General features: G+C 36.1%; 1 protein-coding gene, 1 long non-coding RNA gene and 1 pseudogene across 2 annotated transcripts; all 3 read left to right on the forward strand.

Annotated features, from left to right (window-relative positions):
• The first annotated feature begins 15,065 nt into the window (after window positions 1-15,065).
• LOC128922894 (uncharacterized) lies at window positions 15,066-17,283 on the forward strand. Its single transcript, XM_054235286.1, has 2 exons — window positions 15,066-17,173; window positions 17,250-17,283. Exons 1-2 carry the CDS (start codon window positions 15,066-15,068, stop codon window positions 17,281-17,283), a joined length of 2,142 nt encoding a protein of 713 aa, XP_054091261.1.
• Window positions 17,284-30,597: 13,314 nt separating this feature from the next.
• LOC128922800 (uncharacterized) lies at window positions 30,598-32,779 on the forward strand. Its single transcript, XR_008471986.1, has 2 exons — window positions 30,598-30,697; window positions 32,374-32,779. It is a non-coding gene; the product is annotated as an uncharacterized LOC128922800 (long non-coding RNA).
• A 23,487-nt stretch (window positions 32,780-56,266) lies between these two features.
• On the forward strand, window positions 56,267-58,951 carry LOC105220419 (gustatory and odorant receptor 21a-like; annotated as a pseudogene).
• Window positions 58,952-72,089: the final 13,138 nt, after the last annotated feature.

Here is a 72,089-nt window from a genome sequence, read left to right on the forward strand (position 1 = left end):
AAGCAACAACGCGGCGAGACTAAAACGTTACCAAACATTAATTAGTAGCGAACGAAGAATCAGGTATCTATTTACAATAACAAGAGGGCAAAAACAAATATCAACAATTAGTTGCTTGCAATTAACATAAGATTACCCACATATAGACATATTAGTAATTACATACATATGTATATGACATGTGGCAAGCGGCATGTTGCATGCTGCAAGTACTTTCCAGTTTGAACTAGTTCAACTACAGACATGAAAAGAAAATGAAGAGGATAAGAAAAGTATAAAAAATATATAAGAAATGTTGGAAGACAAGCCTAGCAAGTGCCTGCCGCGAAACCGTTTCATATAAATATATGTTTATATATGAATACATATTTGGTAATGCGAAAAATCAAAAGAAAACTGAGAAGCTGTTTGAAATTTGCAGAAAAGAAAGCATAGCACTGCTACAAATTCCATACATGCAACAGCTAAGTGGAAGCTTTGCTGATGCTGCGATCTGCGATTGAATTGTTTTTGTTTCTAAATTCACTGTTTACATTTGGTATATCGCGCTCACCGAGGAAACTGCACACAAACACAACACCTGCTCCTCACTTTTTTTATGCAACAAAAGCAAACAATGGATTTAAGAAAGTAATTCAGCAACAACAATAAGCTGGCATCTATTGCAGACAAGAAAAGAGAGACAGCAAACGGCGAATGGCAGTCAGCTAATGTGGCAAGTTTTAACAGCTGTCAACATGCCGCAATCAAGACTCAAAACATCACAACAACAATTCAAACTGAATTGGCCAACAGCGGCTTCCTACGAAATTGGAGAATGGATCGAAGAGCTCATACTACGTAGAGTGGCGACTCCTCCGCAGTCACTTGCCACACTTGTTGGCGATTTTAAGAAGACTTAGGAGGAAATTATACCAGCTGCAGCAGAATTACAAATATGTACGAGCATATAGATAAATGATGAAAGAGATGAAGCAGATGCTTATGTAGCCGTATACATATAATGATTCATCTATTGTGGTGGCTCAGTGAACGCGTGAAGTTTATGCTGGTATTGTAGAAATTGATTTCAAAGAAATTGGCGATACTCATAGCTACCCCACGGCATGCTTTCCTCAGTTGTTGCTAAAGTATTTTCTAGCTTTGCCAACGGTAACTTTTGCTTGTGAAATCTTCGTCCACTTTGAACCGAAAGTCAAAGACCGTGCAATACCAAACCGCGACTAGATGCTTTTAATACAAGTAATGAAATATTTCGATATTTACATTATGCTCTATGATTACCCATCAGTACAATAATTAAGAGAACATTTTTCATGAGACTAATTAATGGGAGTCCAGCATAATTTAATATGACTTGTTATTTTTGGCCACTAATATTTGGCCGACATGGGTAATGCTCGAAAATTTTATGAAAAGATGAGGCGATTAACAGAAGGTTTCAAGACCGGAGCATTATCATGTAGGGACCGAGAAGGTAATCTGGTAACGGATGTCCAGAGCACACTGGGATTATGGAGGGAACACTTCTCCGACCTGCTCAATGGCAGTGAAAGTACAACACCAGGAGATGGCGAACCTGATTCCCCAATCGATGACGATGGAATAGATGTTCCATTACCCGACCATGAAGAAATTCGAATAGCAATTACCCGCTTGAAGAACAACAAAGCGGCGGGGGCCGATGGATTACCGGCCGAGCTATTCAAATACGGCGGCGAAGAACTGATAAGGTGCATGCATCAGCTTCTTTGTAGAATATGGTCGGAAGAAAGCATGCCTGACGATTGGAATCTTAGTGTGCTCTGCCCAATCCATAAGAAGGGAGACCCCACAATCTGCGCCAACTACCGTGGTATAAGTCTCCTCAATATCGCATATAAGGTTTTGTCGAGCGTATTGTGTGAAAGACTAAAGCCCACCGTCAACGAACTGATTGGACCTTATCAGTGTGGCTTTAGACCTGGAAAATCTACAATGGACCAGATATTTACCATGCGCCAAATCTTGGAAAAGACCCGAGAGAGAAGAATCGATACCCACCATCTTTTTATCGATTTTAAAGCTGCCTTCGATAGCACGAAAAGGAGCTGCCTTTATGCCGCGATGTCTGAATTTGGTATCCCTGCAAAACTAATACGGCTATGTAAGCTGACGTTGAGCAACACCAAAAGCTCCGTCAGGATCGGGAAGGACCTCTCCGAGCCGTTCGATACCAAACGAGGCTTCAGACAGGGTGACTCACTATCGTGCGACTTCTTCAATCTATTGCTGGAAAAAATAATACGAGCTGCAGAACTAAATAGAGAGGGTACAATCTTCTACAAGAGTGTACAGCTCCTGGCGTATGCCGATGATATTGATATCATCGGAAGCAACAACCGCGCCGTTTGTTCTGCGTTTTCCAGACTAGATAAAGAAGCGAAGCGTATGGGTCTGGTGGTGAATGAGGACAAGACGAAATATCTCCTGTCATCAAACAAACAGTCAGCGCACTCGCGTCTTGGCTCCCACGTCACTGTTGACAGTCATAACTTTGAAGTTGTAGATAATTTCGTTTATCTGGGAACCAGCATTAACAACACCAACAATGTCAGCCTTGAAATCCAACGCAGAATCACTCTTGCCAACAGGTGCTACTTTGGACTGAGTAGGCAATTGAAAAGTAAAGTCCTCTCTCGACGAACCAAAATCAAACTCTATAAGTCGCTCATTATTCCCGTCCTGATGTATGGCGCTGAAGCGTGGACGATGACAACATCCGATGAGACGACTCTTGGGGTTTTCGAGAGAAAGGTTTTGCGCAAGATTTATGGTCCTCTAAACATTGGCAACGGCGAATACCGCAGACGATGGAACGATGAGCTGTACGATTTATACGACGACATTGACATAGTTCAGCGAATAAAAAGACAGCGGCTACGCTGGCTAGGTCATGTTGTACGGATGGAAGAAAACACTCCAGCTCTGAAAGTATTCGATGCAGTACCCGCTGGAGGAAGCCGCGGAAGAGGACGACCTCCACTCCGGTGGAAAGACCAAGTGCAAAGTGACCTGGCTTCACTTGGTGTTTCCAGTTGGCGCCAAAAAGCAAAAAGGAGGAATGAGTGGCGCGCTCTGGTGGATTCGGCTATAATCGCTTAAAGCGGTTCCTACGCCAAATATATATATATATAATATATTTAATGGGAAGTTTTCATATCATGAAGTGAAGGCCATGGACTTAAACTCAGGATTTTCCCATTTCTTAGTATTTTCTTAGTAAATGGAGACAGAGGATTTATCAAATAAAAACAGTTGGATTAGTTGGATTATCAAACTAAAGTCATTTTCGTTATTTGGGTTTTAGGTAAGGTTTCGGGATGAACTCCGCGACGGAGACACATAACAATCAAAGAATCTCTCTTGGTCAATGAAAACATCTGTTCTTTGTGGTGCTAAAACTTCTAGGTATTTACCAAAATACGTTGATATATCGAGCATTGAGCATATCAGCAATCCCGGTTCACGGGAGTAAAAACAATTATTATAAATGTGAGAGACGAAATTTAAAATGGGACAATTATTGCATTAAATTTAAATATTACTGCATTGGTCTCAAAAGAACCAGTCGGAGAGTTGATCTCACTATAGTCTTATTAGCTCACTGCGTGGTAAGTACATACAAGTAAAAACCAACTGTTGCCATAATATATGGCCACTTAGGCGATTATTGCCATTCATACCATCACAAAAAATTAAAAAAAAAAGAAAAGCAAATGTCTGTATGAGTACATACATATATATATGCGCTACTCTCCACTTCCAATTTGAAATCGAAGTGTAGGAAATTAAGTGAAATTAGTAGATAACCAAGAGCGTCAAGCTGTTAGTCGCTAAAAGCTAGCAAATAATCATAAAACGTGTCGACCGTGAAATTTTTAATCATAGCTTGGCGCAAAACACAACTTGCCACAGTAGACATATATATTTATTCACATGCATATATACGAGTAAAGGCTCGTAAGTGGCACAGCATGTAATTACGGCAATAAGCGCTTCAGCGCATATCCTAAGGAAATGATGTTGGGAAATTAAAAGAAAATTTGCGAAAGCGAGATATGCACATCCCGCATGAGAGCACGGTTGGTCTGTGTGTGAATTTTTTTAGAGTCTGAATCCAATTGGTATTAGGAAATAGAAAGATTTGTGAATAAGATTTTTTCAATAATTGGAACAACTCGATATTCAGATGATAGTAAAGTATGTCAATAGATGCATTCTCCCGCGAGCATTTGTAAGGGTTTATGAAACTCTTCATTTATTTTAATTCAAAATTCAAACAGATGTCAACACTTCTTAAAATCTTGTACGGTTTATTTGTAACTTTTTTCATTTTACAATGAACCATTCAAAAATTGTGCAGAAATATTTATTTCGCAGCGAAGAAAAAATAATAAATATTTATGCACCAACTGCACCGGTACTCCGTAAAACATGTTATGGCTGCTTCAGCCCGAACAAAGCGTTCAAGTGCCCGACTAACATGTCGATGGCCAGTCAATGTAGTCTTCAGTTGAAAGATTCCCTCGAACAGCGCAATCGCAAACTCGGTAGCTGGACACAGCGCCTGTCTGCCTGCCTTGTTTGATGGCAATAAAAAGCCGTTAACACTATCAATGCTTTGCTTGCGGCCAACATAACGGTAGAGCTGGAAATAATTGAGACGTCTGCAAGTAACTGGCTTTAAACGCGATGTGCAATAATATATACACTGGTGGTCACATAATTAAGGACACTCCGTTTTCTTTTAAAATATTGGTTTATTTTATAATTTAAAAGCGACATATTTTTTTAAACTTCAGTTACCATATTTATTATCTTCTAAGGTATAGATTTATTGAAAATTTAACGAACAAATTGTTTCCCATCTGAACCAAATAAATTAAACTTGGATTCATCGCTCAACAGTATTTGTTTCCAAAAATCTAAGGGTTTTCCGATATACTCCTTTCCAAATTTAATACGACTCTTTAAGTTTTTGATTGATACGTGCGGTTTTTTTCTTGCGATTCAAGAAGACGACATCTGATGGTTCGTGTTGATACATCGTTGGTCAGTTGATCCTTTATCGTGTCAAGAATTTGCCTAGAAGTTAGAAAAGGATTCGCCTTGCAAACTCTACAAATTACACGATCGTCCTTTGAAGTAGTTTTTCTGGGCCGTTTTTTTTCTTATTTTACTCCCTGTCCTCCGTAATGAATCAAAGCATTGTGAACCATTGATTTTGAGCATAAAAGTTCTTTCGCTACGGCTCTAATGGACATTTTTTCCTTCACGTACTTCATTTTCCTCAATTCTGGAGTACAACTCTTTTTTCGACCCATATCTAACAGTTATTTTATTTGATATTGAATATTTAGTTAATATACAAATGATTTATACAACTTACCGCAAGTTTTTGTGTTACAATAATAAAAAATCCAATAAAAAAATTGGTGTCCTTAATTATGTGACCAAGCACCAGCACACTCAAAATACAATAAATTCATCAAACCGCCGAATTTTAGTCAAAGTGTCTAAATTTGTCACTCACCGTTGCAATTTACAGTGGGTCTCTAGGCGAAAATTTAGTGCTAAAAACATTGAACTGAAACGCGTGTTTTACTCAACTTTATTTTGTCCCTAATTATGTGGCCACCAGTGTATGTATGTATACAAATTTTTATTTATATATGAATGGATGCAAGTATGTAAGTCTATAATTTTATGATAGAAATGAATTGACTTGGATAACTAACTGTTTATTTGTTTTAATGAATGGTTAAAGGGGAATTTTCGTGGGAAAAAATTTTCTACGGAAAATAATCAACTTTATAAATACGAGTTACTACTTTGATTTTTCATTGAAATATTAAAAATACAAACAACATTTTTCTCAATGGCAAGTAGCGCCATATGTTGCCAACCAAAATATGAACCTCACAGAAATTACGCTTAATCTTCTGGTAATATTCTTCGTAACCGCTATCCACGATATCCTGTTTCCTCACATCGCGATGCATGGGTTGCACCAACGGTTATTAGATATACCAAAAGTTGTACGATTATTTATATATGTATGCATGTAGGAATGTGTGCATGCGTGTATAACGGCACATTAGCAGCGCAAATTGCAATGATGTTGATGTTAACGACGTTGATAGCAAACACCATCTGCACAAACAGCGGCAGTATTTGTGGACATACATATGTACCAAATGTATGTGTGTCAGCTAGCTATAATGTTAGCGTCAATCACTGCTCTGCACAGCTGCCATCATTTACCGCAACATTTGTGCTCTGATTGATATTGCAGCAAATTACCGGTGATTAAATTTCTGTTTGTGGGGTAATTATGGTAAATGGTAAAATAGTCTTCAAACTAACTAACTTAAAATTTGTTAAGCCCTAAAGTATAAATGATCACTCAGAATGATATTTCTTTTTTGGTGATTTATGTTCAAAGCTCAATGAGAAAACTCTAGCACTTTGCATTGCGGATTCACGAAGAAAGTAATATCTCTCTATTATTGGCTGTCCCATATAAAATTCAATATCGATTGTGTATATGAAGAAATCAACGCGGTTGTAGCTTTAAGTCAAATATACGCTTTGATGAGCTTAAAAGCTCTTCTCTTTTTCCATGTAACTCTAGGCCCATATTTTCACCATCATTCCTATAGTTTGAAGTCTTTCCATTTCGACAGTCCTGACCTTAAAACAATTTGGAACAATTCATTCCCTAAACGACTTATGTCAATTTTTTCGTGTTTTGGTATGCTAATTTTTTTATCTCCTAAAACATACATCTCAATTGAAAATCAACTCTTTATTAGAAGACTACCGAGGGAAAATTATTCCATAAATTTTATAATTTTTCCTGGAAAGCTTTTAAACTCTTCTAAAACCCGCTTACCAAAAATGAATTGTTCTCCTTAAGACTAAACATTAACTCAAAATATAAGCCTTCAATTCGAAGAATAATTTCCTATTCATATTCATTTAATTGGTCACCTAATAATAAGTGTGAACAAACATATGCACAGAATTACCTCGTGACGGCAAAGTTTGTTCTACCCATTTGCTCTGTATTATCGCTAGCTAACCAGCAGAAGGAAGCTGCTTTCCAATAAAAATAAGCAAATTGAGCGCTTCATCCAACATTCCTTTGTGGCGGCATAGTTTTTCTGAATAAACTTTCGCTGAAGCTCAACTACATTTGCACGCCTCAGCAACCTACTGTGAGCTAAGAGGGTTAAGTGGATAAGCTTACAACGCCAAGCAAAGTAGAGAGGGCAATAAACTATATGTGTACACATACATATATATATACTATCAATGTTGGCAAAGTAATGAGAATAACGAAATGATGCTAAACGGAAGAAAAAAGAATGCAGATTTGAAAATACATACACATACATATATATTTATACATATGTATACTTTAATTGTGGGAGTGTGTTTTCAATGTCAGCACATTAGATCAGCACATACAGTAGCATACATACTCACAATAACAACCTACTAATACGGTCCAAGTATTATCATTAACTTAAGCGCATGTAAGCACGCACACAAAGAGGACAAAAATAAAAAGTAAAAATCTCTTGGTATTTATTGTAGACAAAGACGTCGAAGTAGACCGGTTCACAGAAAAGAAGTGGGCAAAGGAGCATGCGAAAAAGATAAAATCAGAATAAATAAAATAGAAAATAGAAAAAGCGATGCGCTTAACCTAATACGAGCGATACTATGCGTGCCACATGCACCATGTTGCAAGTACAAGTACTACGTAGCATAATAAAAACGTTATTGCAGCACATAGCTGTAAGCCTTCAACAATGCGAAAGAGCGATTAAACGCACAAACGCAGAAATGCTCTGCTTATAAGCTTAAATGAAGGTATATGCAGATACATACATAGGAAGGTATACCCGCTGATACATTTACGAAAACATATTGTTAAGATAACTGGTCTTTGCTAATTCAAGCACAGAAATAGTAGTTCAAAAAAATATGGGAGGGTTTTTTACAACATCTGGTTTTCTAAGCAATCCTACGCTTTCAAAATGTTCAATTAAAAAACTTTGGAAATTTTGTTTTCTCCAATTCAAAAATACACCAAAAGTTACTAATCTGCTACTAGATTCAACAATACAACGCATTTTTAATGAAATTCACGTGTATGTTTTCATTGAATATTTACCGAAGTTATTATAAAAGGTTAATTATCAAGCCGACTACCATAAAACTCGTTCGAAATGAAAGAAAATATAACTGTAGCGAGTTAGTTTATACCCCTTGCAGGGTTTGTATATATAAATTATTTTGGAAATAATTTAATGTGAAATTCTAATTCTAAAAATGTAATATTTGTAAAATTACGAATTACTCCGAATGGTATTAGTTTTATATACATATACTGTATACCATTTGCACTAAAGTTTTTAGTAAATTCCGAAAGATATTCTAATACAATTTCGAAGTGTTCTAAAAGTAACTAGTAAGACATTAGTTCGTATGATATCAATCAATGGAAAAATCAATGGACAAAAATCAGTTTTTACTAAATCACTGCTTTCTTTTTTGTATATAAACATTAGAGCTCTTGGTATTCGACAAACCGAGTTAACCGGATAGGGCCATTATTCGAATAATAATATTCGGTTGGCGTTATCCGGATAGTCGTAAGTTGTCGACAATTCGAATAGTGGAAATTTCTATTTTTATTGAAAAAAGAATTCTCATTTTCACAAATAAAAACAAACAAAAATCAAGGGCTGCTTGAATTTCAAACAATTTTCATTTATTCAAAAACTAAACACAACTGTTCGTTTAATCGTAGTACAATGACTATTCAATAGTCGCAATGTTACGACTATTCGAATAGATTAATAGGTTAATATTTATACGAACGGTTACAAACCGGATATTCGAATAATCGGTTTTAGGTTGATTCGAATAATTTTAAGAGCCCTAGTACACACACATCGCATTAAAAAAGTTTAGTGAAGGAATTCTGCAAGGTGAACATAAAAGTTAGTATGCGCAAGTAGCAACAGCAGATAAGCTGCAACCGCAAAGTGAAGGTTTTATAATGCAATTTCGTTGTCCAACAAACGCCCACACATACGCTCATGAGCACAAAAAAACTGATGCGTAAGCTTATTTTGCGTTGAAAAAGAAGGGAGGGGAGAAACTAAGCCAAAGCTAGAAAATATTACATTGATAGCAGTTAAAGAAAATATTAGAATATATATAAAGTGGATGGATTTGAAGTAGCAATTTATATAATTCAAAAAGTTAAACATGTTATCAGTAAAAAGATGAAGAGAATTACAAAAAATAAAAGTATTATTGTATTTAAAGTTAATTCAATTTGATATACCTGGGATCAGCACTGGAAGAAATAAATGAACTGTCTTCATCGTTCTAAAAAGCTTTGCTTACCTGTAAGTAAATAAAATATATAAATAGTTAAAAACTAAATGTTTAACAAATACTGAATATAATAAGAAGCATAAAAAGCATGGAAAATACACTTTTCAGGAGATAAAAATATCTATGACAAAAATATTTTATAACACGTTTAGTTTAAAGCATATTTTAATAATTGATTTTATAAAATATTTTTGAAGAGCTAAGTTCGGTTGTGACCCAACATTTTATACTCACGCAATTTATTTATTTAATTTTATTAATATAACAAACAATTTGACCCACATATTCGTCATATACATTGTATAAAGTCCATTGGAAACCCTAATATTAGGTTAAAGCACCGAGGTCCTCATGTACGATATATGGGGCTTTGAAAACTTATGCTCCGATTTCAGCAATTTTTAGAAAGGAGCTGCCACACTATAAATGCAGTTTTTATTCAAAGTTCTGTTCCGATATCTTCACTAGTGTTTACTTTACATATTGTAAAGTAAACTATTCAGATCGACTTCAAAGTTCTATTTTCAAAACATATCATTGGAATGTAAAATGTTACAAACCAAGTTTAATTGATATTGTTCGAGTAGTTTCGGAGATATGGTTTATGACCCATAAGTGGGCGGAGCCACGCCTATTTCAACTTGTGTATACCAAATTGGGTGAAGCCCTTCTCTATCTATTATTAGTAGTATTTAACATAACCACGCCCACTTCTCCAAAAAGATTACATCCAAAAAGATTACATTCATGGGGCGAACCTTTGTACCAAATTATATTTCCATAGCTTCATTTATGGCTTAGTTATGGCACTTTATGTGTTTTCAGCTTTCGCCATTTTGTGGGCTTGGCAGTGGTCCGATTTTTGCCCAATTTTGAAAGCAACCTTCCTATGGTGTCAAGAAACAAGTATGCCAAGTTTCATCAAGATATCTTAGATTCAAAAATATTTGCTTACTTTAACTTATTACTTGTCTCCTACTTTTTGTTCTTATTTTAGCATTCTAAGAAGTGGTCTGTGGTATTTATCTGACTTTCATATAATCAAAAATTATTAATATGTGACAGCCTTACTTAAAAATAGTTTAATTCGAATTCTCTTCAGCTTGGTTCAGATATTTAAGTGATTTTTATCCTACATGGACATATATTTTTCCATTTAAAAATTTCCCCTTTTTACAAACAGTACAAACAATTTTTTAATTGGGTTTAATTTTCGTTATGATATAAATTAGTTGACTGAAATATATAGTTCATTTAAATATTGAATTTGCGTTCTGCTTCCTAATATGGTTCTGTTGTTGGACAAAAATGCTGAATTTACATTGAATATGTACTATTTTAATTCGTTTACCCCGAAAAAAGGTTTCCAACTCTAGCGGTTATTTTTCAGTCAAAAATAATGCCTATTTGCAGCTGTAGGATTGTATGGAGCGTTTCGCTATTTGCCTTCTCAACTGCATTTGTGGCATTTAATGGCGACTAAGCCGTTGACTAACTTACTTTCATAGAGTACATACACAGACGCAAGCAATGCCAAAGCCACTTTGCACTAAATTCACCACTAATTGCACTGTTGGAATAATTCATGAGCGTGAGTTTGCGTCCCGAAGGGTTGAATGTAACAATGCGATTCAGCGCATAAAGGGTGTTTTAGTTAGACCACTTGATCGACAAACCCCCCGACACATATCCACCAGCCTGGCTATGTGAGCTAGCAGCACCAAATCAGCGTTCAGTGACCCGAAATTTGCAATTTTCGACGTAATTCGCCAAAAAATAGTCTACTTTGCACGCGACTCGTGCACAGCACTACACTTTTTAAAGCATTTGTGCTTTCCTTTTTTACTCTGCTTCGGTGTTTTTGGTGACGGAATTCGATTGCATTAACCAGAAAAATTAATTTTTCCGGTGATTGGGTTTCCCAACGCTCCAAAAAGCACTTTGCGCGTTTCTTTTACTTTGTGGTTATTTTAGTTCACATTAGGTGCTGGTGGTGGGAAGTGGCGGACTTTACTTAAGCACCGGTGCGTATAAGCAACTTTAAAATTTGCGAAATTGTTTAATGTATGACTGTTTAATTTTGGATAGAAGAACGATGCTAATATACATAAACTAGTCGAGCTTTTTCACTATTTTTCCAAGTGTTTATTTAGGAGTATTTTTCACTGAAAATGGTGAACTTAGCATATTATTCTTAACTTCGTACCATTTTTTAGTGTATGTATTGGGCGCTTCCGTCCGAATACCATATTACCTTACTTCTTGTTTTATTTTAACAAATTTTCCCATACAATGTATTTATACTTTCCGTGTGTCATTAAACTTTCTCCCTCTCGCGTCAGTAGTACACTCTAAAAGCATACTTTCAGGCATCACAAATAATAACCACGTTAAGAAACCTACTTTTAGGTCAAACTTATAAAAAATTATTGTCATATTAAATTCACAATAACTTGTTTACCGCTTATACAAAATTCTCAACACAATTTTTTTCTTAACCCACATTACTTTACTCATGACATAATATGTCATCATTGAAGAGATTTTCACACTTAAATGAGTGCACTTACCCACACATACATATATACATACATTATACACATAATTTTCATTGCAGACACGTGATAATCAACAGCATGCCGTTCACCTGCTTCTACTACTTTCATTTCCTATTTACACGCACATGCTTTTAACACATGCCATCCCAAATTAATAAGCTGACGGCGGAGATGTTAAACAATTTGAACAAAAAGTTTATTATAATTATGTAATGTGTTACATAATGAGCTGGGAGTTTAGGTGGATTACTACAGTTTAGGACAACAGCAATAGAGAACGCGAGCTCGCAGCGTGTGGGAGCAAATCATAGTATACCAGAGGGAAGTGTTATTTTAACAGGTTACGTATACGCCGTGTATCCATGTTGGTGTAGTGTAAATTGGTTGCAGTTTTTTGTAGGAGTTGCAAATTGTTGCAGAATTTCATGGTAATTTTAATTTGAAAACTATGTTTTTTGTTCTAATTTTACTACACGCAGCACTTACTAACTTAATTGGGTGCTTGGCACATACTAAAATTTATAAGTTGATATCAGCGGTTGATTGACCCAGTAGTCAGAATATAAAGTATTATATATAGTATTAGTATATAAAGTAGTAATTTTATTATTTTAATTCCGACGAATTGTTAACCATTAACTAGTTCAATATTAGTTGTTTTGCAACTAGTACGAATGAAATAAATTTTAACAATTTTAGAAACAATTGCATGATATATTGGTGAATATATTTATTTATGTAGACGTAGTTTGTTCAAAAATGAACATGTATGTTGGCGTCAAAAAGCCACACTTAGTTTTTATGCAGCAATACATTTAGTTTTTTATTACTCTACATATTAAGAATATTAAATAAGAAAAATGTAATAACACATACAGTCCACTGAACATAAATATGTATGTTCAAATATATTTAACGAACATACATACATTCATACATATAATACATACATTTATATATACAACGTACATATATTTATATGAGGCACGCATGCATCTATATGCAACATGCATGCACTCAACAAACACATTTATATGTATGCACAAGATAACCTATTGGTTATAAAAATACATTTGAGCAATTGCTTGTGTGCATTTAAAATAACCCCTTATCGTGCAACATATAAAATATACATATAGACATACACACATACATATATAATTAGTTCTTAAGATAATTCTAAAATTTGTATATAAGTAAGTAAAAAACCAAAATAAAATCAGAATGAAATAATTTCTCAATAAAGCTAGACTATCATTTATTTTCCCCCACCAGCGGTAAGAAATATTTGACACAGCTAGTTTTAACATTTGGTCCAAACGAGCCTAAGAAAGGAACTCTACCAAATAGTAAAGCCCTGTTATTATTAAAAATACAGGCAAGGAGAAAAACTTTACTAAGTGAAAGTATTGTTTTGGAAATTAAATTATCATATAAGACGTATTAGCAGGAGACAATACGCATTGGTTAAAAAAAAAACTGTTACTCAAAGAATTTTAACAGCTGTGAGTCGAGGCACAGCAAGATCAACAAGGCGATCGAAAAAATAACCTCTAATTCTTTGAGGAATATAAACAGTTTACAATATGTCGAACACTGCGGACTTATTGATGAGGCAAAAGGTGCTGCAAGAAGAAATTACAGCACGGTGACGATTTGGAAAACATTGAATTGGCGTGGAACGAATTCGTCAGCAACCATGCAAAGTTGGCAGGAAAAGTGGCGCCGAACCACGAATACTTCGCCAGAAATGTGTATGAAACTTTACGGCTGGAATGCAAAGCCGCAAATGAAAGGAAACAAGCTCAAGAGCAGCTCAAAATAGAGCAAGCATCCAAAGGAATGGATATAGGGGCAAGAGCATGTAGCCCAACCGATGATATTGCTAAAAGTCTGTTGTTGCAAGCCATTGAGAAAAGATCAGAAAAAATAAGATCTATCATTGAAGAGGCAAAAGCAAACATTCATATTGTCGACGAAGCTGAACTTGAAAGGTATCAAGACCGGATAAAAAATTTATGGAACTGCGTAGAGAAAAATATGGACGAATTATCCTATAAATACGGCGTGACGTTCATTAGTATCGAAGCAGACGAATTACCGGTTGAAGTGACCGAAATTGTTCGAATGATAAAAAAACAAAAGGAAACTAACTGTAAAAAAGCAGAGGAAAAATGGGAACTTCCAAAGATGGAATTGCAGAAATTCTCAGGTGAATTTAGAGAATGGCAATCATTTAAAGAGTTATTCGAAGAGTATGTCCATAATAATAAGGACATTAGTGACTCTAAAAAACTGAGTTATTTGAAGTCATGTCTTCAAGGAGATGCCAGACTGATGGTTAGTCACCTGATAACGGGGTCAGGTGCAAATTACAATACTGCATGGGAGTTAATGACACGCAGGTACGATAACGCACGCAAACAGTTTAACGATAATCTGGAGAGGCTGATAGAGCTACCACCGCTGACGGATGAGTCAGCATATAAAATGAAAAAATTCTTGGATGCTGTAAATGAATGCATCACTTTAATCAAGAAAAAAGGAACGTTAGAAGACGTTCTAGCCCAACTGGTGTTAAGAAAATTTTCAAGACAACTACTTCGAGAATACGAAAATATAGTACGAAAACCGACTGATATACAAAATTTGTCGGACGCAATCTCATTTCTGGAGCACCAATACAGTACCCAGAATTCTATGCAAGAATCAAATAAATACTTATCTAGAGGTATAAACTGGCAACAACAAAACAAAGTATATAATTCACCAAATGAAACAAACAAACAAGAAGGAAAAATAAGTTCTCGACAGAATTGCAATTGCTGCCAAATGACAGGACATGACATCCTTAGATGTGAAAAATTTAAAAAATTAACTGTCGAACGTCGATTAGAGGTAGTCCGCAAAAATCAGCTATGTTTCAGATGCTTAGGACAACACGCACCAAGGAATTGTATCAAAACTTGGAAATGCAGGGTATGTGAAAAATCACACAATACGCTGCTACATGAAGACAAACCAAGTCAAAAAATATCATCAAACATGACCAAGCAGAAAACAGCAGATACATTTTTAGCAACGGCAATCATTAAGGTGGGAACGTTAGAACTAAGGGCCTTGATAGACAGCGGTTCGCAGAAAACTTTAATTTCTGAGGAAGCAGTGCAGATGTTAAGATTACCAAAAATAAAAGTAACAACCGAGATAAGCGGCGTCTCAGCAGAATGCGTAGAAGTCTCGCGTCACAAAGTTCAATTGGAAATAAGACCCAGATTTGTTAGCAAGTTTGTAGCAGAAACAGAAGCTCTGGTGCTATCTAAATTGCACAAAGCACTTCCAATAAAAATATTTGAAAAGAAGGCGTATATTTGGAAAAACAAATTACTAGCGGATCCAAATTTCAACAAACCAAGTCGTATTGATGTGGTCATTGGAGCTGATTTATATCCAAAGATAATGAAAGCAGGCATAATAAAAGCTGATGGATTATTAGGACAGGCCACAATGCTGGGTTGGATTGTGTCTGGGAATATTGAAAGATCCAGAAGCAAAGAAGTAATAGCAGCAATGACAACGCTTAAACTAGAGGAATTAGAAAGATTCTGGGAAATGGAAGAAGATGAAGAGGAGCCTAAACCAGAAGATGACATATGCGAACAAAATTATATACAGACGACAACACGTGATTTAACAGATAGACGATTTGTTGTGGCCATACCATTTAAAAAGGAGAAAGAACTTGGAGAATCGAGGAAGACAGCGGTTGCACGACTTATCAGTATGGAAAAGAAATTTGATGCGAGAGAGGATCTAAAAGACGGTTACAAAAAGTTCATGCGGGAGTATCAAGAGATGGGACACATGAAGGAAGTAGAAAAGATGGGTCAAGGTAAATATTACTTGCCCCATCAAGCAGTAATTAAAAAGGAAAGCACAACAACAAAATTAAGAGTGGTCTTTGACGCATCTGCAAAAACAACAAATGGATACAGTTTGAACGACGTAATGCTAATCGGGCCAAGATTACAAAAAGACATTGTAGATATCATCGTAAAATGGCGTATGTGGCGTTATGTGATGAGTGCTGACGTCGAAAAGATGTATCGACAAATAAAAGTCAGAGAGGAAGATCAAGAATACCAGTATATTCTATGGAGAGAAAATCCGCAGGAGAAAATAAAAGAGTTTAAACTTACAACAGTCACATATGGCACAGCAGCAGCACCATTTTTAGCAGTAAGAACGTTACACGAGATTGGGAACATTTACTGCAAAGACAATAAAAACGTACATGATGTTATAAAGAACGATTTTTACATGGACGATCTCATGACAGGAGGTCACACTATTCGAGACTGTAAAGAATTACGCGAGAAACTAATGCAAACTTTACAGTGTGCAGGATTTCATTTGAGAAAATGGTTATCAAATAATCCTGAAATAATTGATGAATATACACAGGAGGCAAATGAAATTATTCAAATCGAAGAAACGGATTCGGTAAAAACATTGGGATTACAATGGGAACCAAAACGGGATCTTTTTAAGTTCAAGGCAGCAACACAACAGATAGAAAAAATAACCAAACGGACAATGTTATCACAATTGGCCAAAATATTTGATCCACTTGGATGGCTTGCACCAGTAACAATTGTAGGCAGATGCTTTATGCAAAAACTTTGGTCGGCTGGTGGATCTTGGGACGAGCCATTAAACAAAGAGTTAGAAGAAGAGTGGCTGAAATTCGCTAAACAATTGGATGCATTAGATGAAATAACTATTCCACGCTGGATCGGTACAAATAGCAACACCAAGTTGGAATTGCACGCATTTGGAGACGCATCTGATAAAGCATATGCAGCAGTAATATATGCAAAAGTGGGACAGCAAGTGACACTGTTGCTAGCCAAAAGCAAAGTGAACCCTATTAAAAATAGAAAAACAATACCCAAATTAGAACTTTGCGGTGCACATCTACTGGCTATTATATTGAATAGAGTCAAGAAGACATTGAATTTGCAATGTAAAATGTACGCATGGAGTGATTCAATGGTTACACTGGCATGGATCCAAAATAAAAACAACAAAGAGAAGTTTATACGCACCAGAGTAAACTATATTAATGAAATGATTCCGGAAGCCGAATGGAAGTATGTAAAATCGAGTGAAAATCCAGCAGATGTTGCATCAAGAGGGACATCACCTGAAAAATTGTTACAACATAAGCTATGGTTGCAAGGACCGTCGTGGCTTCAATTAAATGCAGATCACTGGCCGAAAGGGATAGAAGAAAAAATTATTACTACAACTACAACAACGGAAGAGAGAAGATTCTCTTCAATAATACAAAAGTTTTCAGACCTAGGAAAACTAATTAGAGTGATAGCATATGTGATGCGATTCACTAATAAACTTCGAAGAAAAACAATAAAAGCGGATTATTTAACAGTAGACGAGATGCAATTAGCAAAGAAAAATATAATTAAAATGCAACAAAATTTGGATTTCTATGATGAAATACGACAATTAAAAAATGGCAAGGTATTGGATAGGAAAAACAAACTATCAACATTATATCCTTTTGTGGATAAAGATGGCATTTTAAGAGTAGGAGGAAGACTACAAAATTCTGAAATCTGTTATGCCACTAAACATCCAATCATACTCAAGAATTGTGAACTAGCGAATTTGATAATACAGGAAGCACATAAAACAACATTACATGGAGGCATTAGTTTAATGCGGACACACATCAGGAGAGAGTTCTGGATCATTCGCATGAAAAGTCAACTAAAGGAGTATGTGAGAAAATGTGTTCGATGCACTCGATATAAGCAAGAAGTAGTAACACAATTAATGGGAAATTTGCCATCATGTCGAGTTATTCCTAGTCATCCATTTAATAATACAGGAGTGGATTATGCAGGACCATTTCAAATACGCTGTTCAAAAGGTAGAGGCCAAAAATCATACAAAGGATATATTGCTGTCTTTGTATGCTTGGTGACGAAGGCAATTCATCTGGAAGCCGTAAGCGATTTAACAACGGAAACATTTTTGGCAGCATTACGGCGTTTCTTTGCGAGAAGAGGAAAAAGTGCTAATATGTATTCAGACAATGGCACGAACTTTGTGGGAGCAGCTAAATTTTTGGACAAAGACTTAAAACTGGTTATTGCAAACAACAAAGTTATTGCACCTATTATGGAGAGAGAAGGTATCAAGTGGCATTTTATTCCCCCGGCAAGTCCTCACTTTGGAGGAATTTGGGAGGCAGGTGTTAAATCTATGAAATATCACCTTAAGCGGATTATAGGTGATAGTACTCTCACATATGAAGAGTTAACTACGCTGTTAACACAAATTGAGGCAGTTTTAAATTCACGTCCGCTTTATACAACTGGAGAAGATTGCGAAGATCACAATATACTCACTCCAGGACATTTTTTAATTGGAAGAACATTACTGAGTGCGCCAGAACCGTTTCAAGAAACTACATTGACAACGTTGGATAGATGGAGTCTTCTGCAAAAAATGAAATACCAATTTTGGAAGAATTGGAAAGAGGAATATTTGCATACTTTACAACAAAGGTATAAATGGAAACTACCGATGAGCAATATAAAAGAGGGACAAATTGTGTTGCTAAAAAACGAGACTTCTCATCCAGCAAAATGGCCGATGGGAAAAATTATTGAAACGCATAAAGGATCTGATGGAATAGTGAGAGTAGTAACCATTCAGACACAAGATAGTGCTGTGAAAAGGCCTATCAGTAAAATATGTCCACTCTACTCGGAAGAAAAAGAGAAAAGTTTACAACAAGAAAACTTAAAAAATTGTAGACGCAGAAAGATAACTACAATGTCGGTAATAGCTTGCATGCTTTTACTAATGCAAACAGCGATGACAACGAAGATTGGCGGAGATGTTCGCATAAAAGAGATACCTAGCAAAAGTGCTATATATCTAGAGAAAACTGCCATGGTTGATATTGAAATGTCTACGTGGAACTTAGTAGTATATTACAACATAGAACCCTACTTCAACCAAATGGACAGAATAGCCAATTACATTGCGAGAATGAAAACACAATGTCATCTTCTTAACAATTTTGAATCAAGCTGTGATATGATGAACTCCGCACTAGAAAAAAGGTTCAAGGCATTGGAAATGGATAATAATCTTTTACTACAACCAAAAAGGGCACGTCGAGCACCGTTTGAGTTTGTAGGCACTATTCATCACATTCTGTTTGGAACAATGGATGCAGATGATCGAAAAGAGTTAGAACAAGACCTAACTAATTTATTAGATAACGAGAAGAATTTGAAACAATTGATCCAGAAACAGACGTCTGTCATTGATTCATCATTGAATATTATGAAGAAATCGCAAGAAGAAATGCGAGAAACTTTCGTTAAAATGAATGGACAATTGAATTTATTCTACTCAGAATTAATAAAAAATCTGAACGCCGAGAGGATGGCATTAATGTATCAAATGATGGTAACACAACTCGATATGACATTAACGGAATGTGAAAATATTCAATCATCAATTATCAATTTATTAATTGATATTAACCATGGGCATTTAAACCCACAACTTTTAAGACCAACTCAAATGAGTGAAGAAATATCGAAAATTAGAAACGAAGTTTCACCCAAGTTAAAACTTCTGGGAGCGCAAAAGGAAGAAATACTAAAAAATGTATACAAACTGATGAGAGGAAAAGGAATTATAATGGATAATAGAGTAGTAATCAAAACAACCATTCCATTATTCGCACGTGAAACGTCAACATTATATAGAGTTATTCCAATTCCCTTTCAACATGATGAAGAAATGACGATTCCAATAATAAAAGGAAACTACCTAATTTACAACTTCGGTTTAGATGCATACAATTTGTTACAACAAGCAGAATTGGATAGATGTGATACAAGTTTAGACAACCAATACATATGTAAAGGAAGCTGGCCTTGGAAACCATCTTCAGACCAGTCATGTGAAATCGCGGTATTACGTGGCATGACAACAAAGAACTGTTTATTCAAAAAAGGGCATTGGACTAGCTTTTGGATAAAACTTCAAAATGGCAATACTTGGCTTTACAATATATTTTCAAATGGAACTATAGATATAGAATGCAGCAAATCAAAAGAATTTTTCAATATACCAGCGAAAGGCATAATGGAGTTAGGAGAAGGATGCACTGGCCGATACAAAGGAGTTATTCTTGCGGCTTCACAACATTTTAACTCACAAAAGGTAATTGAAGCACCTGTAAATCAACCGATGATGGAAGTAAACGAAGTACCCAACCCTCAAGTAATTGTTCAACAAGAGACTTTAACTACAAGTATAAACGAAATCAAGGAGTTACAAAACATTGTGAAACAACTCAAAAAAGAAAACATCGAATTAAAAGAGGTCAAAATACATCATGTTACCGGACACGTCTCATTGGTACTTTTTATGATCGGTGTGCTGGTGGCAATCATCATTTATTATCGACTAAAAACCAGGCGACGATTACAAGCTGCAGTCACCTTTCCAGGAGTCACTTTTGTCGCCCGGGAGAATGTTCAAAAATGAACATGTATGTTGGCGTCAAAAAGCCACACTTAGTTTTTATGCAGCAATACATTTAGTTTTTTATTACTCTACATATTAAGAATATTAAATAAGAAAAATGTAATAACACATACAGTCCACTGAACATAAATATGTATGTTAAAATATATTTAACGAACATACATACATTCATACATATAATACATACATTTATATATACAACGTACATATATTTATATGAGGCACGCATGCATCTATATGCAACATGCATGCACTCAACAAACACATTTATATGTATGCACAAGATAACCTATTGGTTATAAAAATACATTTGAGCAATTGCTTGTGTGCATTTGAAATAACCCCTTATCGTGCAACATATAAAATATACATATAGACATACACACATACATATATAATTAGTTCTTAAGATAATTCTAAAATTTGTATATAAGTAAGTAAAAAACCAAAATAAAATCAGAATGAAATAATTTCTCAATAAAGCTAGACTATCATTTATTTTCCCCCACCAGCGGTAAGAAATATTTGACACAGCTAGTTTTAACATAGTTCTACAGCCACACACTCCATTTTAAACACTTTTGGGCGCATATTTATCGACTGGTGGTGTATTATTCTAATTTATTTTATTGTTGTGCTGGCAGTTAAAGTACTATATGCAGTAATTTGCAAACTGTTTTCATTTAATTTTCACCCAAAAATAGGATTTTCATTACTCCCGCCGTAAAAGGAAGAGCTCGCAATCGGCAGTTGTTAGATGTTTGCAAACTGCAGTTACTAGTACTTGCATAAGTTCTCGTTTATTTACATTAAACAAGCGCTGCTGCGCAAACCCGCCAACTGCGGGCCGGCTTTCACCTCGTCTTGTCTAAAGCATTTTTGCGTTTTTGGCCAGCAGCCAAGTCGATTTTTAGTTCAGACATTTCACAGCTGTGGCTGTTTTGCTTTGACTAGCCAACAAAAATGAATGCGTCTGTTCAAATATCCTTTAACGGTTTTCGCATACCTAAATACATACAAAACGTGTAGTGCCGTTATCGATTCGGAAATGTCTGCTTGGCTCGTGAATATGCGGCAAGGGAGGTCAAATACCTCAACGAAAGGATTGCGCATGCAGCCATTTAGTGAAATTCCAAAGCGGTTGCGTGGCAGCAGAGTCTGGCTTACGTATAAACTAGTATATTTGTAAATATATTGGTATTTTTGTATGATCTAAGCTCTTCGAAGAGTGCGAAGCTCCTAAAGCCACATATTTTAACCCCCCCGCCCACTATATCTATGTATATGCAAATGAGCTATTGATTTTCACCTGAATGGCGCCTGTGTTCCTCAGTATTCGAGAAAGCCCTCATAAATATATGTCCTTAAATTGCTATGTAAATAGTTCTGTTTATAAAAACCACCCGCAAAACCTATTTATGTCTGCGCTTTCATATGCGCCGCACGTTCGATCGCAATCAAGTAAGTACAAAGGTTTAAAGCAAAATAAAAAACGTAACTTCTAGACGCTTGACCTTGCGAAGTGAAGTGCATCGAATTGTACAAATGTAACATACATTATTTGAGAAATTTGATTTTTGTGGCGTCACATCAAACAGTCGCAGGAAAACAAAAACCAATATACAGCTAGTGAATAGTTGTTTTGCTTCATTACTCTCACTTTTTGTGAGTATGCCTTCAATTATTGGAAAAATTTAATCCCTACTAGAGACACTATTGATCTCAGAGATCAGGCCAACAGATAAGAGGCATAGTAGCGGAATAATTTAAACTTTTTAAATTATATTTATAATTTTATCATGGCAAATTGTTCTCTAAGTTCTTCATTCAGTAGTTCATTATTTTGTGGCAATATCTATGTTGAGATTCTAAAGAATATTTTTTTAATATGCTATCTATTAATCTATTTAGAATATCTGCCATCCTAGCAAAAGCCGTTTTTCATAAGTATTAAGACTCGTTTAATATCGATAAAACCACGGAATATTTGATTAGATTCTCTACATATATATTCATAAGAAATATTTCAGTTTACTCCGATAAGAAAATCTTTATTTTAAGCCAAGCCAACCTAGTGAACTTTTGTCCAGAAATTCCTCATAAAGATTGGCTTATGAGTCATTTTGGAATATTTGACTTTTTGAGTTACTTGGTTTTAGCGTTAACCAACAAAACGTTTACTAATCTCGTTGCAGTCGTGAAGCACTGTCTGCTGAAACCGAATATACTATCGATTGTTCGGCATTGTGTTGCATTGTTAATTGCCATCGGTCTGTCCGGCATACGATTTATTCGTTGCAGCAGTTGCGTAGATAAGTGCGAATGTCACTGTGTATGGGAGATAGCGAATATCATTGTCGATATACATATTGCCCATAGCCTTGCTTTATTTTTTATAAGTTTTCGCATACTGTGTGACCAATCACATAAATACATCGTCAACTTTTATCCATTCGCACGCCTGTCAGGGGCAGTTATATATATATATATATGCAAAAGTAGTAGCAACAGCGTAAGTGACAACAAAAACAATATATTTGGTTAGCCATGACCGTTGGCCCGCAGCAGCCAGTTGACCAAAATGTTGTTAAATAAGAGCAGCAATATTTGTATGTTGAAAGTGACCCTGAGCTACTACCTCCACCATCCACCCACGCATAAAATCCATTATTGTCTACCAGAGCTTAGGAATTTTTTTTGTCTGCACATACATATGTTATATACTAACGAACAAAGTATCTAGATCTAATAAAATGGATATGTATAAATATTTTTTATATTTATATACGCCTGAGTATATCTAAATGCAATCCAATACTGAGTTCTGGCGGTGGTAAATCAGTTGCTACTTATAAACTTATATGCTTGAATACGTGGTCACAGTGGAACAAAAGTTGATAATAAATAAATAATATAGAACAAATTTTAACTAAACTTTATTCGGATTCCCCCTTCAGTTTCCTAGATAACTAAAATATTGCACATAACAAAGCTATGCCCGCGTATAAAAACACTCAAAACACATTTCTGCGTCTCGTTGTCGCGTGTTCGGCCATCTGCCACGCCCATCGAATGCCGCAAACAAGCTGTCAGATGTACGCCTATAGCCTACAGCGGCTACTAACATTTGGCCCTAACACACGACGTTTGGAAATACTTCTATGTATGTACATATGTAAGTATGTGCCACAAGTCTTTGGCATGCTCGCAAATTTGTTTTGTTGAGGAGTTAGAGTTAAGCACCTCCATTGTCACCCGTGCATGATTTTAATAGGAAATATGCTAATTAGAACAAACTTACTCCTAATTTTTCTTGGCAGATGCACCAATTTATGAATTTGGAGGCAATATGTGCTAACAAACACCTTCACTAATGCCTTCTCCAGTGATCAATGAAGTTATTATTATTAAATGAAATACATCTAGATGAAGACTAAACGTTTGAGAGAAGTTCGCTGAAGAATCGTGTCATATTCTGTAAAATTTTATATAAGAACCCTTTGTCTAATAAAACACATTTAATTTGTACATTTCCTTCTTCTTTCTTTGCTGTTATATTTCGCTTTCTCTAACAATTTAACATCAGAAAGCATAACAAGGAAGGAAAGGAAGGAAGGGAAGAAACGTCAAATCTTAGAATATGTGATGAGTTGGAATAGCATTGATACAACAGCCACAGTTATACAAAAAGTTAAAGAGAGTTCTACACACGAAACGAAAAAAATTCAATCGATAAAATGGAAAACACTGCACTGTTTACTGCACAACGCGTGTCTTGCGAATATCGCAAGCGCCACCCATAGTGTCCACAGCAGCCAACCATTAGGGAGACAACAACAAAATGTCGAAAGCTATCAGACAAACTTAGACAATAAAACTAAAGATACTTAAATGAAACTTTATGGATAAACCTATAAATATATATATTGATGTATATATGTAGTTATGTAGTTATGTATATGACTTAATAAAAATAACAATAACACATTATAATAAATATTATGCGCATCATCATTGTCCAACGCCTTATCATAAGCTTATGGAACAACTTAGTCATCGCCTTTGGCGTCAAAATAGCACGAACACATCGTCTTTCTTAGCTTGAATGTGGGTGCGTGTGTGTTTGACTGGCTGAGCGGTCTGGTAAGTATATTAAATATTATTATCAACATTAATGTAGTTCATTAAACAATTTAACACGCCGCCATGGTAGGTCGGCAACGCAACAAGCCAACGGTGACCAAGAGGCATATACATATGTATAAGAGAGTGTGTGTGTGTAAGCATACTGCCAGGCATATGAGCTTGCAGACAGGCTGCTTGTATGCTGCGCGGTGACCAACAATAAAATTGCGGCAAAACAGATTAAATAATGGAGCTCATCAACGTTTTTTGTTTTTGTTGTTTTTTCAGTGTTTTTCATTTCAGCTCGCTCTTTTTCGCATAGCCAACTAAGTAATTTCGTGAGTGCGTGCGTGTAGTGTTTTTTTTTAACTTCGCCGCATATTAGGAACCTTACTTGTGCTGTTGTTGCTGCTATTTTGCTAGTCAATTTAGAGCACATTTAACATATAAACGCAAGTGGCAGACCTCTGGAGTGCGTGTCCAGCAACAATAATTTTTGCTTAAAGTGCAGATCATAATCCAGCCGGTCCAATCACTAGGTTTCCTCATCAATCCCATCACTCGCAGCCTCGACCGTTGCTGGTGCCTCGTGCTACACTACCCAGACTTTGTTCTTACATATTCTCATATTACTTTGTTTTTGTTGTTTTAAGTTGTTTTTCGTTGTCATTTTCGCCAACTTGAATGCGTAGCTTGGGGGCGTGTCTCCCCAGCGATTTTGTTTATAATGTTGTACTCATTCATAGTGGCATTGAAAAATTGTCTGTCGTTTTGATTTATTTTGAAGTGCGTGCACTTTCTTTTGAGGTGTTGTAGTAGTCGTTGTTTTTTTTTTTTTTACATTGTACGAAACTCTTCGCAGAAGGTCTCACAGGCTTTTGGTGCGTGTAAAATATGTTGTAAGCGTACAATCATTGATACGCGTGTGAGCTGATTAATGAGCAGTGATTAGGCTTAAGTAATTGTAATTATGTTTATGGTTAGAAAAATTATAAGTTCGCTACAAGTCTTTAAAATGTTTTATTGCTTTGTTTGACGTGTGTGATAAAGCAACAAAAGAAAACAATGACGGAAGGATTTTGGTTTAAAAATGTCACAGAAATGTTAGTGACTTAAAACAGGTAAGTTAGGATATTATTCGGAGTAACGAAAATTTCGGAGTCATTTTCACAACCATATTTATTTACTATTTATTTGTAGACATATATAGGATGTAAATATTACAGAGAAAGCTACAAAGCAGCTGTGAATGGACTAAACATTACAGTTGAGAGAGAAAGAGAAATAAATTGTGCTTTACGTACTGTCAATGTCCTTTATCGATTTTTAACAGCAGCGCTCTCTTGGAGTATGGACAGAGAAACCAAACCAAACAGGCCGATATTCAGTTTTGTGTTAGTGAAGCGACGTTCACAGCGCTGCCTAAAAAATGTAACAAAAGCAAATTAAAGTCTTATTATTGTTCCTACGAATGGGAGACAAAAAGACATTGCTCTGACAAATAAACCAGTATAAAAAGTTGTATCAGCTGTTAAAGCGCTCTGTAAGGATTTCGGATTCGGCTATAATAGCGTAAAACGGTTCCTAAGCCAAATATATAAGGTGTTAACATAAGAGTAAATAACGGCAAGAACACTTCTGGTTTCCTATACAAAACCAACAGCCAGAAAGCAGAAGAAACGTGTTAATTGCAAAGCAGCTGAAGAAAACACCTTAAACATACCAAAAGCGGAAACACCACGACAATTCCGTTGTTCCATAGAATTTATAGTCTTTTCGTTTTGTTCTTTTTCACTTTCATTTATTTATTCCCATTTGTTTCTATTTTTCCGCACTTTTTGCATTTTAGCACAAATTTGAATTAATAGTTCAAAAATAATTTTTAATTTTTTATAAATTTGATTTATAACAAATTTATTTAAATCTTAAATAATATTTTAAGAGTACATATAATTATATTAACATACAATTTTGTTTAGCATTATTTTAAGTTTGTTAAGCACCCACACACACATATTAAATTAAATTAAATTAACGAAATAGTTACCTTCGATTTTTTTTTATTTTTATACGCATAATTTGTTATTATTTTTATTTCATCATCAGTTCCGTTCAACTCCAATCACGTTGATGACCATTAAATATAGATTTTGTACACATAACACACCCAATTTCACTGCTTTAATGTAAGACTCTATGAAATGACCATATAAACTTATTCACACACAAACTGCGTTTTGTTTTGAACCGCTTTTCCACCAGCCGCTTTGCACGTTGTCTCCCACAAATTCGCATCGCACGAAAACGGCAGGTCAGCTGAAGAACTTGCGAATGTGCTATGCTTTACGCCACTTTTGGAAAGTTATTTTGTTATTTTCTCTTTTCGCTTCTCACTCGCTACACACTTTACAACGGTACGCTCTTCAATAGCCAATTTGATATTAACAATAAAATTCAAAATTTTTTATACAAATTACTTAAGAACGACGCGCACGAAAATATCTGAAAAAAGATTTACACAAAATAAAAACAAAATATGAAACAATCAATTTTTTTTCATAATCCTAAAAAGCAAACCTTTAAGAATTTTGCGGTCTTTCAGCACTAATTTTAAAAATTTATTTCTTTATTTTTACACGCATTCCAGCCTTTTGTTATATTTTTTGTATTTGTTGCAACGCGCTAACAGGACGACAATCACCGCTATATTTTGAACAACGAACGAACGCGGATAACGGCGAAATGAAGACTGAACTACATGCACGTCCCTAAAGTTAATGAAACTGCAGGAGATAAGTCAAACAAAGGCAGCAGCAGAAGCAAAGTCAACTGAATAGTAAAGTCAGAAGCTGCAGCACAAAATGTATTTGGAAAAGCACAGCAAGCAGCGCTGTTTGGCAAACACAGTGTCGGTGGAGACACTTGCTGTGGTGGCTGACGTCGACGTTCACGGCTGCGGTGACGCAACAGTGACTGTTTACGCGCTGCCCATAGTCGGTTTTCCTCATGTTGTTTCCATTGTGCAGTTAGGTAGGATCAGTTGCTCGGTTGGGTTGAGAGTTGGGGCGAAAAATGTTCGATTGCTATGAAGAAACATTTTGTTGGGGGAACCAAGTTTTTGTGTGAGCGATTTCAGAGGTATTGTGATTTATTTTTTGAACCATATTGGTAATAAAAAATAATTAACGAGCATTACATTTCATAGAATTTATTGAGTAAAACACGGTTGTTCTAAAAGTTATCCAGTCTTAAAGTCGACCGATTCTTTGATTATTAAAATTTGTCTAACCTCATGATGAAAGAATGGAACAAGAAGCTGGATCGAAGCTAATTTCATTAAACTAGTATTGCTACTGTGAACGAACTAAAATCACTGAAATGCCAGTGCGATCGCAATTTACAGAATTCACTGCTATTTTCAAAACGAGATCGCAGTTGCTAAAATGAAATATCACTCGTCCCTAGTAGATACTATACTTTATAGTACATATGTATGTCCGTAGAGAGTTGAAATAGTTCGAATATAATTTTCGGATCTCACAATTGCTTTTAATGGAACACTAAACGAAATACCAACAGCAATTCCACATGCAGTGTGTACACATGCACTGAAATAAATTTAATTTGTGATTTTATGATAATCTCTGTGTACTTTGGTGCTCTTATTATATTTGTGTATTACTTCCATTTCTGCTACCAGCAGCATTGTTCTATTGCAACAGAATTTTTCACTTTTTATCGCTAATTTTTCTTCTTTTCTTATTTTATTTTGTTAAGGCGTACGAACGCGCGCCTACAATGGGTCTTCAACAGTGGGATTCCAATACAAGGGATCGCACAGACAATTTCGGTCATTCCATTTTTTCAACAGCCTGCTTCGCTTCCTCTGGGATTACCTATTCACTTAGCCATATTCCATTCAGCATTCAGTTTTGGCGACTCCTTGGTGCGCTGAGTTTTCATTGTGTCTTCAATTCGATTGCCGCGCATGGTTGTCGCTATTGTCGTTTCTGTTGATGCAATTGTTGTTAGTACCTGGTGCTGTTGCTAGTTATTTTTGTTCTTTATTACCAAAGGGGTCGTCGACTGCATTTTGTACTCCTCGCCTGTTTCTTGTGCTGGCGCGGTCACTAGTTCGAAAATATTCAACAGCAAAAGTTTGGTTAGATTAAGCTAATTAATATGACAATTATTTAGTATTTTGTATTCCAGCGAATCCCTGGAGTCCAAATTTAAAACTTGTAACGATACAAGACAAAGCTTTAGCTTTCTATCACCTAGATTATGGATCCCTGTTTCATATGTCATCCATATCGTCAAAAGACGGCTATCCTACCATTAAGTAAATTTCAATGTTATTCTTGTAATGGGAAATTTCTAGACCTTTTTCTAAAGAGGTAGTCAAAATTATTCTACGCTGGCTGGGTTATGTTGTTCGAATGGACGAAAGTGCCCCAGCTCTGAAAGTTTTTGATGCAGTACCCGCTGGTGGAAGCCGAGGAAGAGGAAGACCTCAACTCCGATGGACGGACCAGATGGAGAAGGACCAGTCTTCACTTGGTATTACCAATTGGCGCCAAACTGACTCGGCTATAACCGCGTAAGCGGTTTCTCTGCCAGTCAAGAAGAAGTCAAAATTATGTACACATCGGAGGTCTTTTTACAAGTTTCACAGAAAAAGCTTTCGCTTGCTTTGTTGTTATAGGGTATCAAAATGATATATTGTTAGAAACCTTGATCTATTCCTGAGCGAGAGAAGTCAGTTTGGCAAGAATAGCTAGAAATATGGCAGAGATATAAGCAAATGAACTGAAGACTCCCAGTAGTCAAAAGTATTTACACACAACATGAAATGGATTATCCTGTTCTTATTTAATGATAACTATAAAATTTTAATGTTCAATGTAAGTTCCTATTCTTAGGCGATAAATTCATAATTGGTTACATGGCATTTGGGAACAATAACAGCCTGCTTTATGGTTCGAATTGGTTCAACACAATTGTGCGCTAAGTTAACTGTTAATTTAGACCAAATAATGATAATTATTCTTCTTCTCACGTGGTAAATGCATAAAGCGTTTACTAAAGAAGTCATGGAACTAATAATTAATAATTAATAATTAATAATTAATAATTAATAATTAATAATAATAATTAATAATTTATTTGCCCACTAAAGGCTTAAGGATGCAATTTGAGGCAAATGAGAGGAATATCACTTTTTTGGTTTCGGAAATATTATATTATTTATCCACAACGTAGGCATTTATGTTAACTTTTTTAAGGTCCTGAGCAGTGTACCATCATTGACTGTTCATGCAATATGCTGATTCGATGCTGCTGCAATATTAACAGGACTAATTGTGGGATTTTGTATGACAGTTCCTACTAATCTTCTACATTATCTTGGAGTTATCACAGGTTTCTGTCCAGTTCTCTTTAAAGTATCATTGCAATTGTTTGTCTCCTTCTTTTTAATAACATTATAAACAGTATTCCTTTAAATTATATTAATGTTTACTAACTCCGAAGCCGAAACAAACTTAATAACAGCCTCCGATGTAGTTATAATCCTTAATTCCGTTGGTTTCGGCGTTTTATTTACCAATATTCGTGTATTGTATTCGTACCTAAACTTCCTTACACACCATTAGTGTTTTGTGTTTGTTATCGCAGATATTTCGCTGTTATAGTTGCTGCTTTCATTGGAATATACATAACTAACTGCTTTGTGCAGTTAGAGAGAGTCATATATTGAATGAAGACTTTATCTAAAGGCGTAATATTAAATTACTGTGCGTGGAAATGATTTTAATAAAATTTAAGTGCTGAGTTATTCAGTTTGACTTAGCAGTTCGTTGATGAAAGACGTGTCTGTCCACTGGGGACTCCAGTATTGGGGCCCTACCGGACAGTACCAAAAAATGTGATTCCTGTGGATTCTTGGGGTGAGTAGTTTTGAAGAAAAGCGTGAAGAATACGTAAAGTTTTCATTTTAGAGTAGTAGGATCAGATTTTGGGTAGAAAAATTATAAAATATTTGAAAATAGCGCAGGGTTAAAGTTAGAGAGTTGTTCGGAAAAATAAATGAAGAAATGTTCAGATCACGACTAAAAAGCTCAGTTATTTTACGTCAGATTTCTGATAATGTGATTTGTGGATAAATAAGATCCAACTATAAACCATCGGCCATAGAATCGAATCTAACTTATTCTAAAAAGTTGTCAAGCTGAGGAAACTAGAACTGAGTCGATTTTTCTTTTAGCTATTGACTTTATTTTTTCATTTACTTCAGTGATCAACAACTTGACCCACTAAATGTTCAAATAGTTCAAATGGATTTGGTAACATCGCATCGGAACTGCAGTTTAACTCAACAAATTTCTAAAAGTCTGAAATGCGCCTGTTATTTCTTGTTTTCAAATTCCGATCTCCAGGACATTTTAAATAACCTTGAATTATATAATAATTCATCCTTAAAAGTTTTTAAATACGCTTGAGAGATCGAGAGGGTTTGCGCTAACAAGAAATCTACAAAAGTTTAAAATATGCTGAAAATTATTTTATTTCCTTCTTGCTAAGAATATACGTTTCTTATTGATTTTTAAAACATTCGAAATAACACTAAATGATCTTAGTTGATAAACCTTTTTAACTTTTTTGTTTTTCGAACACGATTCGGATGATTTAACGGCAAATTTAGCATTTAGCAAAAATTGGGCTTCGTAACTCAACTACCAGTGGTTTAAATAATGTGAATAAATTTATCGATAGCAAACATAGTTGACAAATACTATATATGATAATATGTATACTGAAAGAGCTTAACTAAGAAGTTGACGATTATATTCCTGACATTGTCAACATATTTTTGTAACTCAAGTCTTTAAGTCTTTTCGATAAATTTATCAACAGCAAACATAGTTGACAAATACTAAATACTTAAATATGTATACATATTTAAAGATATTAGTTGAGATTAAGGGTTGACGTTTATATTCCTGCACATTGTCAAAATGTTTTAAGTGGTGTACTTGAAAAACTTATAAAATCCAAAAACCTTTAATAAATTTGCAGCAGAGCCATAGTAAACTTGAAAAGCGGGTCTGTTCTGTAAAAAATTGTCACCGATCTTGCACAAATCATTCATGAAAGATATGTAAAGAGCTTTAGAACTTCCTAAAAAAATTAACTTGACAAACTCCTTGTTATTAAAAATCCTTAAATTTCTTATGCTATGAAATGTATTTCATAACACTAAATAAATATGTTTATTAATAAAAACTGTAATTAGTATTGCAGCAAAAGCATTAGAATGCTCTTTAAACTATATTTAGTGCAAAAAATATTTCACCATCCTTTGAAAGAGAAAAGCTTTAGAAAGCTTTATGCTACCTAACCGAAAATATAATTTGAGCTTTAAAAAGCTCTATATTTAAAAAAGTATATTTTAAATTTACTTTTGATACTACTTTAAAATGAAAATTTTAATAACTTTCGATATTTGGTAATAAAAATAAATATGAATAATATATATACATGTCTTTTATTTAAAACGTTGCAAAAGTTGAGTAGAAGCCCTTTTCCCACCTTTATTTTACTGTCATTTATTCTCTCCACGTAGCATCAACGGTTTGAAGTTTGGAGGAAGCTCTAGCCATTCAAAAATTTATTAAACTTCTCAAGATTATTACAACAGTTGCCACTTATCACTCGTGACATCATGACTTGTGGCCAATTTAAACGAGAAAACAGTGCGATGGTGCCACTTACGGCGATCTGTGGCAAAAGCGCCGAGTATCCCGGGAACTTAAAAAGTCATGTGAAATGAGGTGTCGAGTTGGCGATGTCAAAGAACGCAGCAGAAAATTGGTGCTCGAACAGAGGTAAACAAACGCTCTGTGCCAATGCAACCGATCGCCACCAGCACTTGAGCCACTTCGTGGCAAATTATAATTAAAATGGGAAACACGTAGGAAATGTCAACACGCACGATGATGATGAATTAAGTGGCAACGAGCAAGTACCACCAATAACTAAGTTGAGTGTTTACATGGCGGAAACTGCTGGTGACACTTTTCGTGTCATAAAAACGCAATTTCACGTTGATGAAGTTTCAGTACGCAGTTGATGCTGCAGTAGACGCAAGGTATTCTTGGCGAGGGTCGAAATTTCTAAATTAATGGTATAGCCTAAATTTAATTATTTTAAAGTTTTTCTAAACTACCAGTAAACTAACTACCTAGAAGTATTGCAGGTTTTTTAACTCATATAACCTTTCATGATATCCTATCTTTTCGCTTCACTTGGATTTATTTGTATTTTCTTCCTTTTGTTTTATTCACTTTTTGCAAAGCATCCTTCTGTACCATCCAAATTAGCGCTTGTTGCACGTTGTAATTACAAATATCGCCAACGGTTGATCTCTCATCCACCCCATCATTGACTGGTCTGCCGCCACTAGCACAATGTTGGTTTTGCAGGCACAGCTGTGCTAGCCGACATGCATTTAATTAAATATCGAACAAATGTTGAAAAGTTGTAATAAAGAGTCTTGGACACTAACTTAGTGGGGTAAGAATGCAGATCGACAATGACAGATTGTAGATGATGTGATGTACAGTGGTACGATGCTCTGTAATTTGAGATCAAAAATTGTCAACGTGTCAGATCTATTTTATGGGTAACAGTTTGATTTCATGATGGTCTGTCTACTTTTTACTATCGAGATTATAAATAAAACTATGGAGTCTAAAGTCCATTACCTGGGATTACCGTAGTGAGAAAATAGTTTTTGATCTGGCTTGGAAATTGAGATCAAGCTAAAATCCAAAACTTATGCATTCTAGGGCATCAAGCAAACCCGTCCAGATGTCAATAGGCCTTTGTTTGCCTTTACCTGGAACATACTCCCTTATCTACATTACACTAGGCCTCCAACTAAGCAGTCAAGTGAACTTGTATGCTCACCATTGCTGCACATGTTTTCAAGTCAAAACACTGAGGCGCCTCTTCCCTCAGCGATTGTCACGATTAACCTTTTACATTTGCGCATCGTTAGCATTTTCTAGCACACATATTTACATTTTGATCGTACGCGCATGCGTGATTGCCCTTTGCATCGTACTTGCGCTGCAGCTGATCGGTATCTTATAATTCATATGCATACCTGCGCAAATAAATAGTTATAAGCGTAAATATACACGTATACTTTAGACTTAAGTGCGCGTGGCTCATCAGCTGCGTTTCGCATATTTTAACTCACAGTCGCGTTCTGACTTCGACCCGGACTGCAAAAAGAAAGAAGAGATACAAGAAAGTTAAATGAATCTGAGTAATGGATATAGCGCAATCTAACACATCTCACACAAACTAACACATGTCAACTATATTCGCATCTCTTGAATTCACCAATTCTGTTAACGTTAATCTTTCTATACACCGAATTGCCGACAAGACAATCAAAAACCACCGAGTTTTGTTTGGAGACTGTTCATCAAAAGATATTTGATAGTGAGATACCAGAATGAAGTGTCAAATCGTATTGGAGGGAGTTAATGATTATTGGATATTGATGTATATATTTTAAAGCTTGTTATTGAGATTACTCACATATATTGATACATTTATGTATATATATTTTTATTATATATGGATATTATATACATTAGTAAACACCTAATCCTTCGCTACCTTCTCCGCTTAGTTGTGCTTATTTAAAGGATTCCATTGCTGTAAGTCATTTGAATAAATAATAATGTATTCCTTATTCCCTCACGGGCCTGTATATTTCTCAGCAAAAATTCTTTACATTTCTTAAGAAGTTCTGTCACTGTGATTTTTCTCAATTGATATCGCAATTCTGGCTTGTTAGCATTATGGCAAGTTATATACAAACTTACTGGTAGAGTAAGTAGATATATCTATGTACATACATTCTTACATACATTTAAATATGCATTTATTTATCTCGGACATGTGGTAAATGCTGCGTATGTCCTGCTGATGCTGAAAATTCATGACCAGGCAACAATTGCTGGTGTTTCAGCTGTTGTCTGACTGCTTGTGGCATTTTGAGCTGTGGACAGCGATGTCTTGTGGTATGTCAGTGCAAATAAAAATTCCTGCAATCCTTCAACAAAATTGCTGATAGCACCATGTTGGCATTGCTTTTAATTTGATTTATTTATTTTGTGCTTGTTGTTATTGTAAGTTTTGCGAAGTTTTGTCAGTTGCTATTGATATTTGTTTATTTATAGTGTCTTCATGAGCTTAAAGAGATATAAACTTGCAAACCTATAGAAATTGCGTCTATAACTTCCAACAAGGTGTAGGAGTCAATTAGAACAAGTAGAGAGAAAAAAATATTTGAAATCTGTGATAAGGGAAATAGCGCTAGACATTGTTAAGTTTGTCCTCAGATATTGATACTAAGAAGTAATCAAGTAAAGGGGGTCGTAATATCGTCTCTTTTTCTGTAGCCCTCTCTCTGGTTACAAGATTTTTTTTAATTTATAAGGAGAATAAGAGAAATGCACTATGTGCTATTTTTATTTTCACAACTACATTAACAAACTCTAGGGTTTACTGAACTGTTATCTCGCATATGGTAAATATAAAACAGGAAAGAACACATAGGAGCAAGGTGCAGCATTTGTAATTCTAGCGAAACCATTAAACTCTCCATCGAAAGCCAAATGTGTTAACGCAGGCCAGTTGGCGCATTGGCATTACTGAAGTTTAATGTGTTTCTATGCGTTATGCCAAATGGGTTTCCGCTCTGGCGTTTCGTGACGTAAACAGTGTTGTTATAGCAAAAGGGTAGAGAAAGATATGCAACTAAAGAACATTAAATCTGAGGGCATCTCGCGAGATGGTAAATTGAGGCATCACTTTAAAGATTTTTATTATATTTTAAAGCAATTATTGATTCTGTAGATATATGTAGAGCTTATTTAAATATGTTAGAAGAAGCTTTCACACGCATTAAAAAAATATAAATTAAATTAAAAAATTAATTAACAAATATATTATAACATCATATATAATATTTGCAGGATCATGAAAAATCTTGTAGAATTGCAATATTGAAGTTTCTACTCAGTAGCTCGTTCTTACCACCAATTTATAGTATAAAAGACAAAGAATACTTAAGAATCTTGAACTCCGCATACTCCCACAAAAAAAACTACGCCTGTTCCCATAAGACATGTAAGCTTCCAAGTGAAATACCACAGCAGCAGATGCAACAGAATTTAATTGAAATTAAATTTAAAACATAAAATAACAAATCATACGAATGCAATGATTTAAAGGAGAACCACACCACCCCAAATAACATTTTCGTCGTATAATTCATTATGCCAGGCGCACGCACAGGTAATGCACAATTATGAATGAATTATATTTGGTACATGCTGCAAGTAAACGTAACGGTAACTCGTGCTTACAGTAATTCACCATAGCCTTTCTTTGCTTTTAAATTACATAAAGATACACATACGAAGTGTACCATATGAGTCAGCGCCATTTACTTGCGGTTTGTTGGGCACATTACGAGGCAAACAATGGGACCTGCTTGCTCTGCAATTATTGCACTCGTTGCATTGCGTAAAAGTGACAATCGAAAGAAAGCGTAGAAGAAGAGCCGACAAAGGATAAAGCGCCAACATTTCAATTGAAAATGTTGCAAGGATGCATGCCACAAGGTAGTATAGGGGACGCTCGTGCGTTCTTTGATTTTCAATAACGTTAATGAGTGGTCCACACGGTAAGCAAGGATAATAATACACTCTCTGGTACGAATTCAACTATATAACTTTGTTGCTGCTTTTGTAAGAGAGAACATCGGCCAAATATAGCGAGCAGGGAAGTGGCCATTCGCAGACCCTTCTGGGATAACATTTTTTATAAGGTTCTTAGTAGAAGTTCTATATATTTTGTAATTCAGTAAGGTAATTTTCTAAATACTTGAACTTTACTTCCTTCTATATAAAAACACCATATGTTGTGAAAGAGATTTTGTCTTAAGTGTTGATCCGTTAATATGATATTTTTTCCAATACACAATTCAATAGCTTTATTTTAATTATTAAATCAATATTACATGTGTCTTTATGCCTACTTGGATTTCTTCACAGATGTTGTTGTTGTCGCTATTTCATTTAGTAGACAGTCTGCGCTGAATTTAATGATGGTATCTGTGCCATTACCGCAATAGTGAGCATGTACATACATTAGAGTAAGCAGGTAATACATATAGATAGATAAATAAAAATTTATACTCGTGTTGCGTTTTGTTCATTGTCACCTATTAATAACCGAGAGAGCCACATGCATCGGAGTATATTAAATTAAATTTACAACATTATTTAAAGTGAGCATGGTTGCTTAGCGATAAGCTGGTTGCAGTATAGAATGTATGAAAATGTGTATGGATGAAAGGTGGTCCTTAAATGTGGGAAAAGAGTTAGGACCCTTACAAATAGGAAAAGATGATTATTGCTGAGAACAAACTGAAATATTATGAATTTCATATGGGAAATAGTAGTTCAAACATCAATTCATGTAAATAAAATTAAATTTAATTTCACTTCACAAGTCTCACAGATGTATATCCTGGAAGTACATGAGGAGCATTAAACTGCTCTTATTGATTCATTTGTTGAGGAGCTTTTGCTTCCTTTTTAAGCACTGCGACTTTCCTATCTATGTCAATCAGTGCTTACTTTACGATTTATTAACGCTACTGAACTATTTGTTGTGAATACGAAAATTCGATTTAAGAATTTTGACAATAACTTTGTAAACTGCAAATATTTCTGAATTCAGCTCACGTTTTCAGGTTTGTCTGGGAATTTTTGCTCTTATTGTTAGCTACTATGTACTTACGTTTTTCGTCTATCTTGTTGATATTCGCTGCACACCTCTGTGGATTCTTGTGTGGTTGGTGATCTCTTCAGTGATTTAGTTGCCTTGTGAAATTGTTATGTAGTTTTTGTTGCTCTTATTGTTGTTGTGATATTGCCATGAGAGACGTCGTGGGTGTTGAGAGCTGCTTACCATGTGCGACATAAGTTCATATCGCTGCTGTCAGAGCGTTGACTTGTTTATGTCGCATGCCCGTCATTTCACAACATCCAGCGAACTACAAAATAACAAAAGAGAAAGTGAAAAAAATATTGATAGAATGCGGAGGAGATAAATACGAAATTCGTATGTTAGTTCTGTAGTTTTAGAATACAGAACATTGGACATTCGTAAGAGAACCGTTATTAAATGTTCAAGGGCAATTATTTAGAGAAATAAATACTACTTATAAAAACTGATCACATTCCGTTCCTTGCTAGCCCAGAAGACTTAAAAGACACTCATACTTAACTGTGGGATGAAAGACTAACTCTAGCTTCCCTCAATATCCTGATGTTCATTCCATCATTTTTGAAAGTCCTTACGAAAAACTTATAACATAAATCTAACTCCAAGGAATTGAGGGTATAAAGATGGCATGGACATCTTTCTCGGTACGTGAAAAATCTTTTAGAAATTATTGAAACTAGTTTATTTTTATTAAAGGAGCAAAAATATGATATGAGTCAAAACTGAATCGAATTTTACCGATTTTTTTCGATACCTGCGGACTTAAACGTTTTCTTCCCCTATTATGTAGAATATACGTTTTAATATGACAGTTTTTTATTTGTTTCTGTATCCTACCAAACATCCATTAATCCATCCATGTCTAATCAAAAACTCTCTATGCTATTCAGCTATTGCTTGTTTTGTATTGCTAATATTTATGCTCCCATTTGCAAGTTTCTACGCTTTTGAGTTTAAATTAATTAAATTGACTTAAATTATGTTATTAAATCACAGTAAATTCCAAAAGGATTACAAACGATCTTTTACATTTTACAATGCAACAAAAGCTCAGTGAAGTCATTTAAGGGTATATAGCAAAATTATGCAAATCTTTCTAAAGGAATTATGGCTTTAATGTGAAGTCTACGCATTTTCTTTGTTGCTGTTATGACTACTCCTTTTGGTGTTGTTATTGCGTTTGTATTCGTTTTGGCTCTGGTATTTCTTGATATCCCACATATGCCATAAATAAATTGATTTGACACTTCTCTTGAGCGCCTTAATGTATGCTACACCAATTTGTAACAAAGTAAGTAATATTGGTTAAGTTGTAAAATTATTTTCGTGTGTTCAATTGTGTGAGTGTATGGCTGTGGATTGAAATTTATTTATATACTCTGGGATATGACTTACAAAATATGCTCGTAATAAATCCCTCAAGAAAACCACTATGCCAGCAAGTCTCCTCAAACTTCAAGTATATATGTACATATGTATATCTGCATATGTGAAGACATAAATTTAATTTAAATATCTTTGCCTCTTTTGTTGAAATCTATATGATATCCTTAGTTGCCATCTTCAGTGGTGTCATATACTTGTCTTCATATTGAATACATATGTTTTTGTTGGATGTGTGAGCAAGTCTGCTTCTTCTATTCCTTGCACGTGACAAATGCGTCAAAGCCACAAGCCATCAGTTGTGGTTTCTATAACCATCTCTAACACGCACGCATATATTTCAATCTCATCTTCGGTGGAGTGCGCTCAGCTGTATATTGCTTTGCTACAAAATTCATATTCGTCTTGTGGTCACATTTATGCAACAATTAATAGATATAATATAAGATAAATCTATACTACGTTAAAATAATATTTTTACAGAGATATTTGCTGATAAATATATGGGTTTCGTTTAAAATAATTTCAACTGCCATAAAAATATATGCACATATCTATGATGCATATAATATACTCATTTCTATACATATATGGTTGATTTACATACATTGTATGGTAATCACTTATGTATTCCTCATCATAGCCAAATAGCGTTCATTAAATTTCGAATCGCTTCTATTTTATCGTCCCGGATATTTCACTTCAAACTCAATAATATAATGCAGATATGTAGGCGTTAACCTCCTTCGGCAACCTCAAGCGATTTCTGGTTTAGAAGCTAATCACGTTTAAACGCTGCAACCAGTAGTTTGCCAATGGCGCTGCACTAAATCATCTTCGAAACTACCATAACTCCATATTTCTATTTACATACAAACATGCGCTCATACGAGATGAGTTTGGTGAGTCTCGCAAATAGTTGAATATGAAATTGATGTCTTATAGCAAAACGGAGTTCTGTTGCTCAAGTCTCTAGATAAGTACCAAATTTCTCGGACAAATACATAACAAATGAGCAGAGTCTGAATGCCTGGCTTATTTTATTCGAGATCTAAGGAATTTCTTAAAATCTGGTAGATTTTGATGGCAGAGATACTTTTCAAAGTTCAATCCCAAAAATGCACCCCCAAATCCGGACCACTTTATTGAATTTCTAATATACTTACTTTATCGTCTGTAGTAATTTGTCTCCGAAACTCGAATCGATGATCTACCAAGTAGAAATAGGAACCCTAACTTAACTTAGTTGTATTTGGACTAAATATTGCGAATTCGGAACAATTTCTGATGGTCTTTAGTAGTAGTCTTTTAACAACTCTTGATGTACTCACAAAAACAGTGTTGCATTTGCAGTTACAGAAACTCTCCTCGTGGTAGCATGATTAAGCACGGCAGTGAATGGAATTTTGCCGAATTGAGTTAAACTGAAAAGGCACAGGAAAAATGATAGTACATCAACACTTCTAAAACATGCCACTTGCCACATTGAAGAGCAATTTGTAGCGCAACACAATTGCATGAATATGTATTCCGATATGTACATAATTGTTGTACAACAACAAACACACGACTGTCAGTAAGTACGATTGTTTGTGTGCTTCGGCTTTTGCCGTTTATTTGCCAACTGATAAGCCATAATATAACAAATAACACATACTCCGGATCCCTGCCAAACTTACTCATCGTTCTGTCGGCCGTCCAAAGTGTCTGCCTGTCAATATGCCATTGCGGCGACTGTCTGGACTAGATTGCAACTAACTTGCGGCTGATTGCAAGTAGAACGCTTGGGCTTTGTTACATACACTACCACAACGCCGTGAAGCGACTTAACCTACGCGTCGGCGCGTTGGTTGCGTGTCGTGGCATGGCTTTTATGTACTAGGGAATAATATCTGCGGGATATCAATTTGCATTGCACGCTTGTAAAGTCACAGACTTGCAAAATGTAGCCACATAACGCCTATTCCGACTTTAGTCCATCGCAAACAGCAAATAAGATCGGTTTACATGTTGTTGCAGACCGTGGCGATAAACTGTGAAAGAGCCAGTAACTAGGCACAGGACTGGAGACCTGCATGTGCTATCTTCGTTTTGTGCCAAATACACGATGGGTAGAGCTAGTAAATAGACGAAATATTATGGTAGTCTGTTGCGAAGTAACCAGGAAATGCTGGCGTCCAGCACGATAAGAGTATAATCAGATTACTAAAAAAATAATTCCCACCAAAAAGGAACGGAGGATCATCGATCATAAAAGATTTGTATTTGTACAATGAAAAATAAACCGAGAGTTTTAAAGGGATCATCCAACGTCAGCATATTTCGAAAGCAATTTATTTTAAAATAAAATTAAAATAAAAAAGTCTATTTTCAATATCCGAACCACTGTGCATCATGAGGGTTATGTTGCACGTTCAATGGCCACGGGCCACTAGACGCAACAGTCGTAACCCAATACACATGGGTGGAAGGAACGTTACATTACGATTTATTTTATTCAATTTTTGTTTTTATTTCTACATGCAACATATTGTTGCCACTGCCTGTGCATAGGGTCACTGTTCATTGGTGATTGCAGTCTCAGTTGTGTGTCTTGGTGTCGGTGCACTTTGTAATGCTGTGCCGCTGCTGCTGTTGCTTGTTGCTGACAGCCAAGAGCACGCTTCCTCATTCCTACTACCCCTACGGCTCCCTGAGGAAAATGTTGTCTCACGTTTTTACTGTATGTGCAGGAATTGATGCAACAAATAAAAGCAAAACAAAGAAAAACTGACAAATAAACTTTGGGGTGTATGAGTAATGTTGTGTGTGCTCAAAGTACTACAATGTTGCGATAAATGACAGCAACCTTGCAGCCACATGTTGCCAACAAATTGACAGTTAACATTCTGATATGTACGATTTGCCACATCATGGCAAGTAACAGCAACAACTACCAATAATAAGTGCTTTGCTTCTAAAATAGCCAAAGTGGTGAGTGCCGCGACAGCTGAAGGGAAGGCGATAGATATTTTAAAACTGAAAAATTACATTTGCCAATATAGAATACAAATTGACATGCAACTGGCGAAACGTGGTCGGGTAAGAGCTCAAAGTGAGAAAGTTGAAAGTATGAAAAACTATTTAAGAAACCATTAATAATGCATTGCAAATATAATATAACCGAAGAGGGCCAAGCGAACTTTATTATTACAAATAGAATGTACTATTTCACAGCTGGTCATAAGTAACGGTTTTCTCGAGAAACATCGATGAATAGAGGGAAAGTAAGAAATGTAGGATGGATAATTCTCATCACAAAGTACCACATAACGAAACTTGTTGATACTAAGAGTTAAAAAACATCATTTCAAGCTTCTTCGATTGTTAAACATAAAGTGAGTATGGTATAAGTGAGAAGTTGTCAAATTGTGGTCCTAATGTTTTTGTTTTTATAAAATATTGCACATTTCTCTTTCTTAGCTGACGCAAACAACAATTGGAACATAAAAAGGATTTTTGGCATTTTTTATTTATTTTGCTTTTATGATTTAAAGTCCTACTTTATGGTGCAGAAGCGTGGACGGTGTCAACATCCGATGAGAAGGCACTAGCAGTTTTCGGGAGAAAGGTTTTGCGGAAGATTTATGGTCCCTTAAACATTGGCATCGGCGAATACCGCAGAAGATGTGTTGTTCGGCGACATAGACATAGTCCAGCGAATAAAAAGACAGCGGCTGTTACGCTGGCTGGGTCATGTTGTTCGAATGGACTAAAGTGCCCCAGCTCTGAAAGTTTTCGATGCAGTACCCGCCGGAGGAAGCCGAGGAAGAGGGAGACCTCCACTCCGATGGAAGGACCAGGTGGAGAGGGACCTGTCTTCACTTGGTATTACCAATTGGCGCCAAACTGCCAATAGTAGAGATGCGTGGCGCGCTGTTGTGGACTCCACTATAACCGCATAAGCGGTTTCTACGCCAGTCAAGAAGAAAAATATTTAATTTTTGGCAAAGTGTGGAGGAAATATTTATAATATTTTGACTGTGATTAAGTTTTTGTAATGATAGTACATGTATTTTGTTTTAACGATATTAGCGTCAACCGTTTGCGCTGCATACATCCTTGTCAGCTTTTCCATTCCGTTTTTATTATGAGGTTACTTTACGAATTTAATTAAACCAATCTCGGCTGGCAATCACAAATTCAATTTGGCATTTCACACTGCAGAGTAATGAAATTTATTTCGTGTCCTGTATACTCGTAGTTCACTGATTGCTCAAGCTGTGCGATGTTGGATTGCTGCAGACTTCCTAAAAAACATAGAAATAATAAAATAAAAATGCAATATACAAGCGGTTTTTAATGGCTGTACTAAAATGTTATTAAAATTTTTTATATATTTTTCTAGTATTGAAAATTTGTTGAGACAAATTCAAAGCTTTTTATTATAAACATTTATTCCCTTGACTTTCATGAATTTTTAAAAGTTACGTCTACGCACGGGATATCATTATGGAATAAATCAGCATTAAGCAGAAGATTACGGTTCCAAGAGAACTCAGATTCATTCGGCACCTCTCAGTTCATTATCGATATATTCCCTAGGTTTATGGACGGATATTGTATCAGTATCTCACAAATAGTTTTGAAGAGTGCTACTAAGCCCTTGGCTGGACGAATTGATGATGCATATGCTGAAAACAGTATTACGAGAATTTAGAGTTAAAAAGAACAGCAGGTTTATATTTGAATTAAATTATTACTTCCTCTCTTTTCATTTTCCACTCAGTTACTGATTTGACCTTGCTTTTCATTTCCACTCTTTTAATTTGCACACTTTCCTATTTAATATGCTTTGCCCAACACAAACTTACTGCAACTCTGTGTGATTCCTTCAAGCAGCTACTGTCTACAGCTGAGCTACTTTAATGCGACGTCTATTATTTTTCACTTAGTTTTGGCGCTCATCCGAGTTGTTAATGCGGCAAAGCCAGTGCCAGTGCTGTTCATCTCCAGGCGCAATAAAGCTGATGCGAATGAGTTTGAGGATTTACTTAATTTCGTTTTCCTTCGCTTTGTTTTTTACGTCGTTGTGTAAAATAAATCCTTTACTTTTGTGTTTCATTGATGGAGAAACTTTGTTCACTACCGCTTAAATAAAACAATATAACTTCATGTTTTAGTTCACATCAGCCCGTTTTTGCTTTCGGGAGCACACCACGTGCTCTTGTTCTACTTAAAGTTTATTCCTGGATAGAATTGCGAAAATTTGATAGTTACTTGTTGTTCGCTGCAGTTACAAAAGTTATTTATTTCTTCATTCTTCGTCCAATAATGGGACTTCCGGAAGCATTTAGAAAGTTTCTGTTAACGAGGAACTGCAATACGGAGCAAGAAAACCTTATGTTGAACAAAGTCAAGCTGATGTATCGATAATCGTTAGACTTAAGTGAAGAACATGAAATTTCTAGTGTTTTTTTCGAAATTTGTATTCTCAATTTTAATTTTTTTGTGGAGGAAACTCCTTTTTAATATTAAAATACATAGGTAAATAAAGAATAACATTTATATTCCAGCCTAATTGCCGAATTTCAACAAATTTTCGTTTGAGCAGTTTTGGATATCTTAAAACAAGGTTCGATATTTGAGTCTTTCCCAATATTTTCTGACAGCGGCAGCTCGATACTTTTGTGTGAAATTTGATCTGAAAAGCTTAATTCATATTTAATTACAAGAACATATTTTGATCCCGATGAAGAAAATTCAGTACACACTTCAACAGACTAAATACCAGTATCTTATCATGCCAAATATTTGTTGTTAATAACTAAAACTCATCTAAATGTATTAAGTTCTATGATATTATATCAACGTAACCAAATTTCTCCAATACAATAAACGAACTAACAAAGATTCTAAAATCACTAGTACCAATCCCAAGTAAAATAATGTGCCTTATTGCTGGGTTAATATTTCGGTTGTGTACGTGGTCATTAAATATTTCTGTATTTATATATACACACATTTGTTTTGTTTTGCTGTTATTTTTGGTTTTCGAGTTTATCTGGAGTTTGTTTTTTACGATTTAGTATTTGCTTTCTTTGTACGCTTATACCTTGCCAGCTGCTGTTCGCTGTAGCTTTGAATTATTGAAGCAATTTTCCAGTTAGTTTGAGCCAAACCGTGTGGATTTTTTAATTCATGGCCTAAACAATTGCCGCTGTTCCCTTTCATACTTTATAAGCTTCTTATAAAGTTTGCCAAAAATCAATATTGTCCACTTGTGTCATGATTTGTTGTTTATATTGGCTGCTGTTTGCTATTTTGATATATAATAGTAAAATTGTTTAATAAACTGCAAAATAAAAAATATATACAATAAGCTTTGTTTTTGGAATGATATATGGGTGATTCAATAAAAGTTAAACTCCTAGATGCAATCTCTTAAGCGAAAACAAAAACTAACAACAAATTTGTGGTACTCTTCTATATGCAGCTTGAATGGGTACGGTGTAAATTTTTGTATTTGTATATATTATTGTATATCTATACTACAAAAAGACTCCATGGTGGAAAATCTTTATTTGAAACTGTAAATCGTCCTTCAAGTCATTCTCTTCGCATCGCAATCGCAACAACGGACACAAAAGACTAGAGGTAGTAATCAAGTTTAAAATATAATTTCATGTTCGAATTTTCCTCATTTTCCTTTTTTTATAGGAACCCACGCAGGTAAGTGTATCGATAAGTCGGTATTAATATATAGAGAAATAAAGTCGTAGTCTGCAAGTCCAAAATCCTCGGTATATATATTTTTAATTCAAGCGATCGATGTGTGACGAAACTTATAAACATCTTTTCTCTCCGAAAGAGAATATGAGTAATCATATTGATAACAATTTTTTTTTATTGAATTAACTTCGTTTCTTGTGCAATCATATACAATACTTCTCTTTAATGTACTCGTATATCCTTTAGTTTCCATTGAGATAAGCTAAATATCCTGTACTGCGGAATACACACACATTGAATTGAAGGAAGGAAAATTATAGCTTTGTATCGACTTCTCAACGGCTTAATTAGTAAATCCATATCAGACATTCGTTTTCGTTATTTATTTGCTAAGCTTTTAATATATTTTTCTACATGTCTAACTATTGATCTCAATTCTCTTTAGAGGCCGCACAAAAGAGCTTTTCCCAACCACTTACAGAGAATGGCACAACAATCGCCAAACCATTGCAATCAAGAAACAGCCATACAAATCACATCAATTTCACTTAAATCCTTTGAGAATTGTAGGATTGGTTAGTTAGACACAAAGAGAGAGGAAATAAGAAACAGAAGAAGAAAAATGCCTCCAATAAACCGTTGCGTTTCGGCCACATCAAGTCCGTGGCCCGAAGTGCGAACAATGTAATAAACAATAAATATGAATTGTGGTCGAGTGACTGGCTTACGTAAAGCAAAAATTAATCGATATAAATCCCTTAAAAAGTTTAATATCTTAAGCTCAATTTTCCTCGTTGCGATCTGTGTGCCAATTTTATTTGAATTTGGAAAACAAAAAATTGAAAATATGGGAATGGAAAAAAGGGGGTGAATATTTCAAACTTACTATGAAACAAGGTTCAAAGTGAATTTATAGTGATGAATGGTAAATTTCCGAAGTTTTAAAGTGCTTACTCTGTGTCAGTTCATGATTTCTTATACTGTTATTTGTTATACTTATACTACTTAGATAGGAATAGAAGATTGAAGAACTATCGTTGAATGGATTTTATGAAACTTTTTATGTGTCCCAAATGCCCTTGTTACAAAAGTGAGATTTGAAGAATGCTTCTTCCTTCACATGGACCTTTATATAAACATTAGTTATCTTCCGTAGACACTGTTCTGAATATCTTCTAAGACCATCAACGAAAGTCAACAACATTGTACGATATATATATATAAATGTATCATCTTTCGGAAAAATTGTTCCTGCACATTTCGTACCCTAATTATGGAAACATTTTATCTATCCATCATCTCTACCACACCAAATGCAGTTTTGCATTTTTGCATCCGTAGGAAATTGCGTTTGAGTTATGAAATGAGAACAAATTGCGGTTTTCTTCTTATTTTCTTTGCTCGCTCATCTTAATAATTTTCCGATTCGTTGCGGCAGGATTAAGGCTGTCAGAAATTTAAGCAGCAGCAGCAGCAAGAGTCGAGAGAAATAAAGTTGTTAAGCTGGTAGTTGCAATAGCAACAACGATAACAGCAGCAATATAGATATTAATAACATGAAAACTTACCAGCCAAGGAGGAGCAAAGTCAAGCAATAAAGTATAGAAATACCAAAGAGGATGGATGGAGAATGGAGGCCTGTTTGTGGCTACTAAAATTCTTAGTGCTAATATTCGGGATCTTGAAACGTTGAAATTAGACTGTCGGGAAATTAGATCATTGACAAATAGATACTAGCGCTCACACCAGTATTCGACTAAGAGCGAGTAGTTCAACCAATCAAACACTAATTCCTTTTATGGGAACTATTTTGGGAAAGATTTTATTAAGATTAGATTTTATGAATACCACTAAGACTTCAATGTCTTTTGTTCAAGCGGATTATATCCTTCGAATTGACTCCAGTTGGACTTTGGATGATAAGATCAATACTATAACTATTTTTTCCAAAGCAAATATTTATTTATTTATGATCCAACCCAGCAATAAGAGTTTAGGCATATGCTAATATCTCTGGATCGCCTCTTTCGTTGATCGGAATTTGTAATACTACACGCGATTTGTGGTCCTAGTACTAAAAGAAAACCTGTAAACAGTGGGTTAAAAACCTTTTAGACACCAATTATTAGCTTAAAAGCAGGCCATTTACCAGGCGTTGGCCAGCAGCAACTTTACTTAAGCTAAAACCACTAATGCCAGGAACACCAAAGTATCACAGCAACAGTGCTACATACTATATAACTTGTCACTGTCAGCAATTTCCGTTCGATGGTGGTATTGAGAATAAAATCTTTATGAACGCATTAGAGACGCATGCACGCAGGCCAGAAGCAGGAATTTAAAAGAGAAAACACAAAGTGAAGAACGAAGGAAGTGTTGCGTGAAGAAAAATTGAAAAAGTTGCTAGCCACTGAAGTGGATGAATGAATTGGTGAAATGAAAACAGATCATCAAATTTATTGAGTTGGAATATAAAACCATACCCGTTTAATGGCTAATCGTGCAGCAGTCACCAAAGTCGGACTATAAAGCCAACTAAAAAACTGCAATAGGCAAAGCAATTTCAAGACCAAGCAATCCAATTAGACACCTGACCACATTGCACTGAAATGAGTCGCGTTCAATGCTGTTCGGCTACTAGTCAGCGTGACATCGTAAACTTGAAAATGTGGCTATCACAACTACTACTGCATAAACTAAACGAGAAGTAATGCATTTTTGCTGCAGCAACTAAAACGATATGTTGCTTGCAACATTACAAACAATCTTTGACTACGTCTTTTTGGCATCTCTTATGCCTTTGCTGTAAGCTTCCACCAGGTTAGCAGATTTGTGGCTTTCGCCAATTGGAACCTATTTGCAATCGATTATTTGCAATGCAATGCGCTTATGTACGTTGCTATGCAAGCCAGTCGTACGCTTGATTTATATGCTAATGCTTGTATATGCACATGATACGATGTGCAAAAATACGAAATGTAAATGAGAAAATTTATGTTGCATACTCGAACTCACCCATGAGTATGCACTTTCGTCAGTAGCTAACAAAGAAATTGTTGAGGAATAATGAATTAAATAGGTATTTGAAATTCTAGTTATCTCCGAGCGTAACTAGTTGGACCAGAAGTTTCTAGTTTTGTTCACATATCTGTTCTTTGCAAAACTAGACTTAAGTATTTAGTGACAGATATATGTAGAGGCATATTGACATAAGAACATAGTTTTGAACAATCCGAAGAGAATCAATGACCTTCTTTGAGAATGTATTCTAGCTCAGGCCGGAGGGTGATAGAGATGTCGAGAGTATTATAGTAGCATATCGACATCTAGAGTACGACAGGCAGAAAAAACCACTGTCTCTCCATCTCTCAGTTATTATCAGGGATTGATTTTAACTTCTTTCTACAAATCCATTTTTGAGGTCGCAAATTATCTTTCCATATATTTAAATATGCTCTAATAAAGTTAGTAAACTAAGTAGAAAAGCATACATTTATGTCACCATAATTCAGTAAAGGTGTAAGGTATAGACTGTACCAAGGCTTCTTTTGAAAAGAGTACTATTTGCTGAATACCTTTATAATATTTTATACAACTTCGGATTCTTCACACCAACGGGTGCCAACTTTCCTAATACAAAAGTCGAGTTCACACGAAAACCGGCTGCAGTTTAACTAAAGTGCTGGGGCGACAACATAGTTCAAGTGAAGATGCGCGCTAAAGTCGTGACGACAAAAGATCAATGAGATAATATTGTGAGGTCAGGGTCCAGGTCGAAGACAGAATGTGGCTGAAGCTAAGGTATGCAAAGTTCAGCTGATGAGGCCGGCGGTGATTCTGTCTGATTGCATACGCTATAGCGTAATACAAAAAACTACTGGGCATGCGCGTATGATCAAAATGTAAACATATCCGCAAAGGTGATTAGGTTGAAAGCGAAAGGTTAATCGCAGAAATGCAGAATACTGAAGTCAATAAATTAGTAGAACAGCAGCTGGATTAAAAGCAGAAGGAGATTGAAAAGTATGTGGTAGTATTAAATGTTGTGACTTACGGGTGTGCTGCAACGTAGTAGCGAATGTGTTTACTGGCGAACTGAGTTGGCGGCTCAGTAATGCAACAGGTGAATATGAAATCGAATTTATCTACATAAAGGTTTGTCCAACAAAGGAATGGGAAACAACAAAGAAGTCGTGCAAATAATGAAAATTTATCGTTTAGTCAGTCGCATTCTGCCATCCGAACTGTATATTTACCTGATCCACGGAAAGTTTTGGTTCTTGGCTCATAATGGTACCGGATCATAGTAAAATTGTTTTGATATTGATACCTCCAGACTCTTAACGAATGGTCCACCGTAATAACCATGTCTGACAATTCTCTGTCATCTGCCATCATGGCGACAGAATCATCTGTCACCGTCAATCTTCATACATTTTTTTGGAATTCCATTAAACATATGTATGTCGACTACACAGCACATCCTGTAGCAGCGTTGTCGTCCGACAATCCATGTTGGGGTGTGGAGAGATCAACCTCTTGCGATATTTGTAATTACCGGGTGCAACAAGCGCTAATTTGTGTGTCCGGGCGACAAAGTGAAGATGCTGTAGAAAACAAGTAGTCAAATATTTAAAAGTGGGTTTTTAGCGTGAAGTAAAAATTCTTTTTGTACGGTTGCAGTTGCAAATGAAGTAATACCGTGCGCGCTTGTATTTGGTTGCCCTCTTTACATGCCGCATTACATTCAATTGAACCTAATTAAAAGTACCATTTAGTCCCAGTCAGACTCTTAAAAGCCAGTAAGAGTTGCTTTTAACTATTTCGTCATGGCTTAAAAGCGGCGCTCGTTTGGTTGATGCAACTTAATCAATGCGACGGGTTTTGTGCTCTTCAACAGCGGTCGCTTGCTGCGCTACAATCTGACAGCTGACGCAGACAACTTGCAACTGTTAGGTACTCACTTGATGCCACTTAATTCATCATGGTTCGTGTTGGACATTTCGAACGTGTTTTTCATTTTAATTGCAGAGTAGCCCTCGGGTAGCAACTACTGTTGGTCGGTTGTTGCCTAGATAGGAGTAGAGTTGGTCGCTAATTTTCTACTTTACGTAACTCTGGGTCGATCTAGTTTTTTTTAACATCAGTGTTGAGCAGTTAACCTTTTTAAAATATAGATACAAGTTATAAAGAACTCGTTGGTGAAGTGCACAATTCATGTATTGTAAGAATCGATTCCAGTATAAAGGATCTCAAAACTTGATCTTGCTCCATTGATTTGTTTATATGTTCATTCGTCCAGAGTGCAGAGACTCCATAGGCTCCATTGATTTACTAAAAGTTAGTAAATATACAAACGAGAAGTTACGGCAACTTCAAAATATTTGTAAAATAAATACAAAAATATAAACTAAATATAAAATTATTTGTCTGCGTTAAGCTTGGCTATGCACTTTTTCGCTGTAGCGCTTGCAACATGTTGCACCAGGAATTTCACCATACCCATGGTATGCTTTTCATTTATATATGTTGTTGTGCAGTTTTTCAAATGCTTTTTCACCGAGAAATTATTTATTTGCAAAAGGTTCGCGTAGTAAAATTCCTTATACATCCACATTCCGTCATCCACGTGCTATATAAGTTTATGAGTTCGTGAAAAAATTATAGTGAAAATTACATTAGTCTCCTGGTTGCATGCAGCCGACGTTGTTATGTGAAGTATTTTACTCATTTTCCTTTTTTTTGTAATTTGTTGTTCATGAATAAAAATTTTTTTCACTCACTTCTGGTGGCGTTGTGCTCTAGTGCTGTCATTACGGTTGCACACAATGTTCTTTGTGCCAAAGTTTTTAATCCTATTTTTGCAAATAGAATTTGAAACAAACTTTCAACAGTCTCCACATTTTTCCTCTGCGTTATATAGTATTTTTTTTAGTTTTTTTCTGTTTTTGTGCCTCTGAAACTTTATTCTTGAAAGTTTTGTGGATCTATTCTCTATACATACCTGTTAATTTAATAATACGGTTGATAAATGTGGAAAATAAATTTTTTTGATTAATATAAACGATTCTTGTTAGTCACAAATTGAAAGTGGAGCATAATCGTAAAATTTGAAAAAAAAAATACATTAAATGTTATTATCTTTTGATTTAAATATTTTTTTTATTTAGAGGACTTTATGGATAATGGAACAAATGGTATTTGCAATACTTATACACATGTTTCATACAAAAACACTGCGAATCGCTAAGTTAAATTACTCTGTGTAAATATCTCTTTATTTCTCTCTCTCCCCATTCGCAGTATTGTCACTTGAATCATCAGCACCTTACAGTTGACTCGCCAATAAATCAGACAGTGCAAAGCGCAGCATTTTACCTTATTATGTAACCATGTAACACGCTAACCACAGTCGGAGGCAACCAGTCGCAATTATTAACGGGACACTCAGATACAAACTTGTGAAGTTGCTAATGAACACAATACATTCACACCAGCCCATAGTATATAGGGAGCTGCAAGTCAACCCGAAGATACTGTGGCTGACAGCGACGATTGCGCAAGCGCAACAGACAGACAAGCAAGACAACAAGAACCATTCACCCATTTTAGTGTCACAGTACATTCACTCTGCAAATGTGACGTCATCATCGGCCATGGAGGGAGCGCATCTTCACTTTAAGTTGGTTGGGTATGTGGCAAGCCCTTGTTTTTGTTTTGCAAAAAAACAGAAAATCTGTTAAAACTTTTCGTGTCATACCATCAACGCTGCGGCGCCATGCCTCAGAGTTTTGGCATATACCAGAGATTGGCGTCGCCAACAACAGCTGTTGTGTTGTGCTTGCATTGCCGACTTTGGCAGTTGGCGTTGGTGTTGTTGTTATAACAGCGCATAGCGAGTATACAAAAAAAGAGTAACTCGCTATTTATTGTAGTCTCAAGTATTTTCAACAAAAAACTGTTAGCAGCAAGCGAATATTTTTTGACGTCTCCACTCATCCCGTTGGTTGTCACACTGCCTTCAAAGATTACGCCATCAACTACTACTGTTTCGCTGCTCGATAGCTGGTTTTCTAAAACCCCCTCACACTTCACATGTCCGTGGCCGCCAGATGGTTATGGCACTGCATTTTCGGCGTTGCTTTGCCTTTGTTTTTGTTATTGCCTTTGGCTTTTCTATTTTCGTACACAGATGACACAGTTTGCATAAGTCTTCGCTGAAGGCGTTCAACAGTGGTAACAGCACTAGGTCTGGTGGTATGGCGCTATTGATGCACTGCAACAGGCATCATCCTCCTCGATTCATCACAATGCTTCTCTTTGCCTTAGGGAATTGGTTGCAAGCGTCCAATTGTTGATAATTTTTTGTTGCAGCAGTGAAGCGCAAGTTACCAATTGGCTAGAAGGCTTTGTTGTTGCCGAAGGTGTTGACAATAGCTTCGTTGGAAGATCCAGGAGCTTTTTTCCACACCTGAGAAAATAATTTTTTCGACGCCTATGTATGTTTTGTAATAGTTTCTTACTAGGTAATACTCTTAGAGGTATTTCTCCTCCGAGTACTCGGATCTACGCTGCCACGCTCCGGAACCATGATTCTCAGGTCAATTTTTGAGAGAGTTGAATTTCAAAGGTGGGTGTCTAATAATTACCACGATTGAATAAAAGGCGTGAAATTCAGAGAATGAATCCGACAGGGACCGTGTCAGACTATGCCAACGATTGATACCTTTTTATAACACATTTTATAGTCCTTGGCATGCATGGCTTACATCTTCTTCAGCAAACTTATTGACATAACCTCAATCAGCACACGAGTATATAAGTAGCTCGTCGAGTTTCTGGAACGAAAAAAAATCACAAGTCAGCAAATTTAGGGAAAAGCTAGATGACATACAGAGAAACTCAAATCTTTCCAAGGGACCTCTTTTTAGAGTTTGCAAAAGTCATGTGTAAAAATTATTTCATATTTAATATTACTATTTAATTATCTTAACCAGGATTGTTTTCAATTAATTTCATTTGAGTAATGCACTGAGGACCTAACACAAATTCTCAACCAATATTAAATTGCTGGTTTTTTACTCAGCTTAGCTTTCCAAAAACCGCACTCTGTCTATACCACACACTATTTCAAATGTCAGAGATTGGACGCAACCGCACACACTCTGCAAGAAGATATCAAATACCAAGCTTCAGTTCCAATTAAGTCATACAGACTATAAGCTTCGCCGTTATTGTTACGTTGCAAGTATTCGGCGTTAGTTCTGCGCTTGTGAGCAAGATATCTCTATCTTCCTTCCTTCCTCTCGTTCCTTTTAATTTTCTTCCTCTCCCCAGTAGTCCATGCAACAGGCGTAGAGATTTCTGGTTAATAATGCGAGCTGTCATGCATGAGTGCGATATGTCCCATGTGCGTCAAGGCGCTGCAATATGCACGTTAAAGTAACGCGCGCAAACAAATAATTCCTGGAGCATGGTAGACAATAGAAGGCGGGTTCTTTAGTCTCGTAAGCGTGTGACTTAATATCTCTACATGGGATTTAAATAAAAATTTACTGTTTTCAGGAAACACTTCAGTCGACTTCAAATAACACAATTCAACAACAAGAGAGGTCATGAATACCATACCGAGTTTCATAATTAATGCTTAGGAGTTAACATAGCACGAATTAGCAAACTCTAAGAAATGCATAATGGACTAGATAGCATATTAGGTTTTGTTAAATTCAAACATTTATCTTACTGCCCTCGTATAGTTTCTTCTTCTTCTTGACTGGCGTAGACACCGCCTACGCGGTTATAGCCGAGTCCAAAACAGCGCGCCACGTATCCCTCCTTCTGGCAGTTTGGCGCCAATTGGTTATACCAAGCGAAGCCAGGTCCCTCTCCACCTGGTCCTTCCATCGGAGTGGAGGTCTCCCTCTTCCTCGGCTTCCACCAGAGGGTACTGCATCGAATACTTTCGGAGCTGGAGCACATTCATCCATTCGAACAACATGACCTAGCCAGCGTAGCCGCTGTTTGTTTATTCGCTGGACTATGTCTATGTCGTCGAATAACACATACAGCTCATCGTTCCATCGTCTGCGGTATTCGCCGTTGCCAATTCTTAAGGGACCGTAAATCTTCCGCAAAACCTTTCTCTCGAAAACTCCTAGTGCCGTCTCATCGGATGTTGACATCGTCCACGCTTCTGCACCGTAAAGTAGGACGGGAATGATGAGAGACTTGTAGAGTTTGGTTTTTGTTCGTCGAGAGAGGACTTTACTTTTCAATTGCCTACTTAGTCCATAGTAGCACCTGTTGGCAAGAGTGATTCTGCGTTGGATTTCCAGGCTGACATTGCTGTTGCTGTTAATGCTGGTTCCCAGGTAGACGAAATTATCTACAACTTCAAAGTTATGACTGTCAACAGTGACGTGGGAGCCAAGACGCGAATGCGCTGACTGTTTGTTTGATGACAGGAGATATTTCGTCTTGCCCTCGTTCACCACCAGACCCATTCGCTTCGCTTCCTTATCCAGTCTGGAAAAAGCAGAACTAACGGCGCGGGTGTTGTTTCCAATGATATCGATATCATCGGCGTACGCCAGTAGCTGTACACTTTTATAGAAGATTGTACCTTCTCTATTTAGCTCTGCAGCTCGTGTTATTTTCTCCAGCATCAGGTTAAAGAAATCACACGAGAGTGAGCCACCTTGTCTGAAACCTCGTCTGGTATCAAACGGCTCGGAGAAGTCCTTCCCGATCCTGACGGAGCTTTTGGTGTTGCTCAACGACAGCTTACACAGCCGTATTAGTTTTGCGGGGATAACAAATTCAGACATCGCGGCATAAAGGCAGCTCCTTTTTTGCTGTCGAAAGCAGCTTTAAAGTCGATAGAGAGATGGTGTGTGTCGATCCTATTTTCCCGGGTCTTCTCCAGAATTTGGCGCATGGTGAATATCTGGTCTGTTGTTGATTTTTCAGGTCTAAAGCCACACTGATAAGGTCCAAAGAGTTTGTTGACGGTGGGCTTTAGTCTTTCACACAATACGCTTGACAGAACCTTATACGCGATGTTCAGGAGGCTTATCCCACGGTAATTGGCGCAAACTGTGGGGTCTCCCTTTTTGTATTGGGCAGAGTACACTGAGATTCCAATCGTCAGGCATGCTTTCTTCCGACCATATTCTGCAAAGAAGCTGATGCAAGCACCTTATCAGCTCTTCGCCGCCGCATTTAAATAGCTCGGGCGGTAATCCATCGGCTCCTCCCCGCCTTATTGTTCTTCAAGCGGGTAATTGCTATTCGAATTTCTTCACGGTCGGGCAATGGAACATCTGCTCCATCGTCGTCGATTGGGGAATCGGGTTCGCCATCTCCTGGTGTTGTACTTTCACTGCCATTCATACCTCGTATAGTTAAATATGAATAAATCTACTTCAAGAGCGGCTGCATTCCACATCACAGGGAATTTAATTTAAAGTTCTACATATCTACAAATAAGGCGAGGTTAATTTAGTCTTTTAAATCTGAACACCATGTGGAAAATGTGTAGGAATCTTCGCTCAATTTATAATAGATCTTTATTAGGTAAGCTAAAGCTCTTAGCCAAAATTACTTTTATTCTATTTTCTACAGATCGGAATTGAAACTTTGTTTCATCGAATAACGATTACGAAATAAGATCGTAGTATAGGATGGGGCTAACTTTTCGTGACACAAATACTTAATCTCGCGGAGTCCCGAAGCTAAAAATTCCCACAACATCGAAAACATTTTTTCGGCATCAAATTTACATCACCGAGTCGTTGAATGACAAGATGGATCTTTCATCTCAAAATGGAGTTCATAAAATTCAAAGAAAAAACTGCAAACTTATAAAGTTATCAGTATTCGCGAATATATTGGTTCTCGAAGATTTTGTGGATATTTATAGATACCACAAAATAGACGTCCACTAAGGTGAATTATTTTTTCTCAACGTTAAAGTGCTATCAGTGTTCTGTTCATCATGGACCTGTTTTATGTAAAACCAATGAAATTACATCTCAGATACTAGCGATTGCGTTCGGTCCAGTATGAAATGTAATCATTCTTACGAGTAATGACAGAAATTACTACCACCAGTATTAGCAAAATGTTAACTTAAGAAAACTAAGTTTAAGCGAAACTATTGAACTTTATCATTCAACAAAGTAAACTTATGCAATACTTTTATTTGAAGTGTGTAAATAATTAAGTAACTTAAGATTATAAGAAGATATGTATTATTCGTATGCGGTATAAAAAGCAGTGTAAGAAAGCCTAAAGCTTCGCAGTTATTTTTGAAAATTAGTGGAAAACACTCGTGTCGGGAAAATTTTAGGACTCTTACAAAGAATGGCCTACTGGGCGATAGCGACTCGCAAAGACTCGCCACCAATGAAGATCACGCCAGTGTTGAATCCCAATCAACGTGAATTCCTGGAAGATGAACTACTCTACCGCGAAAAACTGGAAATGCTCGCCGAGAACAATACAATCAGCACGGATCTATTTGTGCGGAAGTTCGAGGATATCGACGACCCCGTCTGGAAAAAGCAATACACCGTAATCCACAGAAGCCTGGTATGCCACGCATCGGCTACTCATGGACATCGAATCAAGTCTTCTGGGCCATATTCGTTTTCTCGATGCAAACTACCATAGCGGTATTGGTGTTGCGTGAACGCGTGAATACGTTTCTCAACGATTCCGATCGGCGCTTCGACGAGGCAATCTACAACGTGATCTTCATAAGTTTATTATTCACGAATTTCCTTTTGCCGGTTGCAAGTTGGCGCCATGGTCCACAGGTGCGATCCTCAAGAATATGTGGACAAATTATCAATTGAAGTTCTTGAAAGTGATAGGTTCACCGATTGTATTCCTGGAACTGTATCCGCTCACCTGGAGTTTGTGTTTCTTCTCGTGGGGCGTGAGTATTGCGATCACTTTGTCGCAGTATTATCTGGAGCCGAATTCCAAGTTGTGGTACACTTTCGCCTACTATCCGATTATTGCTATGCTAAATGGTTTCTGCAGGTTGTGGTAAGTTGAGCAATTCTACAGTTGTTTTCTCTTGAGATTAGTCATTGCATGTTCACTCTATAGGTATATTAAATGCACAGCCTTTGGTACCGCTAGTCGCGCTCTATCCGCCTCACTGGAATTAACAATGATGAGTGATAAACCAGCGAAGAAGCTCACCGAATATCGTCATCTTTGGGAAGATTTAAGTCACATGATGCAGCAACTAGGTAAAGTTGACGAAGTTATGAAACCCGTTAAAAGAATATTCTAGTGGGGTCTAATTTTTTGCAAGATCTTAATCATAAGTTGAAGTAATCGATCCGATCAAAGCCTTTGATACTTTCAAACTAGTTGTGATCGATAAGATTCATGTTGAACTCTGATTTTCTAAGCTCTACACCAATGCTGCTCCGAATAGCAGCCTTTTTTCATCGAGCCAGCTTTTCCTATACTATTTGATCTCCCATTTTCGGTATCTCCGCTCTCTTTTTCAGGACGCGCTTACTCCAACATGTATAGCATGTACTGTCTGGTCGTATTCTTATGGCTCCATGAGTGAAATTATGGATCATGGCGCTACTTATAAGGAAGTTGGTCTCTTCGTTATCGTTTTCTATTGCATGAGCTTGCTCTACATCATTGCAATGAGGCGCATTATGCCACCCAGAGTGTCGGTTTGGACTTTCAAACGAAGCTCTTGAATGTGGATCTCACCGGTGTGGATAATGCTACACAAAAGGAGGTTGAAATGTTTCTCATGGCCATAACAAAGAATCCGCCGATTATGAATTTGGACCGTTATGCTAATATCAACAGAGAACTAATTACGTCAGTACGTTGAGTATATATTTTTCGTCTTGAAAGACAAACTTAATTGAGGAAATTTTTACTTTGCAGAATATTTCATTCATGGGTACTTACTTGGTGGTGTTGTTGCAATTCAAAATTACCGAACAGCGGAATTACTCTATGAAACAGAGCAGAATGGAGTCGCTTATGGAGGAATGAATGTTTGAAAAAATTTTGCTTTGTAAAGCTTTGTTGCTTTAGTGAAAGAAATATTTATTTCGATCTTTGTCTTTGCTCATCTCAGATAATTTGTGGATTAGAAGTCCAGTTCGTTCTTTGATTTTTTTACTACAAAGCCCATTAATAGTTAATTAATTAATATTAAATATTAAATTCAAACTTTGTTCGGTTAGCTTCTTCTTGATTTTCTTTCTCTTCTTATTGATTAATTAGTGGCTATTCTAGCAGTAAGGTAATAGTTAAAGTCCAAAATTGAACATTTAGCTGACGCAGTGGAGAAAAGTGGAAAGAAAATTGCTTCCTTATTAAAGGTGTGTCCTGCCATTCCATCAAACTGGAAGTCCAATATTATTTCTGATCACCATCAAACGGTTTATACATCAAATATTGGTCAACTGGTCGGTCCAATCGTATTTTCAGTATTTTAGTCGCAACTAAACTTTGAGTTTTACTACAAACGAAAAGGATAATATTTAGGCAAAGAGACAGCAAACTAAAACCAAAACTTACATTTCACATACATAGAAACTCCGCCACTGTACGTGGGTATTTAGTACATATACATACATATATAGTATGATACCTACTGGAATTCTCCGTAATTTGAGTTCAATTGCTCCTTTACACTCGTATTTGCCATTGACAAATGCCGTAACACATCCTCGTGTCATTGCTCTTTGTTTGATTTTATTCAGTAGCTTGTGGCATTGTGTTGTAATATGTTTACTCGTACTCCCATGAACATACAAATGTGTTTGCATTTAAACTTTTGTTGTAGTTCAATGACGTTTAATCATTTGAAAATTGATTTGAAATCGTTTGCAAAGTGGTCGTTAACATTTCAAAGGTTCATTTGGCAAGCTAGGCAAATTAATGGCTTTTAAATTAATTGCACGTCACTACTTGAGGAAGCAAAATATCAAGATGGCTCATGTAATGCACAACTCAATTTAAAGATCACTATTTACTTGCATTTAAAACTTAGGAAAATATTGATCTTGTATCGTTTCATGTTGCTGGATATTAAAATTTCCGTCTTCCTGGCTAATCTGCCACCTGTTAAGCAGCGATTACAACACACCAGCGAATCAGCTTAAAATGAAATATATATATATATAAATATATATATATATATATATATATATAAATGCAAAAAGAACATGCAAGCCAACATACATTCATAATGTACATTTGTTTATAACAGAAATTTACAATACCGTAAGATAATATATTTTATACTTTTTATATCGCTCTTTCCATTTTTGGCTTTTTGCGACAATTTTTCGCTCATCAACGCATCATGCATTTAATTGTCACCGACGCCGACATGTCTGACAGTCGATTACCATTATATCGTCATGGCCAGACGGCACCTGCGTAGGTATGAATTACCCACCAAGCAAATTTAAGGAATTTTCTAGTAGATTTCATCACGTAATAAAAATAATGATACTGGATGGAGATCAACTACTTAGAGGCAACAAAAAGAATGAAAAAATTAATTCTGTGGATATAAAGGTCTGCGAAAACATACCATCATACCAAAATACCGTATTTATGGTCGAAATTCAAAGATCTATAATGTTTAAGTTCGTACCTATTTATGTATATCAAATTCGAAAAAGCTTTAATTTCTATCAAAATTATTTTTTTTGAAAAGTTCCTCAGAATATATAAAAATAGAAATAACATTTTTGGTATACACAAGCCGCAATAACATCCTGACAACTTGCTTCCGTTTATCCGCCGAGACAAGTGCCTTTTATATCCAGCAGCCACTTCAGTATATCAGCTTACTTAAACCACTTTACCCTGAACAATTGTTTCATCAATTTGCAGCTCTTCAATGGCTTTTGTGTACTGATTATACGGATTCGGTGGAAATTTGTCACACACGTGAGTGTTATAGGCCTACAAATGCTGTAGCATTATGCATACATCTATATAAAAATAAATATATTGGTTTGTGCTGGCAAAATGTTATTTTGCCATAAATATTGCGTGGTTCTGTTAGTGACAATTAATAATCAAATCAAATACTAAAACAAATGTCCTCGAACCGTCACGAATTTACCGATCTCTCAATAAATGTTGGGTGGCCTTGAGTGAGTCAAATGAGTGAAATTAAATTTAAGTTCTATTACAGGTTTAAAACTTATTTCATCTTTGTGGGATGTAATTATTCGCAATTAGCGCGAAAACCTCTAAAAACAGATTGGTAACTCTCGTGTGAATCGACACAAATTCTACGAAACGTTATCAAGTTTATAAACTATATTTTTGTGACAAAACTGAGTTCAGATTTGCCTTTGGCGTAACCCTTTCTATCCAGTAATATTTAATTTCTTCGAAGTCTAGGTATGTTTCCTTTACTGGAATTATTTTTAATTCGTTTAAAATTGGTAAAAGCTAAAACGTTTAACTTATTGTCATGCTTTTGTGCATCGCCGCCATTTTGATAGCTTCTAAAATGCACAACAAAAGAATCGTTTATAATAAATATAAAACTAACGCCACATTTACATTGCTATCAAGAAGCACAACAACAATAAAATGGCAAAAAAGGAAGGAAGCTACGCTTAACATGTATGAGGAAATGCAGAAGTTCCCACTTATTAATATTTTACACACTGATAAAATGAACGTTGGTATTTGGCCTTTTTATACTTGCATTCGGGGAACCATTCTGAATAAAAATAGTTTAGAATAATATGGATGTTAAACCTTACCCTATTAAAAATTGATTATATTCGAAAATATCCTTACTCGAACCTAGTACATAGTAGAGACTCTCATGGCTACCAAGATCTCAACTTGCACACGTCTCTTAAAGTGAAAAGCAGAAAGAAATAAATAATAAGAATTCTTATATAGAATGTGTCTAGAAGTTAGAACTGCTGAGCTGGATTCAGACTCGATTCACAGTAACCACATTAAATTTCCAATTGTTGCATTTCCCAATTGGGCCGTTGGGGCATATTTATGAGTTATGTGCTAGAATGCGGGAAATCGAAAACCATGGAGCAAACTCTACCTTAAAATTCCATACGTGCGTATATAAATATGTATGTATGTGGGTGAGAAAAATATAAAGTAATGCGAATATTTGTACATACATAAATATGTTAGTAGAGTATTCTTTACTTAAGATAACAGTACATACAAATATATGTAGTGTTTTTTCTTAACATAAATATTTCTGCATATTTTTTAAGACATAAAGATCCATCAAGTCATTCATGTATCCTCATGTTGATGTGTGTTTGCTTATTTATATTAAAAAATACTACATGAATATTCATATTATTTATTTATTACATTCACATTTGAATCTGCTTCCATTTATGTATATCCTTCCTTTTCATTTCAATGCCTAGGTACACATATGCAAACGTCAACATGCAAAAGCACATTCATTCTACATTCTTCCGCAGCAAAAACTGACTGATCTACGTGAGCATTCAAGTGCTCTGCAGTATGCGACAAACATTAGGTCGAGTTTTGTTTGTTTATTTGAAAAGCATTACAATTGAAGAAGCAGGGGGACGTTTGCTTACTAAACCTACTCGCTTACATACAAATTTACAACCGGCATTGTGTGGGAATTGCGAATAAAAGTGTGTAAATTAAGTGAAATAAGTATGGTGGCAAATAAGCTTGAAGGATGTACGAGTACCTTAGCCGAGTGGGTTGAGCGCCCACTGCCGCCTAATCGTTGGGAGAGCAGCTTTTAGTAACAAACGGTCTGGAAATAAAAATTTCCTTCATCCAAAACTAAATTTTAGGGGCCTTGAAACTTGTGGTCAAATTCTTATACGAGAATAGAAAAACTAATTAACACAGATATCCAGGCATATTATTAATCTTATAATAAAGTCTTTTTTGGGATCTCTTTTTTAGTAAAATGCTATTCATATATGTTTTCCTACATCTGGGGCTCTTTATAGCCTGTAAAAAGTCTTGAGTAAAGTTAAAGTTAAAAGTCTTAAAGTAAAGTTGCATAACGGTTGTAGAATGGCAAAATATCAAACTGTCCATCAATCAAGCTAAAGCCAAAGATAAAATAAACTGCAAATTGTTTTCGAACAAATTTCTGACAAATAATTCGATGAAATAAAATAATAATTGCTTTTTAATTTATTCTTTTAAATCTTATGTTCAATGATGGTTGCTAAAATTAGCAACTCATCTTCACACAATCTTAAATAAATGTGTTTCACTTTTCATCTCAAGCTACTCAATAAACCATGACATGATAGGCATTTATTTTTGTCATGCTTCGGTTTACAGTTGGTTTCAAAATTCAATGCAACACATGTTTAAGAGCTTAAAGTTGTTATTCTGCTATAGGTGTTTCTACGGTGTTCAATCTTATGTCTCATAAACTAAAAAATACCAGGTTGTTTGTAGCAGTTTTAATAGGGATCATAATATTTAGTTGGCCCATTTCGATGTCCCGAAGTCAGTTCTACTATTATTAACTTATTTTGGGCCATATTTCTATTTTAAAAGTAAAAAGCTCTTTAAACAGTTGTTTTTTTGTAAAGTTGCTTCGAAATTATTTTTATTAGCCAAAATAAAATCTACTGAATACATTTGCTAGTCACTGTCTTTGGCAATTCAACTCCATAAACTAATTAGACACACGCGGCGTCAAAACCATAATGAATTAATTCAAAGTACTAATATCTCAAAAAATGCTTTGTCATTCAATATTTTGACGAAGATAGAATGGTAATTATTAATTTTCAAAAGTACTGCAAAGACAACAACAGACCCATTCATATATTAAACACATAATATTTAGTAATTGCTAACTCACGTTGTGCGATTTCGATTCTTCTTTGGCAGGCTTCTTCAGTAGTTCTTGTAGCTCATAGCTTTTGGTTTTTATTGCTCGGAATACTTTTGAAGCCTCCTAAAGTGCTCGAAACAATTAAAGTGATGGCATTTATGCTTATCTAAACAGATCTATGTTTTTGCTATTATTGGCGAGTGATAGGTGGTTTATTGTGATTTTTTAGCTTCTTATTTTCTATTATTTTTACAAATTAGGTTTTAGCATTAATTTTTAAAGTGAACTTTTTTGTTGGTTTCTGCCTATATAAATATATGTATGACCAAATATTATGACGAAATCAAATTCGCCTAGTCATAACTTGATGGAAGAATTACAATATGGACTCTTATGGTAGCTTATCTCAATTCTTTAGATTGTTTCTTTGAATCAATTTTCCCTTTTGTTACTCATAATAATAACCTAAAAGCAAATTATGTTTTAAAAGTACATGAATACATTAATATTATGATAATTTTATGCTTTAAAAGCAGTTTTGTTGTCATATTTTTCTACCATTCTTTAGTCTTACAAGTGCCCTCTCTATCTTAATATATAACCCAACAGAGAAATGAATAATTGTCGACTCCCTTCAACAAAGGTGTTAAAAGAGCCTAAGGAGGAAAATGAGACCATGAAATTGGTTTTTATTTGACTGTTTCTCTCCCTCTCTCATACATGGCTTAAAATGTTATTAGAGATTGGAATATTGACAACATATTCCTCAAGGTACTCGAGGACATTATAAATAAGTCCAGCTACAAGCTGAATACTATAAAAATTCTAAAAGTCTTCTAGATATAATAGAAATAAATAGTTAATCTTACTTACATATATTTCAGTACCGGTCCCCATATGTCGTCACTTGCACAGTAATGTGGGCGGAATCTTATTGTACACACTTCATGTAATCGTAACTTAGTCAAATCACTTTACGAAAATTCACTGTCATCCTCGGAGTTCAGTCCTTGCCTTTTCATGCAAATAAGCTTAAGTCTTAAACTTTTTGCCATCGAGCCAAAATTTCGCGATGTCAATGTTTCGCAATTACTTATTATTCTACAGTTGATTACTTTGTTTTTGTATTAGAGCAGCATTTTATATAAACACTCACACCCCTTTCGCTTACAATCGCCTGGGAAAATTTTAAATGAGATGAATTATTTCGAAATTAAATGGCAACTAAGTTTGCATTTAGAGTCAAGTTACTGCACCAACGACAAGAAGAGAGAATAATTAACGATATTGCTATGCAACGCTGAAATTACAACGCGCTCCCTTCGTATTCCACAAAAACTCATATTGCACCGATTTCCCTTTCCGAAATTTGATTAGTTTTCGGTGGGAAAATAGAACTTTGCAAAAGCTAAAGGGTGATTTTTTAAGAGCTTGATAACTTTTTTTAAAAAAAAAACGCATAAAAGGCTGCGTCTTAGGTGGTCCATTCGGAAAGTCCAATTTTGGGCAACTTTTTCGAGCATTTCGGCCGGAATAGCCCGAATTTCTTCGGAAATGTTGTCTTCCAAAGCTGGAATAGTTGCTGGCTTATTTCTGTAGACTTTAGACTTGACGTAGCCCCACAAAAAATAGTCTAAAGGCGTTAAATCGCATGATCTTGGTGGCCAACTTACGGGTCCATTTCTTGAGATGAATTGTTCTCCGAAGTTTTCCCTCAAAATGGCCATAGAATCGCGAGCTGTGTGGCATGTAGCGCCATCTTGTTGAAACCACATGTCAACCAAGTTCAGTTCTTCCATTTTTGGCAACAAAAAGTTTGTTAGCATCGAACGATAGCGATCGCCATTCACCGTAACGTTGCGTCCAACAGCATCTTTGAAAAAATACGGTCCAATGATTCCACCAGCGTACAAACCACACCAAACAGTGCATTTTTCGGGATGCATGGGCAGTTCTTGAACGGCTTCTGGTTGCTCTTCACCCCAAATGCGGCAATTTTGCTTATTTACGTAGCCATTCAACCAGAAATGAGCCTCATCGCTGAACAAAATTTGTCGATAAAAAAGCGGGTTTTCTGCCAACTTTTCTAGGGCCCATTCACTGAAAATTCGACGTTGTGGCAGATCGTTCGGCTTCAGTTCTTGCACGAGCTGTATTTTATACGGTTTTACACCAAGATCTTTGCGTAAAATCTTCCATGTGGTCGAATAACACAAACCCAATTGCTGCGAACGGCGACGAATCGACATTTCACGGTCTTCAGCCACACTCTCAGAAACAGACGCAATATTCTCTTCTGTACGCACTGTACGCATTCGTGTGGTTGGTTTAATGTCCAATAAAGTAAACTGAGTGCGAAACTTGGTCACAATCGCATTAATTGTTTGCTCACTTGGTCGATTATGTAGACCATAAATCGGACGTAAAGCGCGAAACACATTTCGAACCGAACACTGATTTTGGTAATAAAATTCAATGATTTGCAAGCGTTGCTCGTTAGTAAGTCTATTCATGATGAAATGTCAAAGCATACTGAGCATCTTTCTCTTTGACACCATGTCTGAAATCCCACGTGATCTGTCAAATACTAATGCATGAAAATCCTAACCTCAAAAAAATCACCCGTTATAATACATGCATACGTATGTAAGCAAATATTGAAGTATTACTACTTACTAGTTCCTGTTTTTCATTTCAGCTTTTTTACTCTTTATTCGTTGCTAAGCTTTGGCTTTGTCAAAGCGTGTGCCACCATCAATATCAACCCTGATCTTCTTGCCTCATTCTACGACTGCTCGCCCTGTAGAGTGTGGTGAATCACTGCAGTTTCCTAACGCGTTCATCCATTTCGATGGCCTGCTCATACTATTTATATGTATTTATGGATTCCGGTTCCCCGCAGACTGGAGTTAGAATGATGTCTTCAGACTAGGAAGCTTCTGGCTTCAATACACATTTTCTTCGTCCATATTTCCCCAAACGGAATTGTGTATTCGGGTTGTTGCCGTTGACGATGTCTATAACATTGTTGGAAAAATCTGAGCCGAGAGTATTCAGTTTTTCTGGTTGCCAACTTGTTTCATTAATTTTCTACTGCTTCACTTTGACAATTTGTCATATGAGTATTAATTTTCTTTAGAGATGAGCAATCAAGTGGATGGCAGTGCATTCATAAGTCAATCCTGGAAGTTACTAAAGATATGCAATTTTAATCACTGTTTTGCATAAAATATTATATTGAATTAAATATTTGCAAGGACTTTATTATTATGTTACTAATTTCAGAACTCACCGATACATACAGCCCTATTCTATGCACTTGACAAAATAACACAAAAATTGAAAATTGTTTCAGCTTTTCCCCACACGTGAGCGAAACAAAATAATGTAAACAGAAACAACTGATTTCTGTCAAATTATATGGATTTGAATTTAAATTTTTTTTGAATTATTCTATAAAATACGTTTTCGAATGCATTTCAATATTTGTTGCAAAATAGTTAATAATTTAAATTCAATTTCAGAATAAATCATTTGCTCTTGGTCTAGACGTGCAGTTTCTCAGAGTCGCAAATATACCTTGCTCCGAATATGGCCCTATTTTTCATGCAAAAGATCGTTATTTGGATGAGTGTTTGTTTTAACCGAGCCTTCTTCATTGTGGCTTCGTTGATAAGTTTGGTTTGATTGGCCGATTGACCGGTTATCAGCCTATATATCCGATTCTGATGTCGAGATATCGACTGAAGCCTCCCGGACCTGATGCAAAGTATTTGGTATGGTTTTACAACTCCATTTACTCTATATAGATGATAAGGTTATACCGCGCTTAAATGAGGTTGATTGATAATCGGATGGCAGATGCTATTCGCTTTTCCATCCCAGATTCCCCAGGCTTTTGCTCCTCCGCAAAGCCATAGAATGCTACATAATAAAGGGTGATTTTTTAAGAGCTTGATAACTTTTTTTAAAAAAAAAAACGCATAAAATTTGCAAAATCTCATCGGTTCTTTATTTGAAACGTTAGATTGGTTCATGACATTTACTTTTTGAAGATAATTTCATTTAAATGTTGACCGCGGCTGCGTCTTAGGTGGTCCATTCGGAAAGTCCAATTTTGGGCAACTTTTTCGAGCATTTCGGCCGGAATAGCCCGAATTTCTTCGGAAATGTTGTCTTCCAAAGCTGGAATAGTTGCTGGCTTATTTCTGTAGACTTTAGACTTGACGTAGCCCCACAAAAAATAGTCTAAAGGCGTTAAATCGCATGATCTTGGTGGCCAACTTACGGGTCCATTTCTTGAGATGAATTGTTCTCCGAAGTTTTCCCTCAAAATGGCCATAGAATCGCGAGCTGTGTGGCATGTAGCGCCATCTTGTTGAAACCACATGTCAACCAAGTTCAGTTCTTCCATTTTTGGCAACAAAAAGTTTGTTAGCATCGAACGATAGCGATCGCCATTCACCGTAACGTTGCGTCCAACAGCATCTTTGAAAAAATACGGTCCAATGATTCCACCAGCGTACAAACCACACCAAACAGTGCATTTTTCGGGATGCATGGGCAGTTCTTGAACGGCTTCTGGTTGCTCTTCACCCCAAATGCGGCAATTTTGCTTATTTACGTAGCCATTCAACCAGAAATGAGCCTCATCGCTGAACAAAATTTGTCGATAAAAAAGCGGATTTTCACATTTCGAACCGAACACTGATTTTGGTAATAAAATTCAATGATTTGCAAGCGTTGCTCGTTAGTAAGTCTATTCATGATGAAATGTCAAAGCATACTGAGCATCTTTCTCTTTGACACCATGTCTGAAATCCCACGTGATCTGTCAAATACTAATGCATGAAAATCCTAACCTCAAAAAAATCACCCGTTATAATACATCTACATATGTACATATGTCCCTTATACTATATTTAAAAATATTTGGAATGCAATTTTGATTTAGTTGGTTGTTATGTTTAGCTTCAGAAAAGTTCCTAGGGAACTACGAAATCGGCAAAAATTTGCTAAGCTGTAATCGCATGCAATATATAGAAAACAATTTCCTCAAAGTTACCCTCATTATCATTTTTTATACAAAAAAGGGAAAAATAAACTTCTTAATATAAGAACGTCTCAATAACGCGAGCCATCAACATGTTCATATTTTTCTTCTTTGTATAAAAATAACGACAAAAGTAAAATATCTCCATTGTGATTGGCGTTGCAACCGTTTAGCCGGTTATAGCCGAATCGACGATAGTGCGCCACCTCTCTCTCTCCTTCGCAGATCGGCGCCAGTTGGAGATCCCAAGCTTAACCAGGTCGCTCTCCACCTGGTCCCTCCAACGGAGTGGAGGCCTTCCCCTTCCTCGGCTTCCTCCGGCGGGTACTGCATCGAACACTTTCAGTGCTGGAGTGTTTTCGTCCATTCGGACAACATGACCTAGCCAGCGTAGCCTCTGTCTTTTTATTCGCTGAACTATGTCAATGTCGTCGTATAACTCGTACAGCTCATCGTTCCATCGTCTGCGGTATTCGCCGTTGCTAATGTTTTGAGGACCATAAATCTTGCGCAAAATTTTCCTCTCGAAAACTCCTAGTGTCGTCTCATCTGATGTTGACATCGTCCAAGCTTCTGCACCGTAGAGCAGGACGGGAATGATAAGCGACTTGTAGAGCTTGATTTTGGTTCGTCGAGAGAGGACTTTACTGTTCAATTGCCTACTCAGTCCAAAGTAGCACCTGTTGGCAAGAGTTATTCTGCGCTGGATTTCGAGGCTGACATTGTTCGTGTTGTTGATGCTGGTTCCCAGGTATACGAAATTATCTACGACCTCGAAGTTATGACTGTCAACAGTGACGTGGGAGCCAAGACGCGAATGCGCCGACTGTTTGCTTGATGACAGGAGATATTTCGTCTTGTCCTCATTCACCTCCAGACCCATTCGCTTCGCCTCCTTATCCATGCGGGAAAAAGCAGAACAAACGGCGCGGTTGTTGCTTCCGATGATATTAATATCATCGGCGTACGCCAGGAGCTGTACACTCTTGTAGAAGATTGTACCTTCTCGGTTTAGCTCTGCAGCTCTTATAATTTTTTCCAGCATCAGGTTAAAGAAGTCGCACGATAGTGAGTCACCTTGTCTGAAACCTCGTTTGGTATCGAACGGCTCGGAGAGGTCCTTCCCAATCATGACGGAGCTTTTGGTGTTGCTCAGCGTCAATTTACACAGCCGTATTAGTTTTGCGGGGATACCAAATTCAGACATCGCGGCGTAAAGGCAGCTCCTTTTCGTGCTGTCGAAAGCAGCTTTAAAATCGACAAAAAGGTGGTGTGTGTCGATCCTCTTTTCACGGGTCTTCTCCAAAATTTGGCGCATGGTGAATATCTGGTCAGTTGTCGATTTTCCAGGTCTAAAGCCACACTGATAAGGTCCAATCAGTTTGTTGACGGTGGGCTTTAGTCTTTCACACAGTACGCTCGATAGAACCTTGTATGCGATATTTAGGAGGCTGATCCCACGGTAATTGGCGCAGATTGTGGGATCTCCCTTTTTATGGATTGGGCAGAGCACACTAAGATTCCAATCGTCAGGCATGCTTTCTTCCGACCATATTCTGCAAAGAAGCTGATGCATGCACCTTATCAGTTCTTCGCCGCCGTATTTGAATAGTTCTGCCGGTAATCTATCGGCCCCCGCTGATTTGTTGTTCTTCAAGCGGGTAATTGCTATTCGAATTTCTTCATGGTCGGGTAATGGAACATCTGTTCCATCGTCATCGATTGGGGGATCGGGTTCGCCATCTCCTGGTGTTGTACTCTCACTGCCATTCAGCAGGTCGGAGAAGTGTTCCCTCCATAATCCCAGTATGCCCTGGACATCGGTTACCAGATTACCACCTTGGTCTCTACATGAGGATGCTCCGGTCTTGAAACCTTCGTTAAGTCGCTTCATTTTTTCATAAAATTTTCGAAAAAAAATATCTCCATTACAACAAATTAACTTTCATAATTATCCACAACGATATATTTTTTTTGTCAAGAGCATTTTACTTTTTAACAATTTATCAAGAAAAAAACTTTTTATTTTAGACACAGAATACGAAATCTATACTAATATTATAAAACTGAACAGTTTGTTTGTTTGTTTGTTTGAACGCGCTAATTTCCGAAACTACTGGTTGAACTGAATAATTCTTTTTGTGTTGGATAGTCCATTTATCGAGGAAGGCTAAAGGCTATATGGCATCACGCTGCGATCAATAAACACAAAAGTTATATATGAAATATTAATTTCTCTTTTAATGATCTAAAAAAAAGTCCGTGAGTACCGTTTTTGTGATAACTATTTGGTCGAAATTATTTGTTGGAGTTGTATTAACATAGTGCCTGATAAATTTCAAAATTTTACAAATTAGAAATTTGTTGAATTTGTAAAGTTCACAGAATAGGGCTGATAGACTCTGTCTCAAAACCTTTCTCATGAAAAACTTTTAAACTGTCTTTCTGACAAAATTCTTTATCAAAATCTATGAACCATACCTAAATCGAGGAAAACTTAAACTTAAAACTGCTAGGACAGACAATTTTTCTAAAGCATTATTGTTAAAATAATTAGAAGAAACTACTAAATGCAGCGGTGCATACTGAGGAAACCATAAAAGGCAACAGCTTAACTCACAAATTCATTTGCATCTTTAATGTAAATTTTGTATTGAATATTGCAATGAGTTGAATCTCTCTCATCTCACAGTCCTACTTACCCAATTATTTTTTTTGCTTCGTTATTTATTCTCATTTGGTTCTTGTTCTTACGTTCCATTTACATATTTCATACAAATCTCATTAGTAAAAACTTTACCGAAAGTAAGTCAAACAGAAATTCTCTACCTTCCATATAGGAATCTCCTGCGATGCGTTTTCACAACAATGATGAAGATTTTCAATATCAAAACCATTTCATTTGCTATAAACTCGAATTTACTTTCCAATTGACTTTTCATTTCAGTTATAATGAGATTTCACATTTTCTGTCGTTCTCTATGCCGTTTACCTCATTAAGCTTGAAGAAAAGTAAAAGCTCAACAGCCGTGGAGATTATTTATGTCATGCGTCAAGCAACTAGCCGCTTTGCATAAGTTTTATAAACAACTAATCTCTAATCACACTTTTTATACTCTCGCAACCTGTTGCACAGAGTATTATAGTTTTGTTCACATAACGGTTGTTTGTGTCACCAAGAAATATAAGAATTAGATATGGGGTTATACATACATAAATGATCAGGATGACGAGTGGATTTGAAATCCGGATGTCTGTCCGTTAATTTGGAACATAGGATCCCATTAGGGAGGGGCACATTTGGTTGTACATTTTTTGAAAAGTGGGCGTGACCCCGCCCCCAAATAGGTTTTTTGTATATAACTCGCAAACCAACAAAGCTATATAAACCAACCGTTTAGTTTAGCCATTTCCTTATACAGTCCAAAAATGAAATAAGAAATGGCAGAAGGAA

The sequence above is a fragment of the Zeugodacus cucurbitae genome, chromosome 6 (genome assembly GCF_028554725.1).
Source record: "Zeugodacus cucurbitae isolate PBARC_wt_2022May chromosome 6, idZeuCucr1.2, whole genome shotgun sequence".
NCBI lineage: Eukaryota > Metazoa > Arthropoda > Insecta > Diptera > Tephritidae > Zeugodacus > Zeugodacus cucurbitae.

Bases quoted from the DNA above. Each gene is read 5' to 3' on its own strand.
- LOC128922894 (XM_054235286.1), top strand. From the start codon at position 15,066: ATGACCAAGCAGAAAACAGCAGATACATTTTTAGCAACGGCAATCATT. The intron at 17,174-17,249 runs GTATGTAAAATC...TTACAACATAAG, and splicing joins ATTCCGGAAGCCGAATGGAA to CTATGGTTGCAAGGACCGTC.